The sequence below is a fragment of the Nerophis lumbriciformis genome, linkage group LG32 (assembly GCF_033978685.3).
Source record: "Nerophis lumbriciformis linkage group LG32, RoL_Nlum_v2.1, whole genome shotgun sequence".
NCBI lineage: Eukaryota > Metazoa > Chordata > Actinopteri > Syngnathiformes > Syngnathidae > Nerophis > Nerophis lumbriciformis.
In genome coordinates, this window is record NC_084579.2 from 4,568,184 (window position 1) to 4,640,272 (window position 72,089).

The 72,089-nt window shown below is 37.9% G+C and overlaps 3 protein-coding genes and 1 long non-coding RNA gene across 11 annotated transcripts in view; 1 reads left to right on the forward strand and 3 right to left on the reverse strand.

Moving 5' to 3' along the window:
- The window catches only part of LOC133574873 (myocyte-specific enhancer factor 2C-like), a 66,655-nt gene extending 54,531 nt beyond the window's left edge, over nucleotides 1-12,124 (reverse strand). For all 4 annotated transcript variants that reach the window (XM_061927205.2, XM_061927203.2, XM_061927202.2 and 1 more), the window contains exon 1: nucleotides 11,958-12,124. The gene's annotated coding sequence lies outside the window, so the exon portion shown is untranslated. The remainder of the gene's footprint in view (nucleotides 1-11,957) is intronic.
- Nucleotides 12,125-39,492: 27,368 nt separating this feature from the next.
- cetn3 (centrin 3) lies at nucleotides 39,493-49,013 on the reverse strand. 4 transcript variants are annotated; one of them, XM_061927208.1, is made up of 6 exons: nucleotides 48,954-49,007; nucleotides 48,847-48,878; nucleotides 48,338-48,473; nucleotides 42,258-42,372; nucleotides 41,991-42,182; nucleotides 39,493-39,647 (listed from the first exon to the last, which is right to left on the reverse strand). In XM_061927208.1, the coding sequence occupies exons 1-6, from the start codon at nucleotides 48,954-48,956 to the stop codon at nucleotides 39,601-39,603; spliced, it is 525 nt and encodes a 174-aa protein (XP_061783192.1). In that variant the 5' UTR covers nucleotides 48,957-49,007; the 3' UTR covers nucleotides 39,493-39,600. The 4 variants fall into 4 exon arrangements, with proteins under 4 accessions (XP_061783192.1, XP_061783193.1, XP_061783191.1 ...); XM_061927209.1 differs by having other exon boundaries at nucleotides 48,847-49,013; XM_061927207.2 differs by lacking the exons at nucleotides 48,847-48,878; nucleotides 48,954-49,007 and adding an exon at nucleotides 48,591-48,724.
- A 10,085-nt stretch (nucleotides 49,014-59,098) lies between these two features.
- hapln1b (hyaluronan and proteoglycan link protein 1b) overlaps nucleotides 59,099-72,089 on the forward strand; it is a 29,056-nt gene continuing 16,065 nt past the window's right edge. Inside the window, exon 1 of the mRNA XM_061926812.2 lies at nucleotides 59,099-59,155. The gene's annotated coding sequence lies outside the window, so the exon portion shown is untranslated. The remainder of the gene's footprint in view (nucleotides 59,156-72,089) is intronic.
- The window catches only part of LOC133574623 (uncharacterized), a 16,542-nt gene continuing 15,747 nt past the window's right edge, over nucleotides 71,295-72,089 (reverse strand). The window contains exons 2-3 of one of the 2 annotated variants that reach the window (XR_009811413.2): nucleotides 71,456-71,517; nucleotides 71,295-71,388 (exon numbers count right to left, since the gene is read on the reverse strand). This is a non-coding gene — a long non-coding RNA (uncharacterized lncRNA). Of the gene's footprint in view, nucleotides 71,518-72,089 lie in introns of both variants that reach the window. The other variant, XR_012049270.1, reaches the window with a different exon arrangement.

Sequence of the window (72,089 nt, forward strand, 5' to 3'; positions counted from 1 at the left end):
TTATTTTAGATCCACTATGGACTGGACTCTCACTATTATGTTAGATCCACTATGGACTGGACTCTCACTATTATGTTAGATCCACTATGGACTGGACTCACTATTATGTTAGATCCACTATGGACTGGACTTTCACAATATTATGTTAGATCCACTATGGACTGGACTCTCACGCTATTATGTTAGATCCACTATGGACTGGACTCTCACTATTATGTTAGATCCACTATGGACTGGACTCTCACACTATTATGTTAGATCCACTATGGACTGGACTCTCACACTATTATGTTAGATCCACTATGGACTGGACTCTCACTATTATGTTAGATCCACTATGGACTGAACTCTCACTATTATGTTAGATCCACTATGGACTGGACTCTCACTATTATGTTAGATCCACTATGGACTGGACTCTCATACTATTATGTTAGATCCACTATGGACTGGACTCTCACACTATTATTTTAAATCCACTATGGACTGGACTCTCACTATTATGTTAGATCCACTATGGACTGGACTCGCACTATTATGTTAGATCCACTATGGACTGGACTTTCACAATATTATGTTAGATCCACTATGGACTGGACTATCACACTATTATGTTAGATCCACTATGGACTAGACTCTCACTATTATGTTAGATCCACTATGGACTGGACTCTCACACTATTATGTTAGATCCACTATGGACTGGACTCTCACTATTATGTTAGATCCACTATGGACTGGACTCTCACTATTATGTTAGATCCACTATGGACTGGACTCTCACTATTATGTTATGGACTGGACTCTACCACTATTATGTTAGATCCACTATGGATTGGACTCTCACTATTATGTTAGATCCACTATGGACTGGACTCTCACTATTATGTTAGATCCACTATGGACTGGACTCTCACTATTATGTTAGATCCACTATTGACTGGACTCTCATTATTATGTTAGATCCACTATGGACTGGACTCTCACTATTATGTTAGATCCACTATGGACTGGACTCTCACACTATTATGCTAGATCCACTATGGACTGGACTCTCACACTATTATGTTAGATCCACTATGGACTGGACTCTCACTATTATGTTAGATCCACTATGGACTGGACTCTCACACTATTATGTTAGATCCACTATGGACTGGACTCTCACTATTATGTTAGATCCACTATGGACTGGACTCTCACTATTATGTTAGATCCACTATGGACTGGACTCTCACTATTATGTTAGATCCACTATGGACTGGGCTCTCACACTATTATGTTAGATCCACTATGGACTGGACTCTCACTATTATGTTGGATCCACTATGGACTGGACTCTCACTATTATGTTGGATCCACTACGGACTGGACTCTCACTATTATGTTAGATCCACTATGGACTGGACTCTCACACTATTATGTTAGATCCACTATGGACTGGACTCTCACACTATTATGTTGGATCCACTATGGACTGGACTCTCACTATTATGTTAGATCCACTATGGACTGGACTCTCGCTATTATGTTAGATCCACTATGGACTGGACTATCACTATTATGTTAGATCCACTATGGACTGGACTATCACTATTATGTTAGATCCACTATGGACTGGACTCTCACACTATTATGTTAGATCCACTATGGACTGGACTCTCACTATTATGTTAGATCCACTATGGACTGCACTCTCACACTATTATTTTAGATCCACTATGGACTGGACTCTCACTATTATGTTAGATCCACTATGGACTGGACTCTCACACTATTATGTTAGATCCACTATGGACTGGACTCTCACTATTATGTTGGATCCACTATGGACTGGACTCTCACTATTATGTTGGATCCACTATGGACTGGACTCTCACTATTATGTTAGATCCACTATGGACTGGACTCTCACACTATTATTTTAGATCCACTATGGACTGGACTCTCACTATTATGTTAGATCCACTATGGACTGGACTCTCACTATTATGTTAGATCCACTATGGACTGGACTCACTATTATGTTAGATCCACTATGGACTGGACTTTCACAATATTATGTTAGATCCACTATGGACTGGACTCTCACGCTATTATGTTAGATCCACTATGGACTGGACTCTCACTATTATGTTAGATCCACTATGGACTGGACTCTCACACTATTATGTTAGATCCACTATGGACTGGACTCTCACACTATTATGTTAGATCCACTATGGACTGGACTCTCACTATTATGTTAGATCCACTATGGACTGAACTCTCACTATTATGTTAGATCCACTATGGACTGGACTCTCACTATTATGTTAGATCCACTATGGACTGGACTCTCATACTATTATGTTAGATCCACTATGGACTGGACTCTCACACTATTATTTTAAATCCACTATGGACTGGACTCTCACTATTATGTTAGACCCACTATGGACTGGACTCTCACTATTATGTTGGATCCACTATTGACTGGACTCTCATTATTATGTTAGATCCACTATGGACTGGACTCTCACTATTATGTTCGATCCACTATGGACTGGACTCTCACTATTATGTTAGATCCACTATGGACTGGACTCTCACTATTATGTTAGATCCACTATGGACTGGACTCTCACTATTATGTTAGATCCACTATGGACTGGACTCTCACTATTATGTTAGATCCACTATGGACTGGGCTCTCACACTATTATGTTAGATCCACTATGGACTGGACTCTCACTATTATGTTGGATCCACTATGGACTGGACTCTCACTATTATGTTGGATCCACTACGGACTGGACTCTCACTATTATGTTAGATCCACTATGGACTGGACTCTCACACTATTATGTTAGATCCACTATGGACTGGACTCTCACACTATTATGTTGGATCCACTATGGACTGGACTCTCACTATTATGTTAGATCCACTATGGACTGGACTCTCGCTATTATGTTAGATCCACTATGGACTGGACTATCACTATTATGTTAGATCCACTATGGACTGGACTATCACTATTATGTTAGATCCACTATGGACTGGACTCTCACACTATTATGTTAGATCCACTATGGACTGGACTCTCACTATTATGTTAGATCCACTATGGACTGCACTCCCACACTATTATTTTAGATCCACTATGGACTGGACTCTCACTATTATGTTAGATCCACTATGGACTGGACTCTCACACTATTATGTTAGATCCACTATGGACTGGACTCTCACTATTATGTTGGATCCACTATGGACTGGACTCTCACTATTATGTTGGATCCACTATGGACTGGACTCTCACTATTATGTTAGATCCACTATGGACTGGACTCTCACACTATTATTTTAGATCCACTATGGACTGGACTCTCACTATTATGTTAGATCCACTATGGACTGGACTCTCACTATTATGTTAGATCCACTATGGACTGGACTCACTATTATGTTAGATCCACTATGGACTGGACTTTCACAATATTATGTTAGATCCACTATGGACTGGACTCTCACGCTATTATGTTAGATCCACTATGGACTGGACTCTCACTATTATGTTAGATCCACTATGGACTGGACTCTCACACTATTATGTTAGATCCACTATGGACTGGACTCTCACACTATTATGTTAGATCCACTATGGACTGGACTCTCACTATTATGTTAGATCCACTATGGACTGGACTCTCACTATTATGTTAGATCCACTATGGACTGGACTCTCATACTATTATGTTAGATCCACTATGGACTGGACTCTCACACTATTATTTTAAATCCACTATGGACTGGACTCTCACTATTATGTTAGAGCCACTATGGACTGGACTCTCACTATTATGTTGGATCCACTATTGACTGGACTCTCATTATTATGTTAGATCCACTATGGACTGGACTCTCACTATTATGTTCGATCCACTATGGACTGGACTCTCACTATTATGTTAGATCCACTATGGACTGGACTCTCACACTATTATGTTAGATCCACTATGGACTGGACTCTCACTATTATGTTGGATCCACTATGGACTGGACTCTCACTATTATGTTAGATCCACTATGGACTGGACTCTCACTATTATGTTAGATCCACTATGGACTGGACTTTCACACTATTATGTTAGATCCACTATGGACTGGACTCTCACACTATTATGTTAGATCCACTATGGACTGGACTCTCACACTATTATGTTAGATCCACTATGGACTGGACTCTCACACTATTATGTTAGATCCACTATGGACTGGACTCTCACACTATTATGTTGGATCCACTATGGACTGGACTCTCACTATTATGTTAGATCCACTATGGACTGGACTCTCACTATTATGTTAGATCCACTATGGACTGGACTCTCACTATTATGTTAGATCCACTATGGACTGGACTCTCACACTATTATGTTAGATCCACTATGGACTGGACTCTCACACTATTATGTTAGATCCACTATGGACTGGACTCTCACTATTATGTTAGATCCACTATGGACTGCACTCTCACACTATTATTTTAGATCCACTATGGACTGGACTCTCACTATTATGTTAGATCCACTATGGACTGGACTCTCACACTATTATTTTAGATCCACTATGGACTGGACTCTCACTATTATGTTAGATCCACTATGGACTGGACTCTCACTATTATGTTAGATCCACTATGGACTGGACTCACTATTATGTTAGATCCACTATGGACTGGACTTTCACAATATTATGTTAGATCCACTATGGACTGGACTCTCACGCTATTATGTTAGATCCACTATGGACTGGACTCTCACTATTATGTTAGATCCACTATGGACTGGACTCTCACACTATTATGTTAGATCCACTATGGACTGGACTCTCACACTATTATGTTAGATCCACTATGGACTGGACTCTCACTATTATGTTAGATCCACTATGGACTGAACTCTCACTATTATGTTAGATCCACTATGGACTGGACTCTCACTATTATGTTAGATCCACTATGGACTGGACTCTCATACTATTATGTTAGATCCACTATGGACTGGACTCTCACACTATTATTTTAAATCCACTATGGACTGGACTCTCACTATTATGTTAGACCCACTATGGACTGGACTCTCACTATTATGTTGGATCCACTATTGACTGGACTCTCATTATTATGTTAGATCCACTATGGACTGGACTCTCACTATTATGTTCGATCCACTATGGACTGGACTCTCACTATTATGTTAGATCCACTATGGACTGGACTCTCACTATTATGTTAGATCCACTATGGACTGGACTCTCACTATTATGTTAGATCCACTATGGACTGGACTCTCACTATTATGTTAGATCCACTATGGACTGGGCTCTCACACTATTATGTTAGATCCACTATGGACTGGACTCTCACTATTATGTTGGATCCACTATGGACTGGACTCTCACTATTATGTTGGATCCACTACGGACTGGACTCTCACTATTATGTTAGATCCACTATGGACTGGACTCTCACACTATTATGTTAGATCCACTATGGACTGGACTCTCACACTATTATGTTGGATCCACTATGGACTGGACTCTCACTATTATGTTAGATCCACTATGGACTGGACTCTCGCTATTATGTTAGATCCACTATGGACTGGACTATCACTATTATGTTAGATCCACTATGGACTGGACTATCACTATTATGTTAGATCCACTATGGACTGGACTCTCACACTATTATGTTAGATCCACTATGGACTGGACTCTCACTATTATGTTAGATCCACTATGGACTGCACTCCCACACTATTATTTTAGATCCACTATGGACTGGACTCTCACTATTATGTTAGATCCACTATGGACTGGACTCTCACACTATTATGTTAGATCCACTATGGACTGGACTCTCACACTATTATGTTGGATCCACTATGGACTGGACTCTCACTATTATGTTAGATCCACTATGGACTGGACTCTCGCTATTATGTTAGATCCACTATGGACTGGACTATCACTATTATGTTAGATCCACTATGGACTGGACTATCACTATTATGTTAGATCCACTATGGACTGGACTCTCACACTATTATGTTAGATCCACTATGGACTGGACTCTCACTATTATGTTAGATCCACTATGGACTGCACTCTCACACTATTATTTTAGATCCACTATGGACTGGACTCTCACTATTATGTTAGATCCACTATGGACTGGACTCTCACACTATTATGTTAGATCCACTATGGACTGGACTCTCACTATTATGTTGGATCCACTATGGACTGGACTCTCACTATTATGTTGGATCCACTATGGACTGGACTCTCACTATTATGTTAGATCCACTATGGACTGGACTCTCACACTATTATTTTAGATCCACTATGGACTGGACTCTCACTATTATGTTAGATCCACTATGGACTGGACTCTCACTATTATGTTAGATCCACTATGGACTGGACTCACTATTATGTTAGATCCACTATGGACTGGACTTTCACAATATTATGTTAGATCCACTATGGACTGGACTCTCACGCTATTATGTTAGATCCACTATGGACTGGACTCTCACTATTATGTTAGATCCACTATGGACTGGACTCTCACACTATTATGTTAGATCCACTATGGACTGGACTCTCACACTATTATGTTAGATCCACTATGGACTGGACTCTCACTATTATGTTAGATCCACTATGGACTGAACTCTCACTATTATGTTAGATCCACTATGGACTGGACTCTCACTATTATGTTAGATCCACTATGGACTGGACTCTCATACTATTATGTTAGATCCACTATGGACTGGACTCTCACACTATTATTTTAAATCCACTATGGACTGGACTCTCACTATTATGTTAGATCCACTATGGACTGGACTCGCACTATTATGTTAGATCCACTATGGACTGGACTTTCACAATATTATGTTAGATCCACTATGGACTGGACTATCACACTATTATGTTAGATCCACTATGGACTAGACTCTCACTATTATGTTAGATCCACTATGGACTGGACTCTCACACTATTATGTTAGATCCACTATGGACTGGACTCTCACTATTATGTTAGATCCACTATGGACTGGACTCTCACTATTATGTTAGATCCACTATGGACTGGACTCTCACTATTATGTTATGGACTGGACTCTACCACTATTATGTTAGATCCACTATGGATTGGACTCTCACTATTATGTTAGATCCACTATGGACTGGACTCTCACTATTATGTTAGATCCACTATGGACTGGACTCTCACTATTATGTTAGATCCACTATTGACTGGACTCTCATTATTATGTTAGATCCACTATGGACTGGACTCTCACTATTATGTTAGATCCACTATGGACTGGACTCTCACACTATTATGCTAGATCCACTATGGACTGGACTCTCACACTATTATGTTAGATCCACTATGGACTGGACTCTCACTATTATGTTAGATCCACTATGGACTGGACTCTCACACTATTATGTTAGATCCACTATGGACTGGACTCTCACTATTATGTTAGATCCACTATGGACTGGACTCTCACTATTATGTTAGATCCACTATGGACTGGACTCTCACTATTATGTTAGATCCACTATGGACTGGGCTCTCACACTATTATGTTAGATCCACTATGGACTGGACTCTCACTATTATGTTGGATCCACTATGGACTGGACTCTCACTATTATGTTGGATCCACTACGGACTGGACTCTCACTATTATGTTAGATCCACTATGGACTGGACTCTCACACTATTATGTTAGATCCACTATGGACTGGACTCTCACACTATTATGTTGGATCCACTATGGACTGGACTCTCACTATTATGTTAGATCCACTATGGACTGGACTCTCGCTATTATGTTAGATCCACTATGGACTGGACTATCACTATTATGTTAGATCCACTATGGACTGGACTATCACTATTATGTTAGATCCACTATGGACTGGACTCTCACACTATTATGTTAGATCCACTATGGACTGGACTCTCACTATTATGTTAGATCCACTATGGACTGCACTCTCACACTATTATTTTAGATCCACTATGGACTGGACTCTCACTATTATGTTAGATCCACTATGGACTGGACTCTCACACTATTATGTTAGATCCACTATGGACTGGACTCTCACTATTATGTTGGATCCACTATGGACTGGACTCTCACTATTATGTTGGATCCACTATGGACTGGACTCTCACTATTATGTTAGATCCACTATGGACTGGACTCTCACACTATTATTTTAGATCCACTATGGACTGGACTCTCACTATTATGTTAGATCCACTATGGACTGGACTCTCACTATTATGTTAGATCCACTATGGACTGGACTCACTATTATGTTAGATCCACTATGGACTGGACTTTCACAATATTATGTTAGATCCACTATGGACTGGACTCTCACGCTATTATGTTAGATCCACTATGGACTGGACTCTCACTATTATGTTAGATCCACTATGGACTGGACTCTCACACTATTATGTTAGATCCACTATGGACTGGACTCTCACACTATTATGTTAGATCCACTATGGACTGGACTCTCACTATTATGTTAGATCCACTATGGACTGAACTCTCACTATTATGTTAGATCCACTATGGACTGGACTCTCACTATTATGTTAGATCCACTATGGACTGGACTCTCATACTATTATGTTAGATCCACTATGGACTGGACTCTCACACTATTATTTTAAATCCACTATGGACTGGACTCTCACTATTATGTTAGACCCACTATGGACTGGACTCTCACTATTATGTTGGATCCACTATTGACTGGACTCTCATTATTATGTTAGATCCACTATGGACTGGACTCTCACTATTATGTTCGATCCACTATGGACTGGACTCTCACTATTATGTTAGATCCACTATGGACTGGACTCTCACTATTATGTTAGATCCACTATGGACTGGACTCTCACTATTATGTTAGATCCACTATGGACTGGACTCTCACTATTATGTTAGATCCACTATGGACTGGGCTCTCACACTATTATGTTAGATCCACTATGGACTGGACTCTCACTATTATGTTGGATCCACTATGGACTGGACTCTCACTATTATGTTGGATCCACTACGGACTGGACTCTCACTATTATGTTAGATCCACTATGGACTGGACTCTCACACTATTATGTTAGATCCACTATGGACTGGACTCTCACACTATTATGTTGGATCCACTATGGACTGGACTCTCACTATTATGTTAGATCCACTATGGACTGGACTCTCGCTATTATGTTAGATCCACTATGGACTGGACTATCACTATTATGTTAGATCCACTATGGACTGGACTATCACTATTATGTTAGATCCACTATGGACTGGACTCTCACACTATTATGTTAGATCCACTATGGACTGGACTCTCACTATTATGTTAGATCCACTATGGACTGCACTCCCACACTATTATTTTAGATCCACTATGGACTGGACTCTCACTATTATGTTAGATCCACTATGGACTGGACTCTCACACTATTATGTTAGATCCACTATGGACTGGACTCTCACTATTATGTTGGATCCACTATGGACTGGACTCTCACTATTATGTTGGATCCACTATGGACTGGACTCTCACTATTATGTTAGATCCACTATGGACTGGACTCTCACACTATTATTTTAGATCCACTATGGACTGGACTCTCACTATTATGTTAGATCCACTATGGACTGGACTCTCACTATTATGTTAGATCCACTATGGACTGGACTCACTATTATGTTAGATCCACTATGGACTGGACTTTCACAATATTATGTTAGATCCACTATGGACTGGACTCTCACGCTATTATGTTAGATCCACTATGGACTGGACTCTCACTATTATGTTAGATCCACTATGGACTGGACTCTCACACTATTATGTTAGATCCACTATGGACTGGACTCTCACACTATTATGTTAGATCCACTATGGACTGGACTCTCACTATTATGTTAGATCCACTATGGACTGGACTCTCACTATTATGTTAGATCCACTATGGACTGGACTCTCATACTATTATGTTAGATCCACTATGGACTGGACTCTCACACTATTATTTTAAATCCACTATGGACTGGACTCTCACTATTATGTTAGAGCCACTATGGACTGGACTCTCACTATTATGTTGGATCCACTATTGACTGGACTCTCATTATTATGTTAGATCCACTATGGACTGGACTCTCACTATTATGTTCGATCCACTATGGACTGGACTCTCACTATTATGTTAGATCCACTATGGACTGGACTCTCACACTATTATGTTAGATCCACTATGGACTGGACTCTCACTATTATGTTGGATCCACTATGGACTGGACTCTCACTATTATGTTAGATCCACTATGGACTGGACTCTCACTATTATGTTAGATCCACTATGGACTGGACTTTCACACTATTATGTTAGATCCACTATGGACTGGACTCTCACACTATTATGTTAGATCCACTATGGACTGGACTCTCACACTATTATGTTAGATCCACTATGGACTGGACTCTCACACTATTATGTTAGATCCACTATGGACTGGACTCTCACACTATTATGTTGGATCCACTATGGACTGGACTCTCACTATTATGTTAGATCCACTATGGACTGGACTCTCACTATTATGTTAGATCCACTATGGACTGGACTCTCACTATTATGTTAGATCCACTATGGACTGGACTCTCACACTATTATGTTAGATCCACTATGGACTGGACTCTCACACTATTATGTTAGATCCACTATGGACTGGACTCTCACTATTATGTTAGATCCACTATGGACTGCACTCTCACACTATTATTTTAGATCCACTATGGACTGGACTCTCACTATTATGTTAGATCCACTATGGACTGGACTCTCACTAATATGTTAGATCCACTATAGACTGGACTCTCACACTATTATGTTAGATCCACTATGGACTGGACTCTCTCACTATTATGTTAGATCCACTATGGACTGGACTCTCACACTATTATGTTGGATCCACTATGGACTGGACTCTCACTATTATGTTAGATCCACTATGGACTGGACTCTCACACTATTATGTTAGATCCACTATGGACTGGACTCTCACACTATTATGTTAGATCCACTATGGACTGGACTTTCACTATTATGTTAGATCCACTATGGACTGGACTCTCACACTATTATGTTAGATCCACTATGGACTGGACTTTCACAATATTATGTCAGACCCACTCGACGTCCATTGCATCCGGTCTCCCCTAGAGGGGGGGGGTTACCCACATTTGCGGTCCTCTCCAAGGTTTCTCATAGTCATTCTCATCGACGTCCCACTGGGGTGAGTTTTTCCTTGTCCTTATGCGGGCGCTGAACCGCGGATGTCGCTGTGGCTTGTGCAGCCCTTTGAGACACTTGTGATTTAGGGCTATATAAATAAACATTGATTGATTGATTGATTGATTATCCTTTCCATCCTTTGTAACTGAGTCATAGGTCCCAGTGTTGCTTCTTCCCCATTCAGGAAGTAGCCATTCTCTGCCCACCAATCAACACACCGCACTGTCAAGCTCCGCCCCTTTAGCTGCCCTACCACTGTGTTGGTACTAATTAATTCTGTGCTATGGAAATAAAACGGCGTGCCGACTTTACCAAACAAAACGAAAAAGCTCGCCAAACAAGTTGATGTAGTTCAAAGTTCGACTGACTTACAACTCTAAGTTGGGTCGAGACCTTAGGTGGCGTCTTTTCACTGTCCATGACGTCATGTGACCCTAGTAGCAATAGTGGTTAAATAAACCAACCGTGCTCGCGGGTTACCATGACAACAGGGGAAAAAAAATACAACTTTACTTCATCTCCTCACTTTACTCACCACTGCGTCGTCTTCGCCGGGAAGAAGTCGTCCCCGCCAGGTCCAGCTGTGGGCTCGCCGTTCGGTTCCTCGTGTCAAAACAAGTTGGCTCGCTGAAGAAGGTAAGCCAGACCAGCTGGCTTAGAAGGACCCAGAACTGTACGGTGTCCAGACCTGACTGAGCTCATGTAGCCCACATTCACCCCCCCCCCCCACCCCTGCGGCCCATCGACATACCCTGTGACCCCCGTCCCCTCCTACACACCCCCGTCCCCTCCCCCACCTTCGTCTGATGGCGAGCTGCCTCACCTGTCACCGTCACTCATGTTAAATTTAGCCTAAGTGTCACTGATGCTGCGTGTGTGTGTGTGTGTGTGTGTGTGTGTGTGTGTGTGTGTGTGTGTGTGTGTGTGTGTTCTTGTATTTCTGCCCTTCTTGAGACATCAAGAAGGAAAAGTAACTTACATATGAGGAGGTGTGAACAAGTTAATAGAGAGCCAAATACTAGTCTGTGAACATTGCTCCAAAGTCAGGATTTTTTTTGGGTTGATTTAATGTGCATACAAAAGTAAACATTGCAAAGGCAGCAATATGTCAGGACTTGATCTTGGGAGTTTGCTTTTCCGGGGTGCAACGGAAAGTTGGCTCGGGCGAGACGGGAATGAGGGTACATGATTTATTAATACTATCAAAAAAAAAGGAATAAACGAAAAGCGCGCACAAGGGCGGAAGTACAAAACTTGACTATAAACACAAAACTTTCACAAGGGCAGAAACTATGAACAATTAAACAAAACTTGCAAACTATGGCTTGAATAAAGAAAACTTACTTGGCATGGACAAAAAAGGAGCAGCGTGAACATGGACATGAAACAATGGACAGAGTATAAATGTGATGTGAGGTCGTCAGGCCGAACAACAGAAAATGAATGAACTTAAATACTATGGACATGATTAGTGAAAGCAGGTGCGTGACTCAAAACGTGAAACAGGTGCGTGACGTGACAGGTGAAAACTAATGGTTGCTATGGTGACCAGACAAGGGAGAGAAAAGACAGAAACTAAACAAAACATGACTTAAAACAAAACATGATAATACAGACATGACACAATATATGATAAAACAAGACGGCAGCTAAATCATTTTTTAAAGTAAAATTATAACTTTTGTCATGATTTTTGCCAAGTAAAATTCCGATTATTATTATAATATTGCCAAAATGTGAAAGTTTTCTTATAAAATTGTGACTTTTGTCGAGTAAAATGACGACTCTTTTCATAAAATTGCCAAAATGTTAAGTTTTTCTTGTAAAATTGTTATTGAGTAAAATTTCAACTTTCATCATAATTTGCACTAATTCTTGTTAATATTTTGACTTGCGTTGAGTAAAATTCCAAATTGCATCATAATATTGCACAAATGTTCAGTTTTTATTGTAAAATTTTGACTTGCGTTGGAGTAAAATGATGACTTTTATTATAATACTGCCAACATTCTAAGTTTTTCTTGTGAAATTGTAACCTTTTCCTTGTGAAATTCCAACTCATTTTTCACAACAAGCTTTTTTTATATGTATATATTATTAATGTTGTAAGTACACTTCTTTATATACAGTGGGGCAAAAAAGTATTTAGTCAGCCACCGATTGTGCAAGTTCTCCCACTTAAAATGATGACAGAGGTCTGTAATTTTCATCATAGGTACACTTCAACTGTGAGAGACAGAATGTGAAAATAAAATCCAGGAATTCACATTGTAGGTATTTTAAAGAATTTATTTGTAAATTATGGTGGAAAATAAGTATTTGGTCACTTCAAACAAGGAAGATCTCTGGCTCTCACAGACCTGTAACTTCTTCTTTAAGAAGCTCTTCTGTCCTCCACTTGTTACCTGTATTAATGGCACCTGTTTGAACTTGTTATCTGTATAAAAGACACACCTGTCCACAGCCTCAAACAGTCAGACTCCAAACTCCACTATGGCCAAGACCAAAGAGCTGTCAAAGGACACCAGGAAAAGAATTGTAGACCTGCACCAGACTGTGAAGAGTGAATTTACAATAGGCAAGCAGCTTGGTGTGAAAAAATCAACTGTGGGAGCAATTATCAGAAAATGGAAGACATACAAGACCACTGATAATCTCCCTCGATCTGGGGCTCCACGCAAGATCTCATCCCGTGGGGTCAAAATGATCATAAGAACGGTGAGCAAAAATCCCAGAACCACACGGGGGGACCTGGTGAATGACCTGCAGAGAGCTGGGACCAAAGTACCAAAGGTTACCATCAGTAACACACTACACCGACAGGGAATCAAATCCTGCAGTGCCAGACGTGTCCCCCTTCTTAAGCCAGTGCATGTCCAGGCCCGTCTGAAGTTTGCCAGAGAGCACATGGATGATACAGCAGAGGATTGGGATAATGTCATGTGGTCAGATGAAACCAAAATAGAACTTTTTGGTATAAACTCAACTCGTCGTGTTTGGAGGAGGAAGAATACTGAGTTGCATCCCAAGAACACCATACCTACTGTGAAGCATGGGGGTGGAAACATCATGCTTTGGGGCTGTTTTTCTGCTAAGGGAACAGGCCGACTGATCCGTGTTAAGGAAAAAATGAAAGGGGCCATGTATCGTGAGATTTTGAGCCAAAACCTCCTTCCATCAGTGAGAGCTTTGAAGATGAAACGTGGCTGGGTCTTCCAGCATGGCAATGATCCCAAACACACCGCCCGGGCAACGAAGGAGTGGCTCCGTAAGAAGCATTTGAAAGTCCTGGAGTGGCCTAGCCAGTCTCCAGACCTTAACCCCATAGAAAATCTGTGGAGGGAGTTGAAATTCCGTATTGCTCGGCGACAGCCCCAAAACATCACTGCTCTCGAGAAGATCTGTGTGGAGGAATGGGCCAAAATACCAGCTACTGTGTGTGCAAACCTGGTAAAGACCTATAGTAATCTTTTGACCTCTGCTATTGCCAACCAAGGTTATATTACAAAGTATTGAGTTGAATTTTTGTTATTGACCAAATACTTATTTTCCACCATAATTTACAAATAAATTCTTTAAAAATCCTACAATGTGAATTCCTGGATTTCTTTTTCACATTCTGTCTCTCACAGTTGAAGTGTACCTATGATGAAAATTACAGACCTCTGTCATCATTTTAAGTGGGAGAACTTGCACAATTGGTGGCTGACTAAATACTTTTTTGCCCCACTGTATCTAGAAAGGCTGGTCCTAAAGAGGTAGGCTTTTTTCTTAGGTCTCAAGAAGGTAACAAATACAAGTGTGTGTGTGTGTGTGTGTGTGTGTGTGTGAGAAGAATGTGTTGGTGACACTCAGAACCTTGGAGGGCCTCACGGCGCGCCTCGACACTACCCAGATCTAACCTTCAAACACACACACATTAATGCACAATTAATACAACAGGCAAACTTTGGCCACACCCCCCCTGACATATGGACATAAGCGTGGCGTAGCTCACAACGGCGAGCTTCTCTAAGCAAGAACCTTACTGATTTTGCGAGAACTATTGTTATTCTCGGTGTTATCGAGAACTCTTGTCGATCTTCAACGTTCCACCACGGGGTGAGGGGCTCAAGGGTCTGGAGGAGGAGCCGTAGTGAAGGTTGATGAAGGCTAAAATGCCATGGAGGTGAGTCGGTGATGGGAAAGGCGGGGCTTATTTGTTGTGGGCGGAGACATCTTAAGTTACACTGAAAGACATGAGATGGTGTAATCAGACCCCCCGCTCCCTTAGTGACCCCCTTCGATCGCCAAGTGCCTTACGTCGCTCGCAATCCTCACAGCGACTCCTAGCGTCTGAACGCCATCTCATAAATACGTTTTTTCCGACAAAATAAAGTGAAATAATACGTAAGTATGTTTAAAAGCTTTTTTATAAAATCTAAGTTTGTCCATAGCAGTTAATAAAATAGCGTACGTATTAAACCTAGTAGACGATATTTTTGTTGGAAATATTTTGCGTCACATCATGTAATATTTTCATGAAAGCTGCCTTTAAAAATAAAATAAAAACTAATTTAATATTAAATAAATATTATATATATATTTTACAAGCTTTTTTTTAATGAAATTTAAGTTTGTTAATAACAGATAATAAAAGATAACTTGCGTATTCAACCTTTGTCGACGCCATTTTTGTTGGAAATATTTGCGTCACATCATGTAATATTTCATGAAATCTGCCTTTAAAAATAAATACAAAAAATACAAAAAATTAAAATAAAAGTATATTTTACAAGCTTTTTTAAAATTAAATTTAAGTTTGTTAATAGCAGATAATGAAAATAACCTGTGTGTTCAACCCGACGATGTCTATAGCAGTTAATAAAATAACGTACGTATTAAACCTAGTAGACGATATTTTTGTTGGAAATATTTTGCGTCACATCATGTAATATTTTCATGAAAGCTGCCTTTAAAAATAAAATAAAAACTAATTTAATATTAAATAAATATTATATATATATTTTACAAGCTTTTTTTAATGAAATTTAAGTTTGTTAATAACAGATAATAAAAGATAACTTGCGTATTCAACCTTGTCGACGCCATTTTTGTTGGAAATATTTGCGTCACATCATGTAATATTTCATGAAATCTGCCTTTAAAAATAAATAAAAAAAATACAAAAAATTAAAATAAAAGTATATTTTACAAGCTTTTTTAAAATTAAATTTAAGTTTGTTAATAGCAGATAATGAAAATAACCTGTGTGTTCAACCCGACGATGTCTATAGCAGTTAATAAAATAACGTACGTATTAAACCTAGTAGACTATATTTTTGTTGGAAATATTTTGCGTCACATCATGTAATGTTTTCATGAAAGCTGCCTTTAAAAAAAAAAAAAATTAAAAAATAAAATAAAATAAATAAATAATGTATATATATATATATTTTACAAGCTTTTTTAATGAAATTTAAGTTTCTTAATGACAGATAATAAAAGACAACTTACGTATTCAACCTTGTCGACGCCATTTTTGTTGGAAATATTTGCGTCACATCATGTAATATTTCATGAAATCTGCCTTTAAAAATAAATACAAAAATACAAAAAATGAAAATAAAAGTATATTTTACAAGCTTTTTTAAAATTAAATTTAAGTTTGTTAATAGCAGATAATGAAAATAACCTGTGTGTTCAACCCGACGATGTCTATAGCAGTTAATAAAATATTAAACCTAGTAGACGATATTTTTGTTGGAAATATTTTGCGTCACATCATGTAATATTTTCATGAAAGCTGCCTTTAAAAAAAAAAAAAAAAAAAAATATATATATATATATATATATAATGTATATATATATATTTTACAAGCTTTTTTAATGAAATTTAAGTTTCTTAATGACAGATAATAAAAGACAACTTACGTATTCAACCTTTGTCGACGCCATTTTTGTTGGAAATATTTGCGTCACATCATGTAATATTTCATGAAATCTGCCTTTAAAAATAAATACAAAAAATACAAAAAATTAAAATAAAAGTATATTTTACAAGCTTTTTTAAAATTAAATTTAAGTTTGTTAATAGCAGATAATGAAAATAACCTGTGTGTTCAACCCGACGATGTCTATAGCAGTTAATAAAATAACGTACGTATTAAACCTAGTAGACGATATTTTTGTTGGAAATATTTTTGCGTCACATCATGTAATATTTTCATGAAAGCTGCCTTTAAAAATAAAAAAATAAAAAATAAATATATAATGTATATATATATATTTTACAAGCTTTTTTTAATGAAATTTAAGTTTCTTAATGACAGATAATAAAAGATAACTTGCGTATTCAACCTTTGTCGACGCCATTTTTGTTGGAAATATTTGCGTCACATCATGTAATATTTCATGAAATCTGCCTTTAAAAATAAATAAAAAAATACAAAAAATTAAAATAAAAGTATATTTTACAAGCTTTTTTAAAATTAAATTTAAGTTTGTTAATAGCAGATAATGAAAATAACCTGTGTGTTCAACCCGACGATGTCTATAGCAGTTAATAAAATAACGTACGTATTAAACCTAGTAGACGATATTTTTGTTGGAAATATTTTCATGAAAGCTGCCTTTAAAAATAAAAAATAAAATAAAAAAATAAAAAATATATATATAATGTATATATATATATTTTACAAGCTTTTTTAATGAAATTTAAGTTTCTTAATGACAGATAATAAAAGATAACTTACGTATTCAACCTTGTCGACGCCATTTTTGTTGGAAATATTTGCGTCACATCATGTAATATTTCATGAAATCTGCCTTTAAAAATAAATAAATAAATACAAAAAATTAAAATAAAAGTATATTTTACAAGCTTTTTTAAAATTAAATTTAAGTTTGTTAATAGCAGATAATGAAAATAACCTGTGTGTTCAACCCGACGATGTCTATAGCAGTTAATAAAATAATGTACGTATTAAACCTAGTAGACGATATTTTTGTTGGAAATATTTTGCGTCACATCATGTAATATTTCATGAAATCTGCCTTTAAAAATAAATACAAAAAATACAAAAAATTAAAATAAAAGTATATTTTACAAGCTTTTTTTAAATTAAATTTAAGTTTGTTAATAGCAGATAATGAAAATAACCTGTGTTCAACCCGACGACGTCTATAGCAGTTAATAAAATAACGTACGTATTAAACCTAGTAGACGATATTTTTGTTGGAAATATTTTGCGTCACATCATGTAATATTTTCATGAAAGCTGCCTTTAAAAATAAAAAATAAAAAAATAAAAAATAAAAAATAAAATATATATATAATGTATATATATATATTTTACAAGCTTTTTTAATGAAATTTAAGTTTGTTAATAACAGATAATAAAAGATAACTTGCGTATTTAACCTTGTCGACGCCATTTTTGTTGGAAATATTTGCGTCACATCATGTAATATTTCATGAAATCTGCCTTTAAAAATAAATTTAAAAAAAAGTATATTTTACAAGCTTTTTTCAAATTAAATTTAAGTTTGTTAATAGCAGATAATGAAAATAACCTGTGTGTTCAACCCGACGATGTCTAAAGCAGTTAATAAAATAACGTACGTATTAAACCTAGTAGACGATATTTTTGTTGGAAATATTTTGCGTCACATCATGTAATATTTTCATGAAAGCTGCCTTTAAAAATTAAAAATTAAAAAAAAAAAAAAATATATATATATATATAATGTATATATATATATTTTACAAGCTTTTATTGAAATTTAAGTTTCTTAATGACAGATAATAAAAGATAACTTACGTATTCAACCTTGTCGACGCCATTTTTGTTGGAAATATTTGCGTCACATCATGTAATATTTCATGAAATCTGCCTTTAAAAATAAATAAAAAAATACAAAAAATGAAAATAAAAGTATATTTTACAAGCTTTTTTCAAATTAAATTTAAGTTTGTTAATAGCAGATAATGAAAATAACCTGTGTGTTCAACCCGACGATGTCTATAGCAGTTAATAAAATAACGTACGTATTAAACCTAGTAGACGATATTTTTGTTGGAAATATTTTGCGTCACATCATGTAATATTTTCATGAAAGCTGCCTTTAAAAATAAAAAAATAAATAAAATAAAAATATATAATGTATATATATATATTTTACAAGCTTTTTTAATGAAATTTAAGTTTCTTAATGACAGATAATAAAAGATAACTTGCGTATTCAACCTTTGTCGACGCCATTTTTGTTGGAAATATTTGCGTCACATCATGTAATATTTCATAAAATCTGCCTTTAAAAATAAATAAAAAAATACAAAAAATTAAAATAAAAGTATATTTTACAAGCTTTTTTAAAATTAAATTTAAGTTTGTTAATAGCGGATAATGAAAATAACCTGTGTGTTCAACCCGACGATGTCTATAGCAGTTAATAAAATAACGTACGTATTAAACCTAGTAGACGATATGTTTGTTGGAAATATTTTGCGTCACATCATGTAATATTTTCATGAAAGCTGCCTTTAAAAATAAAAAAATTAAAATTAAAATTAAAAAAATATATATAATATATATATATATATTTTACAAGCTTTTTTAATGAAATTTAAGTTTGTTAATAACAGATAATAAAAGATAACTTGCGTATTCAACCTTGTCGACGCCATTTTTGTTGGGAAATATTTGCGTCACATCATGTAATATTTCATGAAATCTGCCTTTAAAAATAAATAAAAAAATACAAAAAATTAAAATAAAAGTATATTTTACAAGCTTTTTTCAAATTAAATATAAGTTTGTTAATAGCAGATAATGAAAATAACCTGTGTGTTCAACCCGACGATGTCTATAGCAGTTAAAACCTAGTAGACGATATTTTTGTTGGAAATATTTTGCGTCACATCATGTAATATTTTCATGAAAGCTGCCTTTAAAAATAAAAAATAAAAAAATAAATAAAAAAATAAATATATAATGTATATATATATATTTTACAAGCTTTTTTAATGAAATTTAAGTTTGTTAATAACAGATAATAAAAGATAACTTACGTATTCAACCTTGTCGACGCCATTTTTGTTGGAAATATTTGCGTCACATCATGTAATATTTCATGAAATCTGCCTTTAAAAATAAATAAAAAAATACAAAAAATTAAAATAAAAGCATATTTTACAAGCTTTTTTCAAATTAAATTTAAGTTTGTTAATAGCAGATAATGAAAATAACCTGTGTGTTCAACCCGGCGATGTCTATAGCAGTTAATAAAAGAACGTACGTATTAAACCTAGTAGACGATATTTTTGTTGGAAATATTTTGCGTCACATCATGTAATATTTTCATGAAAGCTGCCTTTAAAAATAAAATAAAAACTAATTAAATTAAATAAATATTATATATATATTTTACAAGCTTTTTTTTAATGAAATTTAAGTTTGTTAATAACAGATAATAAAAGATAACTTGCGTATTCAACCTTGTCGACGCCATTTTTGTTGGAAATATTTGCGTCACATCATGTAATATTTTATGAAATCTGCCTTTAAAAATAAATAAAAAAATACAAAAAATTAAAATAAAAGTATATTTTACAAGCTTTTTTCAAATTAAATTTAAGTTTGTTAATAGCAGATAATGAAAATAACCTGTGTGTTCAACCCGACGATGTCTATAGCAGTTAATAAAATAACGTACGTATTAAACCTAGTAGACGATATTTTTGTTGGAAATATTTTGCGTCACATCATGTAATATTTTCATGAAAGCTGCCTTTAAAAATAAAATAAAAACTAATTTAATATTAAATAAATATTATATATATATTTTACAAGCTTTTTTTTAATGAAATTTAAGTTTGTTAATAACAGATAATAAAAGATAACTTGCGTATTCAACCTTTGTCGGCGCCATTTTTGTTGGAAATATTTGCGTCACATCATGTAATATTTCATGAAATCTGCCTTTAAAAATAAATTTAAAAAATACAAAAAATTAAAATAAAAGTATATATTACAAGCTTTTTTCAAATTAAATTTAAGTTTGTTAATAGCAGATAATGAAAATAACCTGTGTGTTCAACCCGACGATGTCTATAGCAGTTAATAAAATAACGTACGTATTAAACCTAGTAGACGATATTTTGGTTGGAAATATTTTGCGTCACATCATGTAATATTTTCATGAAATCTGCCTTTAAAAATAAAATAAAAACTAATTTAATATTAAATAAATATTATATATATATTTTACAAGCTTTTTTTTAATGAAATTTAAGTTTGTTAATAACAGATAATAAAAGATAACTTGCGTATTCAACCTTGTCGACGCCATTTTTGTTGGAAATATTTGCGTCACATCATGCAATATTTCATGAAATCTGCCTTTAAAAATAAATAAAAAAATACAAAAAATGAAAATAAAAGTATATTTTACAAGCTTTTTTAAAATTAAATTTAAGTTTGTTAATAGCAGATAATGAAAATAACCTGTGTGTTCAACCCGACGATGTCTATAGCAGTTAATAAAATAACGTACGTATTAAACCTAGTAGACGATATTTTTGTTGGAAATATTTTGCGTCACATCATGTAATATTTTCATGAAAGCTGCCTTTAAAAATAAAAAAATAAAAAATAAAAATAAAAAATATATATATAATGTATATATATATATTTTACAAGCTTTTTTAATGAAATTTAAGTTTGTTAATAACAGATAATAAAAGATAACTTGCGTATTCAACCTTGTCGACGCCATTTTTGTTGGAAATATTTGCGTCACATCATGTAATATTTCATGAAATCTGCCTTTAAAAATAAATAAAAAAATACAAAAAATTAAAATAAAAGTATATTTTACAAGCTTTTTTAAAATTAAATTTAAGTTTGTTAATAGCGGATAATGAAAATAACCTGTGTGTTCAACCCGACGATGTCTATAGCAGTTAATAAAATAACGTACGTATTAAACCTAGTAGACGATATTTTTGTTGGAAATATTTTGCGTCACGTCATGTAATATTTCATGAAATCTGCCTTTAAAAAAAAAAAATAAAAATAAAAATAAAAATATATATATATATAATGTATATATATATATTTTACAAGCTTTTTTAATGAAATTTAAGTTTGTTAATAACAGATAATAAAAGATAACTTGCGTATTCAACCTTTGTCGACGCCATTTTTGTTGGAAATATTTGCGTCACATCATGTAATATTTCATGAAATCTGCCTTTAAAAATAAATAAAAAAATACAAAAAATTAAAATAAAACTATATTTTACAAGCTTTTTTTAAAATTAAATTTAAGTTTGTTAATAGCAGATAATGAAAATATAATATATAATGTCTAAAGCAGTTAATAAAATAACGTACGTATTAAACCTAGTAGACGATATTTTTGTTGGAAATATTTTGCGTCACATCATGTAATATTTTCATGAAAGCTGCCTTTAAAAATAAAAAATAAAAAATAAAAAATATATATAATGTATATATATATATTTTACAAGCTTTTTTAATGAAATTTAAGTTTCTTAATGACAGATAATAAAAGATAACTTACGTATTCAACCTTGTCGACGCCATTTTTGTTGGAAATATTTGCGTCATATCATGTAATATTTCATGAAATCTGCCTTTAAAAATAAGTAAAAAAATTCAAAAAATAAAAGGATATTTTATTACGTAAGTTTTTTTTAATTATTTAGATAATCATCAGCAATCAATTAAGATGCCATGTCTTAATTGATTGCAGCATGGAGGCGGGCTGCGCCACACGCCAATCATTTTTGCACCGTAGGTCAGGGTCCCTCAGTGTCAAAGGTCAGGGCCTGCACCTGGGCGCAGCTGACTTCGTAAAACGCTGGTCTTTTGTCTTTTAAAACAGCCAATCGCCATTCATTATTAGCAGGCCACGCCCGCCCCCGCCCTCGCCTTTAGACAACAGCCTCAACCGCTGAATGTCAAAGGCCAAGTGTTGTCACATGGTCAGCATAGTTCAACTAATGACTGACAGCTGCGTGCCAAACCTGCTGACATACATACACACACTGTAAATATTGGGGGATGTGGGCGTGGCCTGGGAGGGAATTCCATCAGGTTGGAGTGTTGATCTACTTTTATTTGCATTCTTTACACTAAAGAAGACTTTTTAACACAACAAAAACTGCTGTGTCTCAATTGGTGCAATGCATACATGCAACACTTAGTCTTTTGAGTGCATACAGTAAGTGTATACAGTGCATCCGGAAAGTATTCACAGCGCTTCACTTTTTCCACATGTTACAGCCTTATTCCAAAATGTGATAAATCCAATTTTGACCTCAAAATTCTACAGACAATACCCTATAGCACTGTTTTTCAACCACTGTGCCGCGGCACACTAGATACAGTCTGGTGTGCCGTGAGCAGAGGTGGGTAGAGTAGCCAGAAATTGTACTCAAGTAAGAGTACTGTTACTTTAGAGATTTATTACTCAAGTAAAAGTAAGGAGTAGTCACCCAAATATTTACTTGAGTAAAAGTAAAAAGTATGTTGTGAAAAAACTACTCAAGTACTGAGTAACTGATGAGTAACATACACACACACACATATCATATCATATATATTATCATATATATATATATATATATATATATATACACACACATATATGTACATACATTGATATATACAGAATTTATATATATATATACACATATATATATATATATATATATACATACATTGATATATACAGAATGTATATTTATTTAGAATTTATAGAATTTATATTTATTTATTTTGCCGTTTTTGTTTACATGTTAAAGGTGTTTTAATGAATATACATGCATGTTTAACACACATAGATTCCTTTCTTTCATGAAGACAAGAATATAAGTTGGTGTATTACCTGATTCTGATGACTTGCATTGATTGTAATCAGACAGTAGTGATGATAACGTCCACGTTTTCAAATGAGGGAGAAAAAAAGTTCCTCCTTTCTGTCTAATACCACATGAAAGTGGTTGGTTTTTGGCATCTTATTTGTCCAGCTTCCATATTCGTTTTTATACACTTTACAAGAAATACATTGGCGGCAAACTCTGGAGCTTGCTAGCTTGTTTGCGCTGGCTTTCGGAGACTCTTATTTTGAAAGCGCAGGCGCGATGGAGCGGCACTTTTATTGTGAAGACAGGAACTGTGCAGTCAGTCTTTAGGCTTTTGACGGGATGTACGGTTGAAATAAAAAAAGGGTCTTTTTTCCTTCACACTTTGATTGATTGATTGGAACTTTTATTAGTAGATTGCACAGTACAGTACATATTCCGTACAATTGACCACTAAATGGTAACACCCGAATAAGTGTTTCAACTTGTTTAAGTCAGGTCATGTGACCCCTGGCTCTGTTTGATTGGTCCAGCGTCACCAGTGACTGCATCTGATTGGTGGAACGGAGTGAACGTCACCAGTGACTGTATTTGTTAAAACGCAGGCACTATGAAGGTCTGTCTGACAGACCAAAACAAACAAAGCGTGCATTAACAGATCGATAAAAATTAGTAGCGAGCTGAATGTAGATAAAAGTAGCGGAGTAAAAGTAGCGTTTCTTCTCTATAAATATACTCAAGTAAAAGTAAAAGTATGTTGCATTAAAACTACTCTTAGAAGTACAATTTATCCCAAAGGTTACTCAAGTAGATGTAACGGAGTAAATGTAGCGCGTTACTACCCACCTCTGGCCGTGAGAGATTATGTCATTTCAGCTATTTCGGTAGAATAACAATGTTATTCTCTTCCATATCAGTAAGTGACAGCAGGTAGCTAATTGCTTTGTAGACGTCGGGATCATGGTTTGTCATGGTCACAATATGAAGACGACAGCGGGAGGCAGTGTGCAGGTAAAAAGGTGTCTCATGCTTAAACCAAAAATGAACAAAAGGTGAGTGGCCCTAAAAAAAAAAGGCATTAAAGCTTAGGGATGGCTATGCAGAACGAAACTACATCTGAACTGTCTATAAAGTAAAGAAAAACAGAATGCTGGACGACAGCAAAGACTTACATACCTGCCAACTTTTGAAATCAGAAAAACCTAGTAGCCAGGGTCCAGGGGCCGCAGGCCCCGGTAGGTCCAGGACAAAGTCCTGGTGGGGGGTTTAGGGCGACGCAAAATGATTATTAGCATTCAGACAGGTTAAAATGTTGCTAAAACCATCACTTTTCTATCAGTCTATCATATATGTTGAAACTTTCAACAACTTGAAAGAATAAGATTTTTGAGAGTATTTGGTTCAAATTACACAATATAAATAAGACATGTGATTATTGATATTGCAGACATTATTGTAACAAGAAACTTCAGGTCGAAATTTTGGTTTATGAAAGAAATATAAATAAATATAAATATAAAACTTCATGACGACATTTTCAAATGAATAAAGAGTAATAGAATAGTATGATAGTTATATGTTACTTGTTTTGAACATGTTATCGTTATCACAAATAAAAAGATATACTGTACGCAGAAATTATTTTTGATTTGATTTATTGTTTATGTAATAAAAGATTTACTTAAAATGTTATGTTTTGTGAGTTTTTTTATGCTACGAACTGTACTTACCGGCGATGTAAACCGAAGGAGACATTTCCGTAATGAAAGCTGCAACACCCTTTTTAGATCCCATCATCACTGCAGCATTATCGGCAGCAAAGCAAACCAAATTCTGCCAAGGAATTTCGTTTGAGTCTATTTCTTCCGCGAGTATTTTGTAAATGTTTTCGCCTGTGGAAGCCGTATTGCATTCCCTCGCTAATTCCTCCGTGTCCGATCGAAAAATCTTGTCTGCACAAGGTGCAATTCGCGTAGTTTTCACCCTTTTTGGAACGGATAATTATTCCCGGATAGGCTTTTGAATATTCTTCACGGAATGACTGCAGTTTTCTTTTCGGTTTAAGACTCGTTTGCCATTTTTCTCCGGCTGATTCCATGATCGTTCGCTCGTTTGGAAACAATGGCAACTGGTGTCTCGTGCTTGGCAGCGGTGCTATAAATAGCCTCGCGCATGGTATTCGGAATGGCTCAATAGGAAGTTACGGGAAGCAGTGTCGATTGTCATTGTTGTTACGCGATTTCGTGAATAAAACTTTAAAAAAATTTTTTTTTTTTTAATTAATGAAAAACCGTATTTTTTTATCACTGCAACCGTAACCCGGAATAGGTTGATGAAAACCGTACTAATTACGGGAAAACCGGAGTAGTTGGCAGGTATGGACTTACAAGCGTGGGGAGCGGAGATGGCGTCCACAAAGTACATCTGTACATGACATGACGACAATGTCCACACATAGAAGGATAGGAACAACCTGAAATATTCTTGATTGCTAAAACAAAGCAGGTGCGGGGAATAGCGCTCAAAGGAAGACATGAAACTGCTACAGGAAAATAACAACAAAACAGGAAAAGCCACCAAAATAGGAGCGCAAGACAAGAACTAAAACACTACACACAGGAAAACACTAAAAAAACTCAAAATTTTAAAGTCCTGGTGTGATGTGACAGGTGGTGACAGTACTTTGAGACAAGTATAGTGATGCATTGTTGGTTATGGTTTAAATTCTTATTAAACAATTGCAACAACAAAATGTTTAATGATTTCTGCTGGTGGTGTGCCTTCTGAGTTTTCCGATGAAAAAAATGTGCCTTGGCTCAAAAAAGGTTGAAAAACACTGCACTATAGATACTATGTGAAAAAAAAATTTCTTTTTAGACCAGAGGTGTCAAACTCAAGACCCGGGGGGGCAGATCTGGTCCTGCAAACACCTGGATGATATGTGTCAATAAAGTACCGTATTTTCCGCACTATAAGGCGCACCTAAAAACCACAAATTTTCTCAAAAGCTGACAGTGCGCCTTATAACCCGGTGCGCTTTATATATGGATAAATATTAAGATTCATTTTCATAAAGTTTCGGTCTCGCAACTTCGGTAAACAGCCGCCATCTTTTTTCCCGGTAGAACAGGAAGCGCTTCTTCTTCTACGCAAGCAACCGCCAAGGTAAGCACCCGCCCCCATAGAACAGGAAGCGCTTCTTCTTCTACTGTAAGCAACCACCCGCCCGCGTAGAAGAAGAAAAAGCGCGCGGATATCACCGTACGTTTCATTTCCTTTGTGTGTTTACATCTGTAAAGACCACAAAATGGCTCCTACTAAGCGACAGGGATCCGGTTCATGAAAAGACGCAATCTCTCCATCCGCACACGGATTACTATTTCACAGCAACTGATATTCCTGTGAACCGCACTGTGGATACAACGGGAGCACGTACGGTGAATATTCGCACCACAGGGAATGAGAAGTCATCCTTCACTGTGGTTCTAGCTTGCCATGCTAATGGTCAGAAACTTCCACCCATGGTGATATTCAAAAGGAAGACCTTGCCAAAAGAGACCTTTCCAGCCGGCGTCATCATAAAAGCTAACTCGAAGGGATGGATGAAGAAAAGATAAGCGAGTGGTTAAGGTAAGTTTAAGTTTACGCGAAGAGGCCGGGTGGCTTTTTTCACGCAGCTCTGTCCATGTTGATATACGTATGTTTGTGATTGCACATTTGCGTACATTTTGGGAGTGAACAGAGTTGTTAGAACGCTGGTTTTTAATATATTATTAAAGTTTGACTGACCTATCTGACTGTTTTTTTGACATTCCTTTAGCGCAGTTAGATGCGGCTTACAACACGGGGCGGCTTATAGGTGGACAAAGTTTTGAAATATGCCGTTCATTGAAGGCGCGGCTTATAACCCAGGGCGCCTTATGGTGCGGAAAATACGGTACTTAATATTTTCTCACTAGATGCAATTGATTTTTTTCATTTTGACAGAAAAAAAATATATGTACTGCTTGAAATTGCATACATTTTAAACTTTAATAGTTTCCAATATTGCAACAATATTACAGTACATTATCATACTTTCCAAACTGAATAAAAATAAGTTTTACGGCAAATTACCCATCAAATTAATAAAAATGACAATAAATGTTATGTTGTTCTTTACAGCATAATAATGTAAATTTAAAAAAACGACCAGTTTTTTTTAAATTAAAAACATTTTGACTATAAAATCTACAGTTGTTTTAAACGGTGTATTACTGTAAATGGAAAGACGGTACATTTATTTTTACGGTAGAAAAACTGGCAGCTAAGTTGCCAGAATAAAAAAATAAAAAAAGAACTTGTACTGTTTTTCCATTAACAATATAATGCTGTAAAAAAAACAATGTCAATTCAACACAAAAATTCTGGCAACTAAGCTGCCAGCCTTTTCCGTAAAAACACCCCCAATAAACAGTGGCACTGTTTTTCCATTTACCGTAAAATGTTGTAAAAAAATTAAGAAAACACTTTCATTTACAGTAAAATTTTGTAAATGTAAAGTTTTTACTGTAAAAGTAGAAGCATTTAAGTCCCATCTTAAAACTCATTTGTATACTCTAGCCTTTAAATAGCCCCCCTGTTAGACCAGTTGATCTGCCGTTTCTTTTCTTTTCTCCTCTGCTCCCCTTTTCCTTGAGGGGGGGGGCACAGGTCCGGTGGCCATGGATGAAGTGCTGGCTGTCCAGACTCGGGACCCGGGGTGGACCGCTCGCCTGTGCATCGGCTGGGAACATCTCTGCGCTGCTGACCCGTCTCCGCTCGGGATGGTGTCCTGCTGGCCCCACTATGGACTGGACTCTTACTATTATGTTGGATCCACTATGGACTGGACTCTCACAATATTATGTCAGACCCACTCGACATCCATTGCTTTCGGTCTCCCCTAGAGGGGGGGGGGGGGGGGGGTTACCCACATATGCGGTCCTCTCCAAGGTTTCTCATAGTCATTCACATCGACGTCCCACTGGGGTGAGTTTTTCCTTGCCCGTATGTGGGCTTTGTACCGAGGATGTCGTTGTGGCTTGTGCAGCCCTTTGAGACACTTGTGATTTAGGGCTATATAAATAAACATTGATTGATTGATTGATTGATAAAATCGACAGTCTACTCAAAACAATTTATACAATTAATAATGAAATCCAGAGGCAAGTTCATCCATTATTCACTGTTACAAGCGGCCCTCTAAAGGCAGCCATAACTGCCACGTGGCCCTCAATGACAACCACGCTGACATCCCTGTTTTAGACATAAAAAATAAAAAAAATCACACGTACATAAGTATTCACAGCCTTTGCTCAATATTTTGTTGATAAACCTTTGGCAGCAATTCCAGCCTCAAGTCTTTTTGAATATGATGCCACAAGCTTGGCACACCTATCATTCCTCTTTGCAGCACGTCTCAAGCTCTGTCAGGTTGAATGTGAAGCGTCGGCGTGCAGCCATTTCCAGATCTCTCCAGAGATGTTCGTTTTGATTCAAGTCCGAGCTCTGGCTGGGCCACTGAAGGACATTTACAAGAGTTGCTCTGAAGTCATTCCTTTGACATCTTGGCTGTGTGCTTCGGGTCGTTGTCCTGCTGAAAGACGAGCCGCTGCCCCAGTCTGAGTTCAAGCGCGCTCTGGAGCAAGTATTCGTCCAGGATGTCTCTGTACATTTCTGCATTCATCTTTCCTTCTATCCTGACTTGTCTTCCAGTTCTTGACATCCCCACAGCATGATGCTGCCACCACCACGTTTCACTGTGGGGATGGTATTGGCCTGGTTTCCTCCCAACATGACGTCTGGCATTCATGCCAAGGAGTTCAATCTTTGTCTCATCAGGCCAGAGAATTATGTTTGGTCTGAGAGTCTTTCATGTGCATTTTGGCAAACTTTGACTGAGAAATGGCTTCCGGCCTGGCCACTCTACCAAACAGGTCTGATTGGTGGATTGCTGCAGAGATGCTTGTCCTTCTGGAAGGTTTTCTTCTCTCCACAGAGGAATGCTGTAGCTCTGACAGAGTGACCATCGGGTTCTTGGTCACCCCCCCCTGCCTAAGGCCCTTCTACTCCGATTGCTCAGTTTAGACGACCGGCTAGCTCTAGTAAGAGAAATACAAGAACACACACACACACACACACACACACACACACACACACATTCTTGTATTTCTTACCTTCCTGAGCCCTCTGAAAAATGCATACCTCTAGTATTATGATAAAAGTCGTAATTTTACTCAACGCAAGTCAAATTTTACAAGAAAAACTGAACATTTGTGCAACATTATGATAAAAGTTGGAATTTTACTGAATAGCAGTCGCAATTTTACAAGAAAAGCTTAACATTTTGGCAATTTTATTAAAAGAGTCGTCATTTTACTCGACAAAAGTCACAATTTTATAAGAAAACTTTAACATTTTGGCAATATTATAATAATAATCGGAATTTTACTTGGCAAAAATCATGACAAAAGTTATAATTTTACTTTAAAAAAATGATTTAGCTGCCGTCTTGTTTTATCATATATTGCTGCCTTTGCAATGTTTACTTTTGTATGCACATTAAATCAACAAAAAAAATCCTGACTTTGGAGCAATGTTCACAGACTCTAGTATTTGGCTCTCTATTAACTTGTTCACACCTCCTCATATATAAGTTACTTTTCCTTCTTGATGTCTCAAGAAGGGCAGAAATACAAGAACACACACACACACATTCTTGTATTTCTTACCTTCCTGAGCCCTCTGAAAAATGCATACCTCTAGTATTATGATAAAAGTCGTAATTTTACTCAACGCAAGTCAAATTTTACAAGAAAAACTGAACATTTGTGCAACATTATGATAAAAGTTGGAATTTTACTGAATAGCAGTCGCAATTTTACAAGAAAAGCTTAACATTTTGGCAATGTTATTAAAAGAGTCGTCATTTTACTCGACAAAAGTCACAATTTTATAAGAAAACTAACATTTTGGCAATACTGTAATAATAATCGGAATTTTACTTGAAAAAAAATTATGACCAAAGTTATAATTTTACTTTAAAAAAATTACGTAAAAAAGTCATAATTTTACATGAAAAAGTAATAATTTTACAAGAACATGTTGCAATATTAGATAAACAAAAAGAATATGAGAAATTGTTCTTTAGCTGCCGTCTTGTTTTATCATATATTGCTGCCTTTGCAATGTTTACTTTTGTATGCACATTAAATCAACCAAAAAAAATCCTGACTTTGGAGCAATGTTCACAGACTCTAGTATTTGGCTCTCTATTAACTTGTTCACACCTCCTCATATGGAAAATACTTTTCCTTCTTGATGTCTCAAGAAGGGCAGAAATACAAGAACACACACACACACACACACACACACACACACATTCTTGTATTTCTTACCTTCCTGAGCCCTCTGAAAAATGCATACCTCTAGTATTATGATAAAAGTCGTAATTTTACTCAACGCAAGTCAAATTTTACAAGAAAAACTGAACATTTGTGCAACATTATGATAAAAGTTGGAATTTTACTGAATAGCAGTCGCAATTTTACAAGAAAAGCTTAACATTTTGGCAATTTTATTAAAAGAGTCGTCATTTTACTCGACAAAAGTCACAATTTTATAAGAAAACTTTAACATTTTGGCAATAGTTCAAACTTCTTCCATTTACGGATGATAGAGGCAACTGTTCTCATTGGGACCTTCAAGGCTTTTCTGTACCCTTCCCCAGATTTGTGCTTTGGGACAATCCTGTCTCGAAGGTCCACTGACAATTCTTTCCACATCATTCTTGGTTTGTGCGCTGTCAGGCAGTGTCAGGTGTGGGAGATTAAAATTTAAATTCTTTAATTTTAAACATTTAAATTATTTAGGATTAAGGCTGCAGCATAACATAATGTGGAAAAAGCCAAGCCCTGTGAATACTTACACTAAAGGCTTGTGTCACATAGCTCGCATCCCCCTCTGACTGCGTCTTGATTCGTTTATAGCTCTTTCGCAGGGTCTGGGGCGTGACTTGTAATTCGCCTCCAAAACACTAAGGGGCAGTGTCTACTGAAGGAGCAACCACAGCTGTCGTTGACTACATATTTACCTTTTTGTGAAGAGTGACCAATGAAAACCACAACATTGATATCTTTGTTGGCACTAGAACTAATCATTCAGAAACTTCAGTTTACTTTTAATGAACGTTTTACTCATTAACCAGAAAAAAAGACGTTTGTGATCGACTGTGCAACCCCTGAAAGAGTCGCAGCAGACGACGGGCAAATTTTCAACGCTATTCGGGACATGGGACAAGAGAGAGCTGTCTTATAATTAAAAATAAAACTGTTAAGTAACTATTGTAACGACCGCTTGGCGTTATTATTTGGGATCATGTGTCATTGATGTTCAAAGTTCCAATGTTCATGAACATACCGTGCCTGAAAGATGATTGACGGAGAATGAGAAGGTATTGTGTGTGAGAGGAAAAACACCGGTATGCACGAGAAATAATTATGTGTCAGAATTGAACCTGTTAGCACAAGATTGGCAATAAAAGTTAAAAAGATTGTGGTACTTTGTGACTTCTTCTAGATGAAAGAACACAACAAGCTAAAAAAAAAAAAAACACATTTAGTAATTATTTTAAGAGCACACCGAGATATTAAGTACCCAATATCAGTTTGCATGCAAATGCATACCTGCCAACTTTTAAAATCAGAAAAACCTAGTAGCCAGGGTCCAGGGGCCGCAGGCCCCGGTAGGTCCAGGACAAAGTCCTGGTGGGGGGTTCAGGCTTCGCCCCCCCGACGCAAAATGATTATTAGCATTCAGACAGGTTAAAATGTTGCTAAAACCATCACTTTTCTATCAGTCACAGTGACTTTTCAAAACAAAAATATTACAGCAAAAATCATATGGATTGATTGACATGTTTATTCTGTAAGCTAACTTCAATAGTTTGAAATTATTTTGACAGTTAATGCCAGTTATCCTGTCAACCTTTCACAAGACTTCAATTTGTTAATTGAAAGTATAAACAGTATAAACACTTTTTACAGTAAACAAATGGTAAAACAGTACTAAACAATTCCATTAAAAAAAAATTGGTGTCATTATTAACTTTCTGTCCAAGCTTGTATAATCTACTGCCTTGTTCAATTGTAAAAAATATTCTGTGCCTAAAATTCACATTTCTATCACAATTATCATACTGTAAACATGGTAAGCTAACTTCATTAAAATTAATAGTCCTGTCAATAGCATGGAATCACAATTCAAATGTAGTTTTTTTGTAAGCCTTTCAAAAGAATTCAGAATATGAAAAATTAATGAAAATTAATTTAAGCCATCAGACACTTGAAAAGTGGCACATCACATCTCTAATGTAATCATTTTAACTTTTCAACAGAAATAGCACTGCAAAAATATTAAGGACATACTTCTGTATTTTGGTAGTTATGCTGTCGACATTTAACAAGATTTCTTCAACTTGGACTTGAAAGCATAAATAGTATAAACACTTTTAACAGTATAACAGTACTAAACAATTCCAATAGATAACATTGGTGTCATTACCTTTTTGTGGCTAAAATCCGAAAAACGTTGAAAGTTTTCCACTTGTATCGCTAGCAACGGCATTAGACTTGTGTTTTTTTTGTCCCAACATCGCTAATTCCTCCGTGTCCGATCGAAAAATCTTGTCTGCACAAGGTGCAATTCGCGTAGTTTTCACCCTTTTTGGAACGGATAATTATTCCCGGATAGGCTTTTGAATATTCTTCACGGAATGACTGCAGTTTTCTTTTCGGTTTAAGACTCGTTTGCGATTTTTCTCCGGCGGATCCCATGATCGTTCGCTCGTTTGGAAACAATGGCAACAGGTGCCTCGTGCTTGGCAGCGGTGCTATAAATAGCCTTGCGCATGGCATTCGGAATGGCTCGATAGGAAGTTACGGGAAGCAGTGTCGATTGTCATTGTTGTTATGCGATTTCGTGAATAAAACTTTTAAAAAATAATAATTTTTAATTCATGAAAAAACGTATTTTTTATCACTGCAACCGTAACCCGGAATAGGTTGATGAAAACCGTACTAATTACGGGAAAACCAGAGTAGTTGGCAGGTATTCAAATGTTCAAGCACTGTTGCTTTATCACATACAATAATTTGTACGTTTCACGCACAACTTCTCCTCTCCTTGGCTCAGGAACTCTCAAAAAAAAAAAGCTGACAAATCACAGCTCTGCGGTCTGCTTTGCCGCCAACGTAATGTTAGAAATTTTTGGGCGGTGCACGTCAGGGCCTGCAGGAAGGTACGCAGGGGGAGGAGCAAAACGACGTCGCTTACGCAAGTTACGTGACACCAGAGTATATACCAGGTTGCAATTCACCAGTAAAGGGGGAGAAGGTAAAAGTACAATGACTGTAATGGATGTGGGACAGTACTACACAGTCTACATTTACACACTCAGGAAGAAAGTACACGGTGTACGGCGGAGCTATTCAAGTGGCTTTTCAAATCTGACACCATAACATCACACCCCGAGTTCAGTTCAAAACTTGGGAGACTAATATTCTTGCAGTAAATTCCTAAAAACATTAAAGTGCTCCAGTTTCTAAAGGAACTTGGACCACTGTAAACACATTGGCAGACCATTGCATTGACATTTCACCTTGCAGAACAATGGGGTCCAAACTTGTGATTTACTCAATTTAGGCGTTCCTCAAGGCGCCCCATCCATCCATCCATCTTCTTCCGCTTATCCGAGGTCGGGTCGCGGGGGCAGCAGCCTAAGCAGGGAAGCCCAGACTTCCCTCTCCCCAGCCACTTCGTCCAGCTCTTCCCGGGGGATCCCGAGGCGTTCCCAGGCCAGCCGGGAGACATAGTCTTCCCAACGTGTCCTGGGTCTTCCCCGTGGCCTCCTACCGGTCGGACGTGCCCTAAACACCTCCCGAGGGAGGCGATCGGGTGGCATCCTGACCAGATGCCCGAACCACCTCATCTGGCTCCTCTCGATGTGGAGGAGCAGCGGCTTTACTTTGAGCTCCCCCCGAATGGCAGAGCTTCTCACCCTATCTCTAAGGGAGAGCCCCGCCACTCGGCGGAGGAAACTCATTTCGGCCGCTTGTACCCGTGATCTTGTCCTTTCGGTCATGACCCAAAGCTCATGACCATAGGTGAGGATGGGAACGTAGATCGACCGGTAAATCGAGAGCTTTGCCTTCCGGCTCAGCTCCTTCTTCACCACAACGGATCGATACAGCGTCCGCATTACTGAAGACGCCGCACCGATCCGCCTGTCGATCTCACGATCCACTCTTCCCCCACTCGTGAACAAGACTTCGAGGTACTTGAACTCCTCCACTTGGGGCAAGATCTCCTCCCCAACCCGGAGATGGCACTCCACCCTTTTCCGGGAGAGAACCACGGACTCGGACTTGGAGGTGCTGATTCCCATCCCAGTCGCTTCACACTCGGCTGCGAACCGATCCAGTGAGAGCTGAAGATCTTGGCCGGAGGAAGCCATCAGGACCACATCATCTGCGAATAGCAGAGACCTAATCCTGCAGCCACCAAACCAGATCCCCTCAACGCCCTGACTGCGCCTAGAAATTCTGTCCATAAAGGTTATGAACAGAATCGGTGACAAAGGGCAGCCTTGGCGGAGTCCAACCCTCACTGGAAACGTGTCCGACTTACTGCCGGCAATGCGGACCAAGCTCTGACACTGATTATACAGGGATCGAACTGCCACAATAAGACAGTCCGTTACCCCAGACTCTCTGAGCACTCCCCACAGGACTTCCCGGGGTACACGGTCGAATGCCTTCTCCAAGTCCACAAAGCACATGTAGACTGGTTGGGCAAACTCCCATGCACCCTCAAGGACCCTGCCGAGAGTATAGAGCTGGTCCACAGTTCCACGACCAGGACGAAAACCACACTGTTCCTCCTGAATCCGAGGTTCAACTGCTTTACTTATATCAGTAGTGTTCCTCAAGGTTCCATTTTAGGTCCTCTTTCTTTCATCATATACAACAACTATACAACCGGCGGCCCACAAGTCCAGTTAAATAAAACCCGTGAGTCGCATGTTTTGCAGCAGATTCTTAAAATCACTAGAGTGCTGTCATAGAGATGAGCTTTGACTTGCTTTTTTTTGCAGAAGCTCCTTAAAAACAGCACAGCGCTCATATAACTCTAACATAAATAGATTACAATCAAATGTTTACGGCGGAGGACGCTGATTCTTTGAAGTCTGCCCCCTCGTCCTTAGCTTTCTGTAAATGTGGCCCGCAAAACAATTTAGTTGAATATTCCTGGTGTACTCAGTATACTGACTCAAGTATTCCATTTGAGACATAGCTTGACTGTCATTTGTTTGTCTTTTAAATGGAGAATGTTCTAGTAGAGAAGCTCTTTAGCTCCTTTGGGGACTACCAGTGATGCAGGACTCAAATAATCCAACTGGACTTCCCAAAAGAACAACTTGAGTGTGAGAAAAAAATAACGAGAAGGTTCCTCAGGTCCCTTCTTCATACGATGAGACTAGAACCCCACCCCCCCCAGGCCCTTTGGGTTCGTCTAAGTCTTGTCTGATACGAGAACTAATTTGGACACAACGTGCGTGACAAAATGGCGACATTGTGAGAATCAACATCAACACAGTGTGCTGAAGGCGAGCCATTGCCTGGAAACTATTGGAGGGAGGGTTTGGGGCTTGGATGGGAGGTCGTAGCCGGGGAGGAACTGGTCTCGTTTTATTTCTGGACCTGCACGGGTCGCCTGTGACAGCTGAGCATGTGTAAGGGCAGGTCCTCACCGCCAACATGGCCGCCGACCTTCAGTGTCGCTGTGGTGCTCTGCTTCCTCAGCTCCACAGCGCCACCGTGTCATGGCGAGACAAAGTCCAGTTCTAACATTCTGTGCGGGGGCTTATGACGCAGCTGGGGGAGGGGATGAACCTTCTACTCTTGTGGTCAGACTCTCTAATGTTAATGACAATTAAAAACACTGAATAATTACTACATACTAACTTCATTAAAAATGTTAAAATAAACACAATATTTTTTTTTTTTTACAAATTAGAATGTAAAGACTGTTTCCAGACTTTAAGGATACCTTGTACTATATTAATTATACCTTTGAATCATATATTGTCACTATAAAGTCCTCAAATAAAAAAATTACTATCTGAACTTAGTGTGTATTTAATTCGCTCTTTACTGGATAAGTGAGGTGAAGATATCAATCTTTGAGAATAACCCGATTCCATTTATTTAAAAGCTTGTCCAATGAGTAAATTAAATTTAAAAGTCTTATGTAACATTTGTGCAGAGGTGGGTAGAGTAGCCAGAAATTGTACTCAAGTAAGAGTACTGTTACTTTAGAGATTTATTACTCAAGTAAAAGTAAGGAGTAGTCACCCAAATATTTACTTGAGTAAAAGTAAAAAGTATGTTGTGAAAAAACTACTCAAGTACTGAGTAACTGATGAGTAACATACACACTCATATCATATATATGTATATATATATATATATATATATATATATATATATATATATATCTGTGTATATATATATATATATATATCTGTATATATATATATGTATATATATATATATGTATACATACATATACATACATATACATTGATATATACAGTATATAATTTATATGTATTTATTTTGCTGTTTTTGTTTACATGTTAAAGGTGTTTTAATGAATATACATGCATGTTTAACATATAGATTCCTTTCTTTCATGAAGACTAGAATATAAGTTGGTGTATTACCTGATTCTGATGACTTGCGTTGATTGTAATCAGACAGTAGTGCTGATAACGTCCACGTTTTCAAATGGAGGAGAAGAAAAGTTCCTTCTTTCTGTCTAATACCACATGAAAGTGGTGGGTTTTTGGCATCTTATTTGTCCAGCTTCCATATTCGTTTTTATACACTTTACAAGAAATATATTGGCGTCAAACTCCTTAGCTTGCTAGCTTGTTTGGCTTTCGGAGACTCTTGTTTTGAAAGCGCAGGCGCGATGGAGCGGCACTTTTATTGTGAAGACAGGAACGTCCTCATGTGCGGTCAGTCTTTAGGCTTTTGACGGGATGTCCGGTTGAAATAAAAAAGTATCTTTTTTCCTTCACACTTTTGATTGATTGGTTGATTGGAACTTTTATTAGATTGCACAGTACAGTACATATTCCGTACAATTGACCACTAAATGGTAACACCCCAATAAGTTTTTCAACTTGTTTAAGTCAGGTCATGTGACCACCTGGCTCTGTTTGATTGGTCCAACGTCACCAGTGACTGCATCTGATTGGTGGAACGAAGTGAAACGTCACCAGTAAGGCAGGCACTATGAAGGTCTGTCTGACAGACCAAAACAAACAAAGCGTGCATTAACAGATGGATAAAAATTAGTAGCGAGTAGCGAGCTGAATGTAGATAAAAGTAGCGGAGTAAAAGTAGCGTTCCTTCTCTATAAATATACTTAAGTAAAAGTAAAAGTATGTTGCATTAAAACTACTCTTAGAAGTACAATTTATCCCAAAAGTTACTCAAGTAGATGTAACGGAGTAAATGTAGCGCGTTACTACCCACCTCTGCATTTGTGTATTTATTTATTGGCCATATCATCAGGGTGTACCCCGCCTTCCGCCCGAATGCAGCTGAGATAGACTCCAGGACCCCCCGCGACCCCAAAAGGGACAAGCAGTAGAAAATGGATGGATGGATGGATCAGGGAGCAGGTGTGTGGCGCCCCACGGTGGACAAACGCAATTCTGTTGTTTGTCATTCATTTGCATGATTTGTACCTTGCCGCTGTTGATAGTTTTAAGTTTGCTCTCACTAAAAAAAAATGTTGAATGCTTTTTAGTGTCTTCTTGGTGTGAATGTGCAAATAATTATTATGTTCAACACTGTTCATGAGGCATGTGGGGGCAGGCGGGGCAAAGCTTGCTTGGACTATCGTTTTCACATTTAAAGACAGTCACTTTTTTTTTTTAATGTGAGACATCTTAATGAAGTCTTTTGATTGTTGTAACTGTACAGACAGTGATTTATTAGTAAACAATAAATAAAATGTACACATGAACACCAAAACAACCACACACTCACGTGTCCCTCAACATGAGACCACGGACGTCCTCAGACCATCACGTCTTTAGGTGGTTGTTTCCAGTGAAGTCACTGATGATGATCCTGTCATCATGTCAAGTTCACGTCCCACTGGAGGACTTTGTGATGCTTGCTGGACAAACAAATGTAGTCCAGACTCTTCAGGGTGAGTCTTCGCTCATGATGGACATGAACTCTTCCTGGTTTACTGTTGGACACACACAAGTCAATGCCGTCACTTCCTGATTCTGGTAGTATGAGCATCTTTAAAACTGACTAGGCCAGGGGTCGGCGAGCCGCATGCGGCTCTTTGATCACTCTGATGCGGCTCAGCAGCTTACTTGCTGAACCCCCCAATTTTCCCGTGAGACTTCCGGATTTCAGTGCCTCTCGCAGAAATCTCCCGGGATTAATATTCACCGATTTTCACCCTTACGGCTATAATAAGAGCGTGCCATGATGGTACAACATTTGGCGCCCTCTACAATCTGTATAAACAGAGTGCCAGCCCAAAACTTGTTATACAATGTACAATTTTGCTTGCTCACGTACGTGACAGCAAGGCATACTTGGTCAACAGCCACACAGGTTACACTGACAACTTTAACACTCTTACTGCTAATGCGCCACACTTTGAACCAAAACCAAACAAGAATGACAAACACATTTCGGGAGAACATCTGCACCTTAACACAACATAAACACAACGGAACAAACACCCAGAATCCCATGCAGCCCTGACTCTTCCGGGCTACATTATACACCCCTGCTACCACCAAACCCCGCCCCCACCCCAACCCTGCTCCCTCACACATCAACACCCCCCGCCCCCCCTCTCTGTGCGTCGGTTGAGGTGGGCGGGGTTTGGTAGCGGGGGTGTATAATGTAGCCCGAAAGAGTTACGGCTGCATGGGATTCTGGGTATTTGTCCTGTTGTGTTTATGTTGTATTATGGTGCAGATTAGAGATGCGCGGTTTGCGGGCACAACCGCGGAGTCCGCGGATTATCCGCGGATCGGGCGGATGAAATTAAAAAAAATTAGATTTTATCCGCGGGTCGGGTCGGGCGGTTGAAATAAAAAAAATTTGATTTTAAATAGATTCAGGCGGGTGGCAGTTAAACCAATTGGGAAATATATATACATAGTTAAATGTTGTTACCCACATACGAAAAACGAGCAGGCACCTGCAGCATATGCCACAACAGAAGAAAAAAAAAAAAAGAGATGGACACTTTTACGGAGCGGAGAAGGGACGCCTCGCCGGGGTCCGGGACCGAGGCCCCTTCCCCCGAGAGGGCCCCACCGGGAGCCGTAGCTGAGGCGATCCGCGAGAAGGGCCCGACGCACGTCCAGGGTCACCACCGCGCCCACCGCACCGACACCCCGCCTCGTCCGCCTTCGCCGCGGCCGGCGTCACGCGCAGCAGGTAAGCAGCTTACCTGCCCGCCACCCCCGTGGCCGGGGGCTCGTAACAGGGGTCACTCCGCGCGCTCCGCCCGCGCAGCTTACCTGCCCGCCACCCCTGTTGCCGGGGGCACGTAACAGGGGTCACTCCGCGCGCAGTGCGCTCACGAAAGGGGTGGGGCTCACCCTGGTTGATATAGACAGCAGGACGGTGGCCATGGAAGTCGGAACTCGCTAAGGAGTGTGTAACAACCCACCTGCCGAATCAACTAGCTCTGAAAATGGATGGCGCTGGAGCGTCGGGCCCATACCCGGCCGTCGCCGGCAGCGAGACGCACTTGGAGGTGCGCTCAGCGCGGCTCCCATATGATTGCGCACTGGTGTGCGTCTGGGTCGTGACAGCGTGGCACGCGAATGTCTGTGCTGCATTGGATCAGTCTCCTTTCTTTAACAGGCAAAAGCTTTATAACCTCACTAATGCCTTGCATCGTCTATATTAGATATATAACAACGGGCGGGTGCGGTTCTGATCAAATGTTAGGTCGGGTGGATGGCGGATGGTTGACGACTTTCTGATGCGGTTGCGGATGAAATAATTGCCTATCCGCGCATATCTAGTGCAGATGCTCTCCCGAAATGTGTTTGTCATTCTTGTTTGGTGTGGGTTCACAGTGTGGCGCATTATTAGTAAGAGTGTTAAAGTTGTTTTTTTTATACCGCGGCCGTCAGTGTAACCTGTGTGGTTGTTGAGCAAGTATGCCTTGCTGTCACCTACGTGAGGTAGCGGAAGCCCCATTTGGCTGATCAGGCACGCTGATTGTAGTGGGTGCTATATGCTGTACCATCACGGCACGCAATCTAGTGGTAATCCAAATAATCACTTGATTAAAGTGCAGTGTTTTATTTTCCTATGTTTGGAACACGGTGTTACTGTTGAAAATGTGTGTCATGTTACAATGGCCCAAAATATTAAATATGGTTGGTAAATAAAATCTCTGCCTTGTTTTGAATGAATACTTAGGCTTACTACGCTACTGTATTTTAATGTGAGTCATTATGGTGGCACTTGGAGAGCCAAGTTTTCCACGGATCTTTAGACCGGATTAATAGCAAAAACCAAGGGATTATTTGCAAATGAAACTTACTTTCGCCATCCCCGTCCGTGTCAAAGACGTCGATCATGCTGCGTAGTTCTTCTTCGCTGGTGTTCTCGCCGAGCTCCCTCGCCACTCGCCTGAGGTTCCTCAGACTGATCGCCCCCGACTCGTCGTCGTCAAAGAGCCGGAAGGCCTTCATGATCTCCTCCTTGGGGTCTCGATCCAGGATGAGCTCCATGACTGCGCACACATCCAACATGGCGTTTGGCGTGGCTCTCGTCGTGTGTTCGCCAGGATTGAAGCGACGTCACTTACCTACTTCATTGAAGTCCTCAAAGCTGATTTTGCCGTTTTCTTCTCTGTCATAGTCTTTCAAAATCTGCATTACGTCCAACTTCTTCACCTCGAAGCCCAGCGCACGCATCGCTACCTGATGGCACATGTACGCTTACACAAGGGTTCCATATAGTGCTGGGTTCTGCAACATGTGGCTCTTTAGCGCCGCCCTAGTGGCTCCTTTGAGCTTTTTCAAAAAATTATGAAAATAGAAAAAGATTGGGGGGAAAATATATTTTTGTTTTGATAGGGCTTCTGTAGTAGGACAACATGACACAAAACTCCCTGATTGTTAGAAATCCCACTGTTTGTATCAAACAGTGGGATCTCTCTAAAGAGAGAATTTGTCGAGCGCCGTTTTGTCCTACTAATTTTGGCGATCCTTGAACTCACCGTAGTTTGTTTACATGTATAACTTTCTTCAAGTGAAGTGAAGTGAATTATATTTATATAGCGCTTTACATTGTGAAACCCAATATCTAAGTTACATTTTTAAACAAGTGTGGGTGGCACTGGGAGAAGGTGGGTAAAGTGTCTTGCCCAAGGACACAACGGCAGTGACTAGGATGGCGGAAGCGGGGATCGAACCTGCAACCCTGAAGTTGCTGGCACGGCCGCTCTACCGACCGAGCTATACCGCCCCGCAACTCTTCAACGCTGCCAGAGAAAGACATGTTTTATGCCACTCCTTCTCCGTCTCATTTTGTCCACCAAACTTTTTATACTGTACGTGAATGCAGAAAGGTGAACTTTGTTGATGTTATTGACTTGTGTGGAGTACTTATCAAGCATATTTGGTCAGTGCATGACTGCAAGCTAATCGATGATAACATGCTATTTAGGCTCGCTTTATGTATGTATTGCATCATTATGCCTCACTTGTAGGTATATTTGAGCTCATTTTATTTCCTTTACTTATGTCCTCTGTGTATTTAATTCATATTTGCATTTCTCATGACATATTATCTGTATGTAAAATTGCCTGCATTTCTGATAGAGGTTTGTGTGCCGTTATAGACCACAGCAAACATAACTCAGCTTGCATAGATTGTTATAAATCCATTAGAATTTGGGTTGCCGACCCCTGATCTCGGGGTACACCAAATAATTACTTAAATAAATATTCAAACACGGTGTTACTGTTTAAACTGAGTGTAATGTTACAGTAGCCAAAATAGTAAATATACTTGTTGAATGAAGCCTCCGCCTTGTTTTTAATTAAAATCTAGGCCTATTACGCTACTGTATTTTAATATTGGTCATTATGTTGGTACTCGGAAAACCAAGTTCAGAATACTCGGAAAACCAAGTTCTTTCTGAGGTGGTACTTGGTGAAAAAAGTTTATTAACCACTCCACTAGAAATAAGCTAGTTTGCATCTCATCTTGAATTAAACTTGAAGAGTCCTGCAGTGTTGCCATTTTGATAGTAGGCTAATATAGCTAATATAGACACTTATATCATGTGCTGACTTCAATATATTACTTTGTGGAAGGCTTTTAATTTTTTGCGGCTCCAGACAGATTTTTATTTATGTCCAATTTGGCTCTTTCAACATTTTGGGTTGCCGACCCCTGATCTAGGGGTACACCAAATAATCACTTAAGTATATATTCAAACACAGTGTTACTGTTTAAACTGTGTGTAATGTTACAGTGGCCAAAATAGTAAATATACTTGTTGAATGAAGCCTCCGCTTTGTTTTTAATTAATATCTAGGCCTACTACGCTACTGTATTTTAATATTGGTCATTATGTTGGTACTCGGAAAACCAAGTTCAGAATACTCGGAAAACCAAGTTCTTTCTGAGGTGGTACTTGGTGAAAAAAGTGTATTAACCACTCCACTAGAAATAAGTTAGTTTGCATCTCATCTTGAATTAAACTTGAAGAGTCCTGCAGTGTTGCCATTTTGATAGTAGGCTAATATAGCTAATATAGACACTTATATCATGTGTTGCCTTCAATATATTACTTTTGGAAGGCTTTTAATTTTTTGCGGCTCCAGACAGATTTTTATTTTATGTCCAATTTGGCTCTTTCAACATTTTGGGTTGCCGACCCCTGATCTAGGGGTACACCAAATAATCACTTCAATACATATTCAAACACAGTGTTACTGTTTAAACTGTGTGTAATGTTACAGTGGCCAAAATAGTAAATATACTTGTTGAATGAAACCTCCGCCTTGTTTTTAATTAATATCTAGGCCTACTACGCTACTGTATTTTAATATCGGTCATTATGTTGGTACTTGGAAAGCCAAGTTTTTTCTGAGGTGGAACTTGGTGAAAATAGCTTAAGAACCACTGCACTAGAGAGAAGTTAGTTTGCATCTCATCTTGAGTTCAACTTGAAGAGTCCTGCATTGTTGTCATTTTGATAGTAGGCTAATATAGCTAATATAGACACTTATATCATGTGTTGCCTTCAATATATTACTTTTGGAAGGGTTTTAATTTTTTGCGACTCCGGACAGATTTGAATTTTTTATTTTTGGCCCAATTTGGCTCTTTCAACATTTTGAGTTGCCGACGCTTAATCTAGGGGTACACCAAATAATCACTTAAATAAATATTCCAACTGTTTAAACTGTGTGTAATGTTACAGTGGCCAAAATAGTAAATATACTTGTTGAATGAAACCTCCGCCTTGTTTTTAACTAATATCTAGGCCTACTACGCTACTGTATTTTAATATTGGTCATTATGTTGGTACTCGGAAAGCCAAGTTCTTTCTGAGGTGGTACTTGGTGAAAACAGTTTATTAACCACTTTACTAGAGATAAGTTAGTTTGCATCTCATCTTGAGTTCAACTTGAAGAGTCCTGCAGTGTTGTCATTTTGATAGTAGGCTAATATAGCGAATATAGACACTTATATCATGTGTTGACTTCAATATATTACTTATGGAAGGCTTTTAATTTTTTGGGGCTCCAGACAGATTTAAATTTTTAGTCCAATATGGCTCTTTAAACATTTTGGGTTGCCGACCCCAGGTATAGGGGTACCGTATTTTTCGGACTATAAGTCGCAGTTTTTTTCATAATTTGGCCGTGGGTGCGACTTATACTCTGGAACGACTTATGTGTGAAATTATTAACATATTAGCGTAAATTATCAAATAATATTATTTATCTCATTCACGTAAGAGACTAGACGTATAAGATTTCATGGGATTTAGCGATTAGGAGTGACAGATTGTTTGGTAAACGTATAGCATGTTCTATATGTTATAGTTATTTGAATGACTCTTACCATAATATGTTACGTAAACATACCAGTTGGTTATTTATGCCTCATATAACGTACACTTATTCAGCCTGTTGTTCACTATTCTTGATTTATTTTAAATTGCCTTTCAAATGTCTATTCTTGCTGTTGGCTTTTATCAAATACATTTCCCCAAAAAATGCGACTTATACTCCGAAAAATACGATAATGCACTCTGTGACTTCAATAATAAATATGGCAGTGCCATGTTGGCATTTTTTCCCATAACTTGCGTTGATTTATTTTGGAAAACCTTGTTACATTGTTTAATGCATCCAGCGGGGCATCACAACAAAATTAGGCATAATGATGTGTTGATTCCACGACTGTATATATCGGTATCGGTTGATATCGTAATCGGTAATTAAGAGTTGGACAATATCGGAATATCGGCAAAAAAGCCATTATCGGACATCTCTAACTCTGATGATTATACTTGTGTGATGACTGCATTATGATGATAGTATATATTTGCACCATGAATTGATTAACGTGAACCCTACACTGTTCCAATATCCATTTCTCTGTTCTCAATTGTTGATCACTGATGATAACAACCAACCCCCCCCTCCCCTAATGTCAATAATTCAATGTGATGATCTTGTGTGATGACTGCAGTGTTTCCCACACATTAATTTATTTGTGGCGGCCCGCCACGAAAGAATTACGTCCGCCACAAATGGATTTTTCGGCTTTTGACTCGCTCGACCGCTCATAAAAGCAATGGGACTCTGTCTGTGAATGGAGCTTGTAGTTACAACTCCGGTGCAGTAGGTGGCGGTAGCCTACTATGCATTGTAACTCCGCCAAAATCTTCTGGTGGGCCAGAAGCAGAAGAAGACGACGACAAAGTAAAAGAAGAACGGACCGACCAGATCAAAATACGAGAATAATGTAGGTTATCGGTAGATAGGTTATAGCTGCATCGCTCGCGGCTCGTCATATATTTAACGTTAATCCGCGATTTCATCGAGCGTTTCACCGCCGCTGTTTGACTCGGTGGCCGGGGCAGACGCACGTAGTAACAGTCACGTGTTAATAGTGATGGGTCCGGCAACACCGATGCATCGGCGCATGCGTCGAGCTCATAAGGCAATACCCTGTGTCGGTGCGCGTACCGCTTTTAGAAAGTCACGTGACCGATCATGAGTTGTTTTGGTCACGTGACCGATACGCGAACTGTGTTGCACTGACGCCTCCTCTGTGCCCTGTGAGCGGCTCTTTTCTACAGCCGGAGAAATAATAACTAAGAAGAGAAAGCGTCTAAAATTGAATAAGTTGGAAAAACTGGGTTTTTTTGTAATAAAAATGTGTAAAAAAAAAAAAAAATTTCCAGGTCCACAAGCATCCTCATTCACAACACGTTCTCTTAGATTTCCATGTTATGATACATGTTCACATTATTTATTGACTGTATCTAAAAAAGATAAAAAAATAAATTTTTATTTAAATGAAGTTATGAAATAATCCTAAATGAAATACAATGACTTGGTTTATATTATTGTATATACTAGGTCATAAAATCAGTGTCAGTTGAGTCGGTCCATAGGTTGCCTGTAGGGATTTTTAATGTCCAGCAGATGTCAGTATTTAGTGACACAGTATCGACACAGTATCAATACAGTTTTGCAATGTGTCAAAACGCTTCATGAAGCCTCATCAACCCATCACTACCTGTTACCATACCGACGAGCTAACCTGTCCAGGTTATAACCCTGTTGTCAATAAACACACGTGGAGACGGTGCTTCAGATACTACATTAATACTCAAGCTAAATTGTCCACTGTCCACTGCAGCATGTGAATGCAATGAAAATAATAAAATCTGAGCCAACCAGCTGTTAAAATGTTGTCCAGGTTAATGTTTTGGCCATTAAAGGCCCTTCATTTCAAGATTTCAACTGTGATCGGGCTTTAAACAGGTGGCTGACCTGTTCAGATGAGTGTAACTGATACTGGTCAAATAATGTGAAATAGCATTTAATTTTACATGTATGCAATGCCATTTAAATGTAATTATAGATAATAATAATAATAATAATAAATACTTTGTAGTGTTGTAAATAGTCAACGGGAAGGATTTTAGTAAGATATAAGCCATGAGCACTACGCAGCCAGAAAAAATCCTAGGCAGGACAAGTAAAAATATTGGGGCAAGTAGATTTGAGAAGTCGGGCAAGTAGAAAAAAAGCTTAACGTTGAACCCTGCATGTGTTGAGCTGCTGCCGCTTAAGGTTAGACGGCACTGTACATAGAGCGCTTCTGCTCGTTAGTAATAAATTCTAATGTTGGATGTTCACTCCTTCACACAGATGATGTATGCACTAATTAAAGGGGCAGAGCTTTAAGAGACATTTTAGCTTTTATATTTTATAAGATATATTTTTTGTAAGAACCATAATTAATAAATATATTTCAGTGAATAACTAACTGTTCAAATCTGTATATAAATATGTACATAAAGTGTTGTAATTATATTCCAACTCCGCGTTCTTCTTGGTCATCGCCGCTGCCGCCGCGGCCCCCCAACCACACCACCACAAATAGATGCCTGTCCTGTGGGAAACACTGGACTGTATTATGATGATAGTATACATCTGATAGTATATATCTGTATCATGAACCAATTTAAGTGGACCCCGACTTAAACAAGTTGAAAAACTTATCGGGGTGTTACCATTTAGAGGTCAATTGTACGGAATATGTACTGTACTGTGCAATCTACTAATAAAAGTCTCAATCGATCAATCAAACTTGAAAAGAGTCGTGCAGTGTCCACATAGTCACCTTCAACTCGTGGTAGTCAATCGCGTTATCTTTGTCCGTGTCAAACAACTCGAAGGCTTCTCTTATTTCGAGTTTCTGCTCCTCGCTGAGTTCCTTCCTCTTCTTGCGCTTGTTTCTGTCCAGCAGCAGTTCACTCCTGCAGACACACACACACACACACACACACACGCAACAGGTTACTATTGTGCGCCATGTTTACATTAGTGAAGAAGTCACGTGACCAGCAGTTGATGTGCATTAGTGTTTGTCCCACATGAACGAGGAGGCCCGTTCACCGTCTTCGTCCATCATTGTTGTTGTTGTTGTCCCATAAGAGGACGACAACAACGCCCTGCCTGCATTGTGACGACTTTTAATTGTGACATAAAAAACAACTTTTGTTGTCGTCCGTCGACGTCCGCCATGACGTCAGCTGCATTAAGCTAGCAGCTAACTGCGGCTTTCGTGGGCGACGTCGAACGAAGGCGCGCTAATGTCCGTTCAGCTCACGGCACGACGTGTTTACTAACCTGGGCGCGCTCATTGTCGTGGAGTTGAAACTCTAAAGACGAAGGATAAATGTTAAGTTAAAAACACACACACACAAATGTCTCCATTGCGAGCGAAGCGACTCAACCATTTGTCCGCGCTCGATTGGAGGCTTCCCATTGGTCGACGGTCACTAGGCAACAGGAAGGACTTCTCTGATTCGTCAGTTGCACTGTTATTGTTTTTACAATTAAAATCACCACGTAAACATAAAAACATGTATTCTATTAAAATTGTATATTGTGCGTAACCATCCGACATATTTAGCAATTATGTAACCTATTTTTTTTATGGACTTGCCTCTTTGTGATGTTAAGTTCCTGTTATAAGCTGTTAACGGTATATGCCTTGAGCTCTTATTTTGAAGGCGCTAAGAGCGGAAGTGGTGGAGCGGAGTTTTGAAAACAAACAAAATTAAAACTCTTTCGATAACTTTTAATCAAAAGGGTTCAATCTCTCTCCTGTGTTAGTTTGAACCCGAAACAACAAGCACGCTCAGAGGAGATAATGTTTGAAGAAAGGTGACCGGTTTTTACAAAAATGTTGTGTTGAAGGGGGAATGGGCGAGGGCGGACCTTACGTCACTTCCGCCCTCCAATCCCCTAGCAACGCGGTCGCCATATTGAATTCGTTGAAAACAAACCAGCTCACAGCGAACACGGCATTGGCAGAAAAGGCATTTAACGAGGTTTCACGGCATTTTAAACTGTTCTAAATGGCGTATGATTATGTAAATAGTCTTTCCAGTGAGGCTAGGTTAAGATACGAGTTAAAATGTTCTGTAGTTGGATTAAACGACTGCCCTTACCGCCTTCCAGCAGATGCGTGGACTGATAATCCTACACAACATGGAATTTGGAAATCTTTATGTCTACCTCACAAGCGCACCAGGTCGGTTGTTAGCTTCGGTTGTTATATAACGAATAAATCACATAAAAATTGTTAAATCACCCAAGGTATGTTGCTAAATGATAATAAGGATGACACGGTGGCTACCAGTATCTGTATATTTATTATATCTGTAGAGAGCTCATTCAAATTCAGTTCAGTATTATGATTTATTATTTGCTGAATTACTGGAAATAGCCTTTATACCGTATGTTATTGTTGTGCAACAACAACAACTTCAGCTGTCGAACGTTATTCAGTAAAAATTCAACGGGTTCAACATTAGCATGGACGGTATAGCCAAGTTGTGGTTAAGAAGGTGGATTTTTGTTCCTTATATTTACCAGAAACGAAGTGATCCGAACACACGACCCGGGATTTTGGGGGACTCCAGTGAGAACCGTCCTCGTTTTCCCGGTGTAAAGCTGCGAGCCATTTGTCTCGTCTCTGTGGGCTTTTAGCACGCTTTGGCAGAACAAAATACGACCTTTGTTTTCCCTGTTTCCAGTTGTGGTTTGCACAACCAAAAACAACACAGTTTTTGGGCATTTTCGAGGCAGAATGACGGGTTTAATCAGCGCAGGTCGACAGGTTAAAGAGTAATGGCGACGGTTTGTTTTCAACGCCAGTCAGGTTGCTATGGCTCGAAGAACCCGTATGTAGCTCAGTTGCCCGGATGTCGGCCCTGCCCCATAAGCTGTTAAAGGTATATGCCTTGAGCTCTTATTTTGAAGGCGCTAAGAGCGGAAGTGGTGGAGCGGAGTTTTGAAAACAAACAAAATTAAAACTCTTTCGATAACTTTTAATCAAAAGGGTTCAATCTCTCTCCTGTGTTAGTTTGAAGCCGAAACAACAAACACGCTCAGAGGAGATAATGTTTGAAGAAAGGTGACCAGTTTTTACAAAAATGTTGTGTTGAAGGGGGAATAGCAAGCTTCTTGGAGATTTTTGCTGGGGGTTGTCAATTTATGAAATGTAGGTCTAAGTGAGACCTACGGAGAGGATTTTGTTTCATGTCTCTCCGACCTTCCCAGTGGGAGTTACAGGCAGTTTTGTCATTTTTTTCTTCCGAGGAGCAGTTTTTTCTCCGTTTTTTTCAAAAATTGCTCTAAAGCGCAAATTTTAAATTTGGGGTTAGGTTTTTTTATTAGATCACAATGTTTGCCAGTCCTGATGTGTGCGTTCAGTTAGGTGAGTTTTGAAGCATGTTAAGGGGGTCAAATTACAGCTCAAAAAGGCAAAAGTGACTGTTTTTAGTACTTTTTTGTCTTGAAGGGGGAATTGCCAACTTCCTGTTGATTTTAGCCCGAGAATGTACATTATGAAAGCTAGGTCTGAGTCAGACGTACATAGAGGTTTTTGTTTCATGTCTCTCCGACCTTCCTAGTGGGAGTTACAGGCAGTCTAGTTTTTTTTTCCCTAGGGGGCGCTAGAGCGCAATTTTGAGTTTTGCTGTTCGGTTTTTTTATCAAAAGGCAATTTTCGCAGGTCCTGACGTGTGGGTCATATATGGTGAGTTTTGAAGCTTGTTAAGTGGGTCAAATTAGTGCTCAAAGAGGCGGCCGGTATAATAATAATAATAAAACCTTAGAAATTCAATAGGTCATTAAAGCTGCAAGCAGCGTTGTTCGGGCCCGCGTATTTGGCAGGTGCTAGTCCTAAGTGTCCCAATACTTTTGTCTACTTTTAGTCTGAAGTGTCCCAAGACTTTTGTCTAGTGTACCTACCTTGTCTGCATTGTGTGGGCACGTTGGTGCTTCCTACTTTTGAGCAGCCATCTTAAAAAAACAGCACCGCAGGAGCATCAGTGCAGCGGGTCTTTGAAGGGTCATAAAATCAAAACCGGAGCAGGTATCACAACTCTTTCACCAACTTTTAATCAGAAGGGTTCAATCTCTCTCCTGTGTTAGTTTGAAGCCGAAACAACAAACGCGCTCAGAGGAGATAATGTTTGAAGAAAGGTGACGGGTTTTTACAAAAGAGTTGTGTTGAAGGGGGAATAGCAAACTTCCTGTATATTTTTGCTGGGGGTTGTCAATTTATGAAATGTAGGTCTAAGTGAGACCTACATAGAGGTTTTTGTTTTATGTATCTCCGACCTTCCCAGTGGGAGTTACAGGCAGTTTTGTCATATTTTTCTTCCGAGGAGCAGTTTTTTCTCCGTTTTATTCAAAAATTGCTCTAGAGCGCAAATTTTAAATTTGGGGTTAGGTTTTTTATTAGATCACAATTTTTGCCAGTCCTGATGTGTGCGTTCAGTTAGGTGAGTTTTGAAGCGTGTTAAGGGGGTCAAATTACAGCTCAAAAAGGCAAAAGTGACTGTTTTTAGTACTTTTTTGTCTTGAAGGGGGAATTGCCAACTTCCTGTTGATTTTTGCCCGATGATATACAATTATGAAAACTACATCTAAGTCAGACCTACATAGAGGTTTTTGTTTCATGTCTCTCCGATCTTCCTAGTGGGAGATATAGGCAGTCTAGTTTTTTTTTTCTAGGGGGCGCTAGAGCGCAATTTTGAATTTTGGGGTTCGGTTTTTTTATTAAAAGACAATTTTCGCAGGTCCTGATGAGTGGGTCAAATATGGTGAGTTTTGAAGCATAAAGAATAAAACGTTACAAATTCAATAGGTCCTTATGTCCCATTGCATAAGGACTCCCTTTGGGAGTCCTTATCATTAGCTAATGATTGTTGTCTTTCCATGGGGATGTTCATTGTTTATCTTACCGTTTTTTCCTGTGTCACATGTGCGTGACCAGATAGACCCCATCCCAGGAAAGACTCTTTAAAAGTGTCACCTTAACTCACTTCCTGTTTCCATGACTTCACTCCCCCCCCCCCCCCCCCCCCCCACCACCAGTTATCATGTCTTACTTTGTTTCAATGACAAGTAAATAAGGTAGAATACAGCATGAAGGAAGAACTATTAGAGAAGTGTGTTGACAAAGGATGTGCATTCATTCACTGATAAAGTGCTGGGTGGACACAAACGTCTTTTCAACAACTTAAACACAAGTTGTATCATTCAAATCAATCACATGTGAACTGTGAATGTTTTTACGTGCATTGTTCTTGTATTTCTAGCCTTCTTGAGACATGAAGAAGGAAAAGTATCTTCCATATGAGGAGGTGTGAACAAGTGATGACATAAATCAATAACATTGCATCTAATAGACAATGAGTGTGGTCCCAAAAAGGAGGGATTTGTCAAATTGACTGTGTGTCGCTTTTAAAAGTGCCGCCCCTCTGGTCAACATATGAAATAACAAGTGTGTTTCAAAATTTGAAGTGCTCCCCTTGTGGTCAACATATGAAATAACAAGTGTGTGTAAGAAATTGAAATGCGCCCCCTTTGGCCAAAATGTATTTAAAAAAAATAAATATGTATATAGAGACATACTGTAATAACTTGAAGTAAATAATGAATATTAAAAACCAATTACAAACAAAAAATTAAAATTAAAAAGTATTAACTAAAGGATTACCTTTTTTATATTTGCCTAGCATGTATATATTATTAATGTTGTAAAAACAAATCTTTATATATCTAGAAAGGGTGGTCCTAAAGAGGGAGGCATTTTTCAGAGGTCTCAAGAATGTAACACATACAAGAATGTGTGTGTGTGTGTGTGTGTGTGTGTGTGTGTGTGTGTGTGTATTCTTGTATTTCTACCCTTCTTGAGACATGAAGAAGGAAATTTAAAAGTGTTCCCCCTCTGGTTAACATATGAAATAACAAGTGTGTGTAAGAAATTTGAAGTGCTCCCCCTCTGGCCAACATATGTAATAACAAGTGTGTGTAAGAAATTGAAATGTGACCCCTTTGGCCAAAATGTATTTAAAAAAATAAATATGTATATAGAGACATACTGTAATAACTTGAAGTAAATAATGAATATTAAAAACCAATTACAAACAAAAAATTAAAATTAAAAAGTATTAACTAAAGGATTACCTTTTTTATATTTACATAGTATGTATATATTATTAATGTTGTAAAAACAAATATTTATAGATCTAGAAAGGGTGGTCCTAAAGAGGGAGGCATTTTTCAGAGGTCTCACGAAGGTAACAAATACAATAATGTGTGTGTGTGCATGTGTGTGTGTGTGTGTGTGTGTGTGTGTGTGTGTGTGTGTGTGTGTGTGTGTGTGTGTGTGTGTGTGTGTGTGTTCTTGTATTTCTACCCTTCTTGAGACATGAAGGAGGAAATTTAAAAGTGTTCCCCCTCTGGTTAACATATGAAATAACAAGTGTGTGTAAGACATTTGAAGTGCTCCCCCTCTGGTCAACATATGTAATAACAAGTGTGTGTAAGAAATTGAAATGCGCCCCATTTGGCCAAAATTAATTAAAAAAAAAAAAAAATTATGTATATAGAGACATACTGTAATAACTTGAAGTAAATAATGAATATTAAAAAACAATTACAAACAAAAAATTAAAATAAAAAATTATTAACTAAAAGCTTACCTTTTTTATATTTGCCTAGTATATATATATTATTAATGTTGTAAAAACAAATCCTTTTTTATATTTGCCTAGTATGTATATATTATTAATGTTGTAAAAACAAATCTTTATATATCTAGAAAGGGTGGTCCTAAAGAGGGAGGCATTTTTCAGAGGTCTCACGAAGGTAACAGATACAAGAATGTGTGTGTGTGTGTGTGTGTGTGTGTGTGTGTGTGCGTTCTTGTATTTCTACCCTTCTTGAGACATGAAGAAGGAAATTTAAAAGTGCCCCCCCTCTGGTCAACATATGAAATAACAAGTGTGTGTAAGAAATTTGAAGTGCTCCCCCTCTGGTCAACATATGTAATAACAAGTGTGTGTAAGTAATTCAAATGCGCCCCCTTTGGCCAAAATTAATTTAAAAAAATATATATATATATGTATATAGAAACATACTGTAATAACTTGAAGTAAATAATGAATATTAAAAAACAATTAAAAACAAAAAATAAAAAATAAAAATGATTAACTAAAAGCATTTTTACATTTGCATAGTATGTATATATTATTAATGTTGTAAATACAAATATTTATATATCTAGAAAGGGTGGTCCTAAAGAGGGAGGCATTTTTCGCAGGTCTCAAGAAGGTAAGAAATACAAGAATGTGTGTGTGTGTGTGTTCTTGTATTTCTACCCTTCTTGAGACATGAAGAAGGACATTTAAAAGTGCTCCCCCTCTGGTTAACATATGAAATAACAAGTGTGTGTAAGAAATTTGAAGTGCTCCCCCTCTGGCCAACATATGTAATAACAAGTGTGTGCAAGAAATTGAAATGCGCCCCCTTTTGGCCAAAATTAATAAAAGAAATTAAAAAAATTATGTTTATAGAAACATACTGTAATAACTTGAAGTAAATAATGAATATTAAAAAACAATTACAAACAAAAAATTAAAATTAAAAATTATTAACTAAAAGCTTACCTTTTTTATATTTGCCTAGTATGTATATATTATTAATGTTGTAAAAACAAATCTTTATATATCTAGAAAGGGTGGTCCTAAAGAGGGAGGCATTTTTCAGAGGTCTCACGAAGGTAACAAATACAAGAATGTGTGTGTGTGTGTGTGTGTGTGTGTGTGTGCGTGCGTGTGTGTTCTTGTATTTCTACCCTTCTTGAGACATGAAGAAGGAAATTTAAAAGTGTTCTCCCTCTGGTTAACATATGAAATAACAAGTGTGTGTAAGAAATTTGAAGTGCTCCCCCTCTGGCCAACATATGTAATAACAAGTGTGTGTAAGAAATTGAAATGCGCCCCCTTTGGCCAAAATTAATAAAAAAAAAATTTTTTTTAAAGTATGTATATAGAAACATACTGTAATAACTTGAATTAAATAATGAATATTAAAAAACAATTACAAACAAAAAATAAAAAATAAAAATTATTAACTAAAAGCTTAATTTTTTTTACATTTGCATAGTATGTATATATTATTAATGTTGTAAATACAAATATTTATATATCTAGAAAGGGTGGTCCTAAAAAGGGAGGCATTTTTCTCAGGTCTCAAGAAGGTAAGAAATACAAGAATGTGTGTGTGTGTGTGTGTGTGTGTGTGTGTGTGTGTGTGTGTGTGTGTGTGTGTGTGTGTGTGTGTGTGTGCAGGTCATTACTTACTGGGCCCCACCCTGAGTGTGCACAAAGACCCCCTGTCCATGCACACACACACACACACACACACACCCAAGCTTCGATGTTTTTTATTAGTGCGGTGCAAAATTACAGAACAAAAACAAATCAAACGTGTTGAAACATGACAAGCTCGTCTTTATTCCCCAACAAAGTTCCACTCAACTCCAAGGGCCGCCGTCTTGGTTGTGGAACACATGGCCACTTGTCACTCGCCAATCATTCTAGTCTATTCCACTCCATCAAGGTTCAAGGTTCAACTTTATTGTCCCCGCGGGGAAATTTGTCTTGGGCACAGTGCATCATTGCTTTCTTAACATACCCAAAAACAACAGAAGAAAAACACAAGCACAGACACAACCACAACCATACAACTAACATTTAAACATCAGAACATGGAGCTTGATACACTCTTAGAAATAAGGGTTCTAAAAGGGTTCTTCTACAAGGGCTGAGGTTCTAACTGGAACCATTTGCTTTTGAAAAACCCTTTCCCGAAGAAAGGGTTTTTCAAGGGTTCTTGGTAACGCTAATGGTTCCAGTAAGAACCATTTTGATCCAGAGAACCCTTTAAAACCCCTTTTCTGAATAAATGGTTTTAAAAGGGTTCTCACTAACACTAAGGGTTCCAGTAAGAACTATTTTGATCCAGAGAACCGTTTTTGGAAGAAAGAGTTCTTCAGGGATTGTTGAAAGCATGGGTAAGATCCTGTGTCACCAGGGACATACTTCCTGATAACATTTGCCGATAATGGTGCCTATCTTTAAATAAATGTTTTTCTCATTCAAATGTTTGTTCAATGTCAACATGATAAATGACCACAATATAATATGAACTAAACTGATCTGTAGAATACAATATGGTTCTTTATAGAACCCTCAGAAGACAAGACGGTTATCGGTGAAAACCTTTGAAAAGGGATGTTTTTAGAACCCCCTGTGTCAGGTCTAGATGAAACCCTTGAAACATGAAAGAGTTCTTTGTGGAACTCCCTGTGTGAGTTCTAGATGAAACCCTTGAGACATGAAAGGGTTCTTAGTGGAACTCCCTGCATAGGTTCTAGATGAAACCCTTGACAAACGAAAGGGTTCTTAGTGGAACTCCCTGTGTGGGTTCTAGATGAAACCCTTGAAATACGAAAGGGTTCTTAGTGGAACTCCCTGCGTGGGTTCTAGATGAAAGCCTTGAAATACAAAAGGGTTCTTAGTGGAACTCCCTGTGTGGGTTCTAGATGAAACCCTTGAAATACGAAAGGGTTCTTAGTGGAACTCCCTGCGTGGGTTCTAGATGAAAGTCTTGAAATACAAAAGGGTTCTTAGTGGAACTCCCTGTGTGGGTTCTAGATGAAACCCTTGAAATACGAAAGGGTTCTTAGTGGAACTCCCTGCGTGGGTTCTTTGTAGAACCTCTCATGGGGGGTTCTGGGTGGAACCTTACACACACAGTTCTAGGTAGAACCCTCCAAAAGGGTTCCAGGTGGAACCTTTATAAAAAGGTTCTACCTGGAGCCAAAAAGGGTTCTCCTATGAGGACGAGCCGAAGAACCATATATGGTTCTACTTAGCACTTTTATTTCTAAGAGTGTAGACATAGGTGGCACTTTGATGTAGGCATAAAATCTACAGTATGGAGATAAAGATAAAGTACCAATGTGCATTGCACTAGAGCTCATGGATAAAGTGCTGTGTGCTAAAGTGCTTAGTTCTAAAGTGCTATGTGCTAAAGTGCTATGTGCTAAAAAAGTGCTAACCTATGTATTAAAATTCTATTGCACATTGTTGGTCAGCTTAATGGAGGCTGGGACAAATGATAATTTAAGGCGGTTAAATTTGCATAGTGGGACCCGGAGTCTTCTCCCTGATGGCAGGGTTCCATATTCAGGAAAGAGTGGGTGTTGTGAGTTGGAAATAATTTTCTTAGCTTTTTTTCCCAACTGCCTGCTCATAGATGCTCTGTATAGGCTCATATTCTTTCCTCCCTACGATTTTCATTGCCGTTTTATGCATGCCGTCCAGTTTGCTTTTTAGCTTAACGGTTAGGTTGCCACGTGTGACCTTGTGCTGTCGTCGCCTAGCAACGGGAGGCGGGTACACAAGGCAGCGTTTCCCAAGTAAATCCTCTGACCAGTGTAGTGTAGAAAAAAAAAAAGAAATAAAAAAAAGAAGATGGCTGACCTTTTCAACCCGTTATTGCCTCGACCTTCTGCTGTAAAGGTCACTCATTTGGCGGCGGCGAGCACACCGACGCATCGTTTGCTTTACGGCGCTGCAGGAAGGACGTTTGTCACCAAACGTTGTTCCTTTATAGATGTCGCTGCATTTATTTGTCTTCTTGTCTTGTCCACGTGGGATAGTTTGAGGCGCGGAGGTCACCCGCGTCTTTGTGGAGGTGTGTCATTGACTTCCTGTTCACTCATTTTACATTGTCAAACAAAACAGCTGACGAAGCAAATAACAAATTTGAAGTAAATAGTTCTGTAGCAGTTGAAGTTGGACATCATCACTGTGTCATGTCTGTGTAATCATGTTTTGTGTTAAGTCATGTTTTTGTTTAGTTATAGGACTCTTTAGTTTCTGTCTTTTCACTCCCTTGTCTTGTTTCCATGATTACCCCATTCCATGTTTGGACTCATTGTGCACTCTTGTTTGTCACCATAGCAACCCATTAGTTTTCACCTGTCACGTCACGCACCTGTTTCACGTTTTGAGTCACGCACCTGCTTTCACTAATCACGTCCGTAGTATTTAAGTTCATTCATTTTCTGTCGTTCGTCCTGACGACCTCCTCACATTTATGCTCTGTCCATTCCTGACACTTCTTTCCATGTCCATCCTTCATGCTACTATTTTTGTCCAAGCCAAGTAAGTTTTTGTTCCATGTTTATAGTCTTTTTTGGTTTCATAGTTTGTTCTCCGCCATTGTGCGCGCCTTTTGTTTACTTCCTTTTTTTTTGGTAGTTATAGTCTTTAAATAAAAATGTACTTAAATTCCCGTCTCGCCCGAGCCAACTTTCCGTTGCATCCCAGAAAAACTAAACCCCAGGACCAAGTCTTGACACACTGGAAGTCCACTATGGGTCCTCGGGGACGTGGACCTCCCCAGACCTCCCCCCCTGCCCCCGCTCCCTCCTGCTCCCCTGCAGCCCCCCCCTGTGCTGCGGTGCACGCCTCAGTGCTTGATTACATTAACGCGTGTCTTCATTCTGCGTCCACGCTGCCACGGAGGAGGCTGCAGGTTCCCCCAGCACACGTAGAAGGTAAATGACCTCTTTTTTGGCCTATTTCTACAGAGAACTACAACCGTGTTGAGCAGGTTGTTCTTTAGTCATACATGAACAATTCCAAACTCATGTGTAGTCAGATTTAATCAATCAATTGTTTTATGACTTTAACCTTTTTTTTTTTTAAACTCTTATTAGTGTTCTAAGAAATGTCAGAGTTTGCCTGCTGAGTGTGTCGGGGTTTAGGACAAAATGTTGAAAGAGCCACATTGGGACAAAAATACTAAACAAATCTGTCTGGAGCCGCAAAAAATAAAAGTATTACATAAGTGTTATTATGAGGGAAACACATGATGCAAGTGTCTATATTAGCCGACTATCAAAATGACTTTAAAAGCCTTATTATATAAGTGTTATAATGAAAGCAACACATGATGCAAGTGTCTATATTAGCCTACTATCAAAATGACTTTAAAATACTTATATAAGTGTTATAATGAAGGCAACACATGATGCAAGTGTCTATATTAGCCTACTATCAAAATTACTTTAAAAGTCGTATATATGTGGTTTAATGAAGGCACCACATGATGCAAATGTCTATATTAGCCTACTATAAAAATGACTTTAAAAGTCTTATATAAGTGTTATAATGAAGGCAACACATGATGCAAGTGTCTATATTAACCGACTACAAAATGACTTTAAAAGTCGTATATACGTGTTATAATGAAGACATGATGTAAGTGTCTATATTAGCCTACTATCAAAATGACTTTAAACGCCTTATATAAGTGTTATAATGAAGACAACACATGATGTAAGTGTCTATATTAGCTATACTAGCCTACTATCAAAATGACTCTAAAAGTCTTATATACGTGTTATAATGAGGGCAACACATGATGTAAGTGTCTATATTAGCCTACTATTAAAATGACTTTAAAAGTCTTATATAAGTGTTAAAATGAAGGCAACACATGATGTAAGTGTCCATATAAAATATATTAGCCAACTATCAAAATGACTTTAAAAGTCTTATGTAAGTGTTGTAATGAGGGCAACACATGCTGCAAGTGTCTATATTAGCCTACTATCAAAATGACTTTAAAAGTATTATATAAGTGTTAAAATGAAGGCAACACATGATGCAAGTGTCTATATTAGCCTACTATCAAAATTACTTTAAAAGTTGTATATAAGTGTTATAATGAAGGCAACACATGATGTAAGTGTCTCTATTAGCCTACTATTAAAATGACTTTAAAAGTCGTATATAAGTGTTATAATGAGGGCAACATATGATGCAAGTGTCTATATTAGCCTACTATCAAAATGACTTTAAAATACTTTATGAATGTTACAATGAAGGCAACACATGATGCAAGTGTCTATATTAACCTACTACAAAATGACTTTAAAAGTCGTATATACGTGTTATAATGAAGACATGATGTAAGTGTCTATATTAGCCAACTATCAAAATGGCGTTAAAAGTCGTATATAAGTGTTATAATGAAGACAACACATGATGTAAGTGTCTATATTAGCCTACTATCAAAATGACTTTAAAAGTATTATATAAGTGTTAAAATGAAGGCAACACATGATGTAAGTGTCCATATAAAATATATTAGCCAACTATCAAAATGACTTTAAAAGTCTTATGTAAGTGTTATAATGAAGGCAACACATGATGCACGTGTCTATATTAGCCTACTATTAAAATGACTTTAAAAGTATTATATAAGTCTTAAAATGAAGGCAACACATGATGTAAGTGTCTATATTAGCCTACTATCAAAATGGCTTTAAAAGTATTATATAAGTCTTAAAATGAAGGCAACACATGATGTAAGTGTCTATATTAGCCTACTATCAAAATGACTTTAAAGGTATTATATAAGTCTTAAAATGAAGGCAACACATGATGTAAGTGTCTATATTAGCCTACTATCAAAATGGCTTTAAAAGCCTTATATAAGTGTTATAATGAAGACAACACATGATGTAAGTGTCTATATTAGCCTACTATCAAAAGGACTTTAAAAGTATTATATAAGTGTTAAAATGAAGGCAACACATGATGTAAGTGTCTATATTAGCCTACTATCAAAATGACTTTAAAAGTCTTATATAAGTGTTATAATGAGGGCAACATATGATGCAAGTGTCTATATTAGCCTACTGTCAAAATGACTTTAAAATACTTTATAAATGTTACAATGAGGGCAACACATGATGCAAGTGTCTATATTAACCTACTACAAAATGACTTTAAAAGTCGTATATACGTGTTATAATGAAGACATGATGTAAGTGTCTATATTAGCCTACTATCAAAATGACTTTAAAAGCCTTATATAAGTGTTATAATGAAGACAACACATGATGTAAGTGTCTATATTAGCTATACTAGCCTACTATCAAAATGACTCTAAAAGTCTTATGTAAGTGTTATAATGAAGGCAACACATGATGCAAGTGTCTATATTAGCCTACTATCAAAATGACTTTAAAAGCCTTACATAAGTGTTGTAATGAGGGCAACACATGATGTAAGTGTCTATATTAGCCTACTATCAAAATGACTTTAAAAGTATCATATAAGTGTTAAAATGAAGGCAACACATGATGTAAGTGTCCATATAAAATATATTAGCCAACTATCAAAATGACTTTAAAAGTCTTATGTAAGTGTTATAATGAAGGCAACACATGATGCAAGTGTCTATATTAGCCTACTATTAAAATTACTTTAAAAGTTGTATATAAGTGTTATAATGAGGGCAGCACATGATGTAAGTGTCTATATTAGCCTACTATTAAAATGACTTTAAAAGTATTATATAAGTGTTATAATGAAGGCAACACATGATGCAAGTGTCTATATTAGCCTACTATCAAAATGACTTTAAAAGTCTTATATAAGTGTTATAATGAGGGCAACACATGATGCAAGTGTCTATATTAGCCTACTATCAAAATGACTTTAAAATACTTATATAAGTGTTATAAAGAGGGCAGCACATGATGTAAGTATCTATATTAGCCTACTATTAAAATGACTTTAAAAGTCGTATATAAGTGTTATAATGAGGGCAACACATGATGCAAGTGTCTATATTAACCTACTACAAAATGACTTTAAAAGTATTATATAAGTCTTAAAATGAAGGCAACACATGATGTAAGTGTCTATATTAGCCAACTATCAAAATGGCTTTAAAAGTCGTATATAAGTGTTATAATGAAGACAACACATGATGTAAGTGTCTATATTAGCCTACTATCAAAATGACTTTAAAAGCCTTATATAAATGTTATAATGAAGACAACACATGATGCAAGTGTCTATATGAGCCTACTATCAAAATGACTTTAAAAGTCTTATATAAGTGTTATAATGAAGGCGACACATGATGCAAATGTCTATATTAGCTTTATTAGCCTACTATCAAAATGACTTTAAAAGCCTTAAATAAGGGTTATAATGAAGACAACACATGATGCAAGTGTCTATATTAGCCTACTATCAAAATGACTTTAAAAGCCTTATTATATAAGTGTTATAATGAAGGCAACACATGATGCAAGTGTCTATATTAGCCTACTATCAAAATGACTTTAAAAGTCTTATATAAGTGTTATAATGAGGGCAACACATGATGCAAGTGTCTATATTAGCTTTATTAGCCTCCTATCAAAATTACTTTAAAAGCCTTAACTAAGGGTTATAATGAAGGCAACACATGATGCAAATGTCTATATTAGCGTACTATCAAAATGACTTTAAAAGCCTTATTATATAAGTGTTATAATGAAGGCAACACATGATGCAAGTGTCTATATTAGCCTACTATCAAAATGGCTTTAAAAGCCTTATATAAGTGTTATAATGAAGACAACACATGATACAAGTGTCTATATTAGCCTACTATCAAAATGACTTTAAAAGTCTTATATAAGTGTTATAATGAAGGTCACACATGATGCAAATGTCTATATTAGCCTACTATCAAAATGACTTTAAAAGCCGTATATAAGTGTTATAATGAGGACAACACATGATGCAAGTGTCTATATTAGCCTACTATCAAAATGACCATGTGTCGCAGGCTGATGCAAATCTTGGTTGACATAAATCAAACACACAGAGGACATAAGCAAAGTAAGTTCAATGAGCTTAAATAAACCTTCAAACGAGGCACAATGATGCAATATGTACGTACAGCTAGCATGTTAGCATCGATTAGTTTGACCAAATATGTCTGAATAGCGTTCCACACAAGTCAATAACATCAACAAAAGCTCACCTCTGTGCGTTCACGCACAGCATAAAACGTTTGGTGGACAAAATGCGACAAAGAAGGAGTGGCAGCCTGTAAACAAACTACGGTGAGTTCAAGGACCGCCGAAATTAGTAGGAAAAAAACGGGGCTTGCTCATTTTTGAAAAAGCTCCAGGGAGCCACGAGGATGGAGCTAAAGAGACGTATGCGGCCCTAGGGCCACGGCTTGCTTACCCCTGATTTAGGGGGTGGGCTGGTCCACTCGGACATACCCCCCCCCCTTTGCTGCTTTCTGACAAATTGCCCCTTTTTAGGCAAAAGGTCAACGTTAAAAAGACAGGACACTTTCCAAAAAGTCCTCAAAACTGCTGCTGTGATGTCATCATAGGATGTTGCAATTTGTTTCCACGGTGACACCGTGTGGCATTGTGGGTAGTGCCTTCAAAACAGCCATATTTTTAGAGGTGTGTGCAGCGGGAAGAGAAAAGTTTTTTTAATTGGGAGTGAGAGTGGAACAAGCCTCCTCTGTGCTGACGGAGACTTGACGACTCCACCCCCCCCCCCCCCCCCCCCCACACACACACACACACACACACACACACACACACACACACACACAGAGTCCATTTGAACATCTAAGGACACAGGAAACAACAGGTTAAAAGTGTTTTCTGGGTTTTTAGGCTGAGAGTCTTTTTATTCACGGCATCAATGGACGCCTGTGTCACCTGACTGTGTGTGTGTGTGTGTGTGTGTGTGTGTGTGTGTGTGGATGAAGCAACATTTACTCCAGCTGTTCCCACATGTTTCACAATGAGTGGTCATGTGACATCACTGACCCAATGACGTCATGTCAGGCTGGAGTTCAGGATGAGTGGTTCTGGTCCGGTCCGGTCCGGTCCGGTCCGGTCGTGTAGACCTGATTTTGTCTTTAGAGACGAGAGGAAGCTAAAAGTCTGACAGGACCGGAGCGGGACTACGGTCACATTTGACCCCTTGCTTTTTCGGCCCTGAAGTCTACGGGACTCAGACGCGAACTGTATAAGATATATATAAGAAATACTTGACTTTCAGTGAATTCTAGCTATATATATATATATATATATATATATATATATATATATATATATATATATATATATATATATATATATATATATATATATATATAAATTAAAAAAATAAATACTTGAATTTCATTGTTCATTTATTTACACATATACACACATAACACTCATCTACTCATTGTTGAGTTAAGGGTTGAACTGTCCATCCTTGTTCTATTCTCTGTCCCAATTTCAGAACACACACATTATACAAATATACATTATAACATCAATAAGAAAACGGGAGCTCTAATTTGGGAGTCTGAATTAGGATCAGAAGTTCCTATACAAACATTGCGCACTCGCGTCGCCATTTTGTATTGATTACTGCAGCTGTGCACCGGATTCATTCACGAATACAAACTACAACTCACAAACACTTTAGAGTTAGGCTCCACCATCAGAATGTGTACTTAAACTTATAAAGATCACGTGGATATTATTCAGTGAGTTGATTCACCAAAACTAACCTGTTATACAGGAGGAAAAAACACACAGGACGTTTCAATTGTTCACAGACTGGTCGCGCTCATCAGAATGACAAGACACTTCCGGTCTGCAGGTGATAGCATTCAATTGGGAAGAAACGCCCTACTGCCCCCTACTGACCAATGTGAATACTGATAAATGTGTAATGACAGCTCCAAAAACGAATTCAAACCACAAAATAAACTAAATAAATCAACACAAAAATGTGACACATTATGGGTGGGTCACATATGCATGTACAGTAGATGGCAGTATTGTCCTGTTTAAAAGTGTCACAACATTGCTGTTTACGGCAGACGAACTGCTTTACGGTAGACGAAGACTTGACTGCTGTTGTTGTGTGTTGTTGCCGCGCTGGGAGGACGTTAATGAAACTGCCTAACAATAAACACACATAAGAAACCAAGAATTCGCCCTCCATCATTCTACAGTTATAACGTGATTGGGCAGGCAGGCTGTTTATATTGTGGGAAAGCGGACGTGAGAACAGGCTGTCAACACGTCACTCAGGTCCGCTGGAGGCCACGCCTCCTCCAGCTCCGCCTGAATTTCGGGAGATTTTCGGGAGAAAATTTTGTCCCGGGAGGTTTTCGGGAGAGGCGCTGAATTTCGGGAGTCTCCCGGAAAATCCGGGAGGGTTGGCAAGTATGCCTATGACTCTATACTGACCTATGCTATCCAGCAGTACTCAGTTGTAATACACTTTTCCACCACACGTGGCAGTAATGACAATCTCAAATGAACAGAAGAAGTCATTTTAGTCAAAATGATGACTAAAATTCATTCACACTTTAATTATATTGACTGTTTAGTTAAAAAAAAACATATTCATTATTCATTTAATGTGTTTAAAATCCAAGTTATTTGAATTTACAAAATAATATTTGTGATTAACACATGGTGCCAAAAGTATTTGGCCACCCATCCAAATGGTGAGAACCAGGTGTCCTAATCACTTGGCCCGGTGTATCAAATCAAGCACTTTAGGCATGGAGACTGTTTCTACAAACATTTGTGGAAAAAATGGGCCGCTCTCAGTGATTTCCAGCGTGGAACTGTCACAGGATGCCACCTGTGCAACAAATCCAGTCGTGAAATTTCCTCGCTCCTAAATATTCCAAAGTCAACTTTATTACAAGAAAAGTGAAGAGTTTGGGAACAACAGCAACCAAGTGGGAGGCCACGTAAACCGACAGAGAGGTCAGCATAGTGCAAAGACTTTCTGCACAGTCAGTTGCTACACAGCTCCAAACGTCATGTGATCTTCCAATTAGCCCACGTACAGTACGCAGAGAGCTTCATGGAATGGGTTTCCATGGCCGAGCAGCAGTATCTAAGCCATACATCACCAAGTCCAATGCAAAGCGTGGTGTAAAGCACGTCGCCACTGGACTCTAGAGCAGTGGAGACGCTTTCTCTGGACTGATGAATCACGATTTTCCATCTGGAAATCTGATGGACCAGTCTGGCTTTGGAGGTTGCCAGGAGAACGCTACATTTCGGACTGAATTATGGTGTGGGGTTGTTTTTCAGGAGTTTGGCTTGGCCCCTTAGTTCCAGTGAAAGGAACTTTGAATGCTCCAGGATACCAAAACATTTTGGACAATTCCACGGGACGGCACTTCAAGTTCATATGTGAGTCAAGGCAGGTGGCCAAATAGTTTTGGCAATATGGTGTAAGTAAGTTAGATGGAATGATTAAATAGGACTAAAGTCAAGAGTAAGATTATATGTGAGTGCTCTCTCTGTGGTGGAAAAGTTGGGCCCTGAGGTCAAAAAGGTTACGAACCCCCCCTGCTCTGGAGGGGGAGGAGTCAATAATCCTCCATGGGTCTCCATGGGAATGTCCAAATCAGAGCTTCTAACGACCTCTTGAGCTGACATTGGTGGGAAGCTCGTTAGAAGTCACATGACTGACGTCTGCGGTCGCTCAGAACCACAGAAGAAGAACATTCTGTCAGGTTCAAACACTGATGACTAGTGATGGGTTGATGAGGCGTCATGAAGCGTTTCGACACATTGCAAAACTGTATTGATACTGTGTCGATACTGTGTCACTAAATACTGACATCTGCTGGACATTAAAAATCCCTACAGGCAACCTATGGACCGACTCAACTGACACTGATTTGATGCCCTAGTACAGGGGTCACCAACCTTTTTGAAACCAAAAACTACTTCTTGGGTACTGATTAATGCGAAGGGCTACCAGTTTGATACACACTTAAATAAATAAATATATTGTCATTTGTAAGTTACACGTAAGTGTGATTTAAACAAGAATAGCTAAATAAATACATTTATATATATATAAAAAAATGGGTATTTCTGTCTGTCATTCCGTCGTACATTTTTTTTTTCCTTTTACGGAAGGTTTTTTGTAGAGAATAAATGATGAAAAAAACACTTAATTGAACGGTTTAAAAGAGGAGAAAACACGAAAAAATTAAAATAAAATTTTGAAACATAGTTTATCTTCAATTTCGACTCTTTAAAATTCAAAATTCAACTGACAAAAAGAAGAGAAAAACTAGCTAATTTGAATCTTTTTGAAAAAATTAAAAAAAGAATTTATGGAACATCATTAGTAATTTTTCCTGATTAAGATCAATTTTAGAATTTTGATGACATGTTTTAAATTGGTTAAAATCCAATCTGCACTTTGTTAGAATATTTAACAAATTGGACCAAGCTATATTTCTAACAAAGACAAATCAGTATTTCTTCTAGATTTTCCAGAACAACAATTTTAAAAGAAATTCAAAATACTTTGAAATAAGATTTAAATTTGATTCTACAGATTTTCTAGATTTGCCAGAATAATTTTTTTGAATTTTAATCATAGTAAGTTTGAAGAAATATTTCACAAATATTCTTCGTCGAAAAAACAGAAGCTAAAATATTTATTATTCTTTACAATAATAATAAAAAATGTACTTGAACATTGATTTAAATTGTCAGGAAAGATAAGGAAGAAATTTAAAAGGTAAATTTGTTTAAAAATCCTAAAATCATTTTTAAGGTTGTATTTTTTCTCTAAAATTGTATTTCTAAAAGTAATAAGAAGCAAAGTAAAAAATAAATGAATTTATTTAAACGAGTGAAGACCCATCCATCCATCCATTTTCTACCGCTTATTCCAAGTGAAGACCAAGTCTTTAAAATATTTTCTTGGATTTTCAAATTCTATTTGAGTTTTGTCTCTTTTAGAATTAAAAATGTCGAGCAAAGCGAGACCAGCTTGCTAGTAAATAAATACAATTTAAAAAATAGAGGCAGCTCACTGGTAAGTGCTGCTCTTTGAGCTATTTTTAGAACAGGCCAGCCAGCGGGCGACTGATCTGGTCCTTACGGGCTACCTGGTGACCGCGGGCACCGCGTTGGTGACCCCTGCCCTAGGATATACAATAATATAAACCAAGTCATTGTATTTCATTTAGGATTATTTCATATCTTCATTTAAATAAAAATATTTTTTTATCTTTTTTAGATAGTCAATAAATAATGTGAACATGTATCATAACATGGAAATCTAATAGAACGTGTTGTGGATGATTGTGGACTGGGAATTGTTTTAATTTTATTTTTTTTATACATTTTCATTAAAAAAAAAATAAAAAAAAGTTTTTCCGACGTATTACATTTTAGACGATTTCTCTTAGTTATTATTACTCCGGTTGGAGAAAAGACCCGCTCACCGGGCACAGAGGAGGCGTCAGTGCGACACAGTTGGCGTATCGGTCACGTGACCAAAACAGCTCATGATCGGTCACGTGACTTTCTAAAAGCGGTACGTGCACCGACACAGGGTTTTGCTCTATGAGCTCGACGCATGCGCCGATGCATCGGTGTTGCCGGACCCATCACTACTGATGACGTCTATTAAACAAGACAAGAGGCAAAGAATTAAATAGAGACAGAATTCAATTTGGACTCAATATTGAGGAGAGTCGTCTGTACACTGAACCCTTGTACAGTATCTCAGCACGCTCTGCCAAAAGATTTTTTATTTTGGACCACACGGCCACCGCTGTTTCCAAAGGACAAAGGTCGCAAAAAGTTCACAGAAAAGGTCAGTTGAAAAAGAGTTTGTCTGGAAATTGGGCAGATGCTCCGCTTTGAAGTCCTTGAGAGAAAAGAGGAACACCTTCATCTTGCTTCCCCCCCGACACAGTGGAGTTTTACGAGCCTTACTCTTGGTAGGTTTCAAAGACGGCTTTTGTCTTCTCACCACACCCTCAATGTAACACAAAGTTGTCGTGATCATTTAGAAACAATTATTCTAACACACTCGTTTGGGTAAATAGACCACGCCCACATCCGCAAACATGGCCAGCTTCCTGTGACATCACAGTGATGTCATCATCATCATTTTGATGAACCTTGTGGAACTCACCTGTTCAATGTCACCAGAACCACCTGACAGCTAATGCTAATGCTAAATGCGCATGTGTAAAATGTATTTTTTTTTTTTTTTACAAGATAATTATTGTTCTAGTTTATTGATCGTTAAAAACACACACCTGTGTACACAGTGTGTAATGGCGTTCACGTGGTCGCCTTGCATGCACACACACACACACACACACACCGTCCTATTGTCATTGTGGTTCAAAGTTCACAATTTGATATAAGATTTGATGGTTTGATGAAGAAAACTGAGGATGTTCTCCCCTTGTTGTCATGGCAACTAATATAACAGTATACAGTTGTATCCGATTGAGTGTAGTGAAGAAAAAATACTCAGCATTATTATTTATTCCACACGGGGGCAGTAGAGACACTCAAGAACATCATCCATCCATCCATTTTTTCTACCGCTTGTCCCTTTCGGGGTCACGGGGGAATGCTGGAGCCTATCTCAGCTGCATTCGGGCGGAAGGCGGTGTACACCCTGGACAAGTCGCCACCTCATCACAGGGCCAATGCCTTATCTGTATTTGACTTTATTAAATATGTGGAAGCATTTTATTAAACAAAACCAGTTTTCTTTTAAATAATATAGAAATTGATCAGAGCTCTTTATCTAATTCAGGGGTGCTCACACTTTTTCTGCAGGCGAGCTACTTTTCGATTGATCAAGTCGTGGGGATCTACCTCATTCATATATATAATTTACATTTACTTATTTGTGAAATATATGTTTTTGTTAACAAGTTAAAGGTGTTTAAAGATAATGCAAGCATGTTTAATACATATAGTTAATATTGTTAAAAAATTATAAGTGTTTAATGATAATACAAGCATGTTTAATACATATAGTTAATATTGTTAACAAGTTAAAGGTGTTTAATGATAATACAAGAATGTTTAACACATATAGTTAATATTGGTAATAAGTTAAAGGTGTTTAAAGATAATACAAGCATGTTTAACACATATAGTTAATATTGTTAAAAAATGAAAGGTGTTTAATGATAATACAAGCATGTTTAATACATATAGTTAATATTGTTAACAAGTTAAAGGTGTTTAATGATAATGCAAGCATGTTTAACACATATAGTTAATATTGTTAACAAGTTAAAGGTGTTTAATGATAATACAAGCATGTTTAACACATATAGATTCCTTTCTTTCATGAAGACAAGAATATAAGTTGGTGTATTACCTGATTCTGATGACTTGCATTGATTGGAATCAGACAGTGGTGATGATAATGTCCGCATTTTCGAATGGAGGAGAAAAAAAGTCCTCCTTTCTGTCCAATACCACATGAAAGTGGTTGGTTTTTGGCATCTTATTTGTCCAGCTTCCGTACTCCTTTGTATACACTTTACAAGAAATACATTGTCGGCAAACTCCGTAGCTTGCTAGCTCGTGCACGCCAGCTTTCTGAGACTCTTATTTTGTTAGTGCAACCGTGCAACTGTGCAGTCGGTCTTTGGAGTTTTGACGACAGGTACAGCGCCAGAGTCTGTTGAAATAAAGTGTTTCTCGCCTTCCTGTCGGTAATTTTAATGAGCTGGCAGCAGCCAGCGTCATCTCAGAAGACCCTCAGGTGCCGTGAATGTCAATCAAGTGACGAAAGTGACGTCATAGTGAAGATTTATGATCGCTCATTTTTAGGACTATTTTTTTAATGCCTGGCTGGTGATCGACTGACACACCCTCCGAGATCGACCGGTAGCTATCGATCGACGTAATGAGCACCCCTGATCTAATTTATAATCTCCGTCTCACAGCGCCGCAATCTTCATGTCCGGCGGGCCGTCATGTTTTCATTATTTTAGCACGTTAGCATTCACTAGATAGGGCCTAAGTCTATTTAAAAACATTATTCTACTACTGGGATGAGAGTTATATTTATTAGAAAATGGAAGCATCCTGCAGGTGATGAGAGACAAAGATGGCAGCAGGTGGGCTGCATGGAGGTCATGGAACTTTGTGGAATGTAAACAAGAGTTTAACGGAGCGCATTCGCGAGCAAAAGAGCGGAACAAGTCTCACCAAAAAAGGAGTGGAACATTCTAGAACGGGGGTGTCCAAACTTTTTCCAGGGAGGGGCCGGCCTAGGAAAAAATAAATAGTGCATTATTTGTTTCGTTATTCTGGACATTAAAGCAAAATGGTGCACTTTGGTGTCTATTGTAGCTCCTTGCCAACGTCAGTCGTCTCAATTTTAAGTCATTTTGCTTATTTAATCACACGCTAAAAACAACAAGACTTATTATTAGCAGATCATTTGGACAAGTTGTGCTGTTTTGTTTCAGTTCATAGTTTAAATATGCTGGCGGTTAAGAAAAAACAAGCTAAACATCAACAACTAACCACTTTGTGGTGTTGTGTTGTGTGAGTGCATGCACATGTTGTGTCCACTTGGTTGTATTTGATGTGTTCCATGCCGATAAACACAACCTTTAACACACACACACACACACACACACAATTACACACACTCCGCTGGCCTGTGAAGAAGTGTTTACTCTACACACAGATGGAGGTTCATCAGTCCTCTTAGAGGATGTCTCACACACACACACACACACACACACACACACACACACACACACACACACACACACACACACACACACACACACACACACACTCTAACAGCTGGAAAAATGTATGAAAAGTATAT

Coding starts and splice junctions, on each gene's coding strand:
- cetn3 (XM_061927207.2), bottom strand. CDS start 48,628: ATGATGGACGAAGACGGTGAACGGGCCTCCTCGTTCAT. Junction 42,183..42,257: donor TGAGGACTTCAATGAAGTAG/GTAAGTGACGTC, acceptor ATGTGTGCGCAG/TCATGGAGCTCATCCTGGAT. Junction 39,648..41,990: donor CACGGACGGGGATGGCGAAA/GTAAGTTTCATT, acceptor TGTGTCCAACAG/TAAACCAGGAAGAGTTCATG.